General features: G+C 41.0%; 2 protein-coding genes and 1 non-coding gene across 3 annotated transcripts; all 3 read left to right on the plus strand.

The window, feature by feature from the left end:
* Positions 1 to 36,726: 36,726 nt before the first annotated feature.
* cops8 (COP9 signalosome subunit 8) lies at positions 36,727 to 48,189 on the plus strand. Its single transcript, XM_026145009.2, has 7 exons — positions 36,727 to 36,883; positions 37,539 to 37,609; positions 37,757 to 37,805; positions 39,198 to 39,330; positions 46,647 to 46,754; positions 46,872 to 46,934; positions 47,623 to 48,189. The coding sequence occupies exons 1-7, from the start codon at positions 36,812 to 36,814 to the stop codon at positions 47,700 to 47,702; spliced, it is 576 nt and encodes a 191-aa protein (XP_026000794.1). The 5' UTR covers positions 36,727 to 36,811; the 3' UTR covers positions 47,703 to 48,189.
* On the plus strand, positions 40,431 to 42,407 carry trim63b (tripartite motif containing 63b). The gene has a single exon (XM_075410355.2). It carries the CDS (start codon positions 41,011 to 41,013, stop codon positions 42,058 to 42,060), a length of 1,050 nt encoding a protein of 349 aa, XP_075266470.1. The 5' UTR covers positions 40,431 to 41,010; the 3' UTR covers positions 42,061 to 42,407.
* A 1,392-nt stretch (positions 48,190 to 49,581) lies between the features above and the next one.
* trnai-aau (transfer RNA isoleucine (anticodon AAU)) lies at positions 49,582 to 49,655 on the plus strand. Its single transcript has one exon. It is a non-coding gene; the product is annotated as a tRNA-Ile (tRNA).
* The last annotated feature ends 19,904 nt before the right edge of the window (positions 49,656 to 69,559 follow it).

Raw genomic sequence — 69,559 nt, forward strand, 5'->3', positions numbered from 1 at the left:
ATGGCTCCAAGAGAGTTTTCTGGCTTGTAAGATGTCCAAACTTCTTTCTCAGATCTCTGCTGAGCTGCTTGGATATTTCATTGTACTGTGTGTAGGTCAGTCTTACATGTGCAGTGAAACAGAACCATTTTTGATGTTGACCAGGAGAATCTATCAGCTGTATTCAGCTGTGCTCACTCACAGAAAGTTAAGAGGCTTTGGCACTGACAAGTCAAACGTCTGAGCACCACTGAATTAATAATGGATGTAGATATATTTTTTGACATTGTTTATTTCATAAAACCTTAAATATAAAAAAAGTGCAGTTCTGGAGTTTTAAAAAAAATGCATGTTTATATGAAACTAAGATTTCACAGAGATCATTAAAAGCCCAATATTGTCAAAACCTTCATGTGCACCTTTCATGATGGCATATAAACAGCCAATCAGAAGTGACAAACTGCTTTAATAAGGAAGGATAAGTTGGCATAAATCAGGCCTACACAGTATGTGTCGCTGAGTAATAAAGACTGTCAAACAATTGTTCTTTTTTTTATTGCCACTTTTGAGGCATCTCATAGAGCATGAAGAGTCAGGACAGGTGAGAGAAGAGACAGTTTACTTAGTTAAGTGGAAAGACAATGTGAGAAAGACGTATCCAAAGGAAGCAGGTAAAATCTTATAAAACTAAGACAGGCAAGATGAGTCAAAGGCTGGCAGAAACAAAAAATAGGGCTGCGGTTGAATTTTCAGTTTTGCTCAGGAAAGTTTCTAACATGTTGAAGTGAGCTGGAAGTATCACTGTGGCAGCTGTAATAAGAGCTGTCTAAATTCTCTGAATACTTAGGCAAGGTCCTTCACTGCTTCCTTCATTGCTTCCTTATCTGGACCACCTTTATGAAAGGAAATGTAATTTTGTAGAATACAGAAATGTCCGACTTCTAAACAGCATCTTCACTTATACACTAGATACTTGATTGAGGCTCTTTTAACATGAATGACTTTGGGCTTAAACGACTAGCACCAGCACATCACATGTACCCCAAAATACTAAAGACCAGACTGTACTTCGAGCACCTTGGAGTCTGTGCCTCTCCACTCTTTGACTGTGGTTTCTGAAAGAACTGTAACATTTAGTTTAATCTGAAAAAAGAACTTTGGACCACTGGGCATCAACTTTTTCACCTTAGCCCAGGTGAAACACTTTTGTAGGGGTGTGACAGTTGTAGCTCCTGTCCTAAAGACATCTTTGTGTAGTGGCTTTTGATGTTCTGACACTCCTTATGACGTTCTCCCAAGTTCTTGGATCACTTTTCATGAGAAACCTCTCAAAGCTGTGCTTGTTCCTGGTGCCTTTACATCTTTGTTGAATTAAATTACAAACAATAAATAATATCCTTTTTGAATTTTGAATGCAGTCAGATTCTCTGGGGTTCTTTTTGTTCCTAAGCCCTTATAAATTCATCACATCTGTCTTGACCTTGATGAAAAACATCATCATAATTATTTTTGACTGTTCGACCATAACCAAGTGACTCCAGTGGTTGGTCAGGTGGTGCAAAGTGATTGTAGAAATACTAGTAAAAATAGTATCAGGTTAGTGTATACCTACATAACAGCATCACAAAGGCAGCTATGAATCATCAGGGATAAACCAATGACAGATCTTGCTGATGAGACTCGACGTGAAGCGTCTTGATTATATGTATGTCCACGGAGACAAAAAGCCAGGAGATAAACCCCTGTGGAGTTTGTAGGCTGGTGATAATGTGGGGAGGGTGGAGGAAAGCCAGCAGGGAGGAAAGATTTAACCTTTCAGGTGAACCTCCTTGAACATGCTGAAGGGCGTGTGGATATATGGAGATGGAGGGGTGTGCAGTCGCAGGTCTGAGCGTCATTAGAAAATATATCAGCTCTAAGAATGAAAACACACTTAGATGTAAGATGTGGATGAGAGGAACCATGGAGATGTCGTGGAAATCTATAGGAAATGTATTATTTTGTACAGAAGAAGCCAGTATAGACAATATTGTGTAAAAAGCAATAAATAATCAGATAAATGTAAATTACACTTGACATGTAGTGCACCTGTGCTTATTTTCATTATAAAGTAAAGCTGCTCATTGTCACTTGTATGTAAATGTATATTCTGAAATCTAAATTAAGATCCAAAGCAACTGGCAGAAACTGAAACTAAACCACATGAGGATAGTTTTTCATTAATAAGAAGACCCAAAAGCATCAATGCAGCTTTAATTTATGCTAAATGCTCACAGATGTTGGAGGTAAGACACAATATCATTACACAGCAATGTCTCAGGAAATACTTAAAGGAATCTTTCTAACCCACCTTCTGTACTATAACATGGTGTAGCCTTCAAAAAATGTTATCAACTGAAGAATAATTCTTCTTCTTTAAAACTATTGCAAAATGTTTCCTGAATAGGCAACAGTGTATTTATATTCCCTAGATCTCTGTTCCCAAACTGCCCCCCTGGTGTTTCTTAACCCTTTCCTCCCTGGAAGTCTCTAGAACATGAGTAGCTGTATCCACTATTCAGGGACATCACTACCACTAAAGTGAACACAGCACTGTTGTCTGTCGTTCAAATTTGGTAGAGTTGTAGATTTTGTTTAACAGGTTCAATAATCCTGATGTGATTTATTCGTTGCTATAAGATGAGCGAAGAGTAGAAAACATGGCCTGGTTAGTTTAAATAACATCAAAGTATGGATCCTGTCATGCTGGTTCAGGGTGACAGTGGTGGCCCTTATTACTGACTGACCAATGTATAAACACCAGAGCCTATTGTTGACAAACATGTCCATCCCTTTGTGACCACAGTCTCCATCTTCTGATGGCTGCTTCCAGCAGGATAATCCACCATGTCACAAAGTTAAAATCACGTCAGACTAGTTCATTGAACATGGAAATAATTTCACTGCACACAAATAGCCTCCACAGTCTTCATCATGGATGTGCAGCAGATAAATCTGCAGCAAATTATGTGACACTATCAACTCCTACTGAATATATGCCATAAAGAATTAAGGCAGTGGGTAGTGTATATGAGACACACATTTAGCAACGTGTTATTCATTGAGTTATAGATTTATCCCTTACATTTTACTGCTGCCAGTCTTAGTGTCAAGCTTTAGAGGAAAAAAATGAAACAAATAGCCACATGTGTCCTTTAATAATAACTACAGCTCTGACCACAACTCCATCTTCAGAGGTCACAAGCAATTTCCTGGGCCCTTTCCTTGCTAAGACAAGAAGGCCCACAGCTTGGCATTTATGGGAAATATCTCCTGTATAGTACTTCCTTTTTTGTTCCAGGTTGTGCTATTATATAAAAATGACACTCATAAAATGCACTTCCTGACAACGTCTGCGATCCATAATTTAATCAAAGCATCAGTGCAAGCAAGAAGCTATTAACCACTAACAAACTAACCTACCTTCAAACTTGACCTCCATTACATTTTAAGATACTCAGCATGGTTGGAAGATGTCTCACATATTTGTAGGTTACACTTAAAAAGACTGAACATGAGTGACATACGACTAATACCTCTCCACAGTACAACGGCAGCAAGCTGTAGTTTCCAGTTTTTGTCCTCTCTGCCTGCTGATCTCAACATCAATAAGTAAAAGCACTTTGAAGGCAACTGCTAGCACTCACTTGAAAGCATGTGTCCAGTTTTAGAAAGTGGGATACGTGATCGTTTGATGCATGAAGGTCAAGATGTGAGAGGAAATGTGTCACTGTCCAACAGCTACGCGCTAAAATGTCACCAGGAAGTGCAAATGTGTACCCAGGCAGACAATAACAACATAAAAAACGATGAGCTGTAAGTTCCTGTAGTCACATTTTTATAAATATATGTCTTATGGATTTTGATTGCTAAGTTTAGTGTCCACGGTGTACAGAAGTAGCATCTGGTAGATGGAAAGAAGGGACCTCAATCTAGTCATAGCCTTTCTTTAGCCCAAAAGCCACCAAATATTGGGCTAAATTTAGTCAGACTGATTCTGTCCAAATTTAGCCCCCAAATGGGCTGTTTTGTTCTCTATATAGCCCCAATACAGCCACTAAATCAGGATTACATTCAGCACAGCAAAAACATAAAGTTAAAAACATGCAGTTTCTCATCTTTCTATGTCTTTCAAAGTCATAAAATTAGGTTCTTTACAACCAAAGAAATCGAAGGTGAAAAGAAGACATTTCAGGGTTTTGCAAAAATGTGTTAAGAGAAAACAAATCCTGAGCATTCAAAGAACTTGTTTTATACTCCACAGCACAAGTACTGGGGTAAATTTGGGTTCCAGTTTCCAAGACACTTCTGCAGGAAGAGGGGGGCATGGAAAAATTAGAAGCTTTTCCCAGCTTTATCACATCTCAGCTTGTAAGCAGAGTTATGCATTCGGCTTCATAGCACTTTTACTCCTGTAGCTCTATTTTCTATGTGCAAAACAGGTAGCCTTGGTGGTCAGTGCTGAAAAATCATTTCAGCCAGCAGCTCAATATACTGGATTTATATGAGATTTCACACACTTATGAAAAATGGTGAACTGGTGCAGTGTTCCACAAATGAGAATTTGGGTTTCAAGAAGTCATACTACTTTTTTAATCCATTCTTTAATTTTTACATGCATCTAGAAAAGAAAATGTACACTATAGGTAGGGCGTGAGTGGTTTTGGATCAATTTACCCATCCAGATTTTGTACATTTTAAAAATTAATTTCCAGAAAATCTAGAGGTGAACATGTAGACAAAAGTGCAACTCGTCACAGTCCAACGGAAAATGAATGAAAATAGTGTAAGAAATGGAAATAAGACATCTGTGTTTAATTGTGCGAGTAGTGGGTACAGGCTGTAATGATGGCATAACAATGAGTCAGCATGAACAGTACCAGGACCCTGAGCTGAAATACTATTTGGAATTAATTTCTTCTATTTTTCATGTCCTTTTTTATGGGGGTAAAAAGGTCTATTTCGCCTGCACTTGCCAGATCATCTATTAAGCCCTTCTGGACATAATGCATTTGACTTCTTTGTCTCTGTGCGGTCTGTCCTCTTAAAAAAAAACAAATCCTGTCTATCTTGCTTTTTGGATGTTTGCCTGTGTGTTGTTTGTTCTTTTGGTCATACATTTATTTTGATTGCTTACAAAATGCTGCCTTCTCGTCTTATATAATAAAATATTCCAACCTACCTGCCTTCTCTTAGAGTCATGCTTTTTAGTCTCATACTGAGCCATTACAGCAGTAATGGATTTTGCCTTCAGTCAGAGGGTTTTTTGTTTTTTTTTTATTATCATTATTATTATTATTATTATTATCTTAGAAAATGGACTGCATAAAGAAAAACTGGGCAAAGCCCCAAGGTCTGAAGAGAAAAGCCAATGCAAAGTGCCTCAAACCTGCATTTTTTTCTAAAGGCCTAACTGTTTAGAAATCTATGGGAAAACTGCTTTCTCTGGATATGACCTTACCAAGCACTTTCCTGGTGAGTTTAAGGTCCACATCACCGGTTTAAGATCTTCTTTAATGCAAAATGATGTACTTTTTGTAAACACTGTGCCCCAGAGGATTAAGCAGGGTGTGTTCAAGAGTGCAGCTATCTTCTAAGTCACAAGCGGGACACGTATGAGTGTGCTGTCAATAAACTGGAAGTGGCTTTGATGGAAAGTTCGAATGAAACTTTTCAGTCATTGCCCCCAAATTCTGGAATGACCTCCCTGCCCATTTTATGATGCCCCCAATGACCAAGGACAATATGAATAGTTTTCACGAATTTCAAACTATTATTTTGAATGCTGCACATGGTCTGCAGTGACTGCACCAGAGTCAATGCAGCATAATCTGACAATGTTCCAAAGAGCTATCTTGTGATGTCTGATGTGCTTGGCTTCCTCAGTCTTCAAGCACCCTCATAAATGTTTGATGAGGATGAGGTCAGGTGACTGTGGAGGAAATTAAGTCAGCACTCCTTCAGGATCTTTGGTCTTCAAGTACTTCTTCAAAGCTCAGAGGTGTGCTTGGCCTCATTATCTTGCGACAATATGAAGTATGACCCTTCTCATGGAAGGGACATACTCTAATCCCTTATCTGTCCAAGGTGTGTGTGTGTGTGTGCGCGTGCGTGCGTGCGTGTGTGTGTGTGTGACAGGTGGAGACTGCCAATTGGCCAATTTGGAGGGGATCACTGGATGGAGAGCAGCCTCTTAAACTCCGATTCTGCCCTCTCCTTGCCTCTTTTGCACTCAACATTGAGCAAACAAATGGTTTGCCATTTGGTTTGTGTGTTTCTGTCGGCAACAGAGTCCCAAAGTTGAGTTGCAAATTCTGACATCTGTGCCATTAACTCAAACCTTCTTGTGAACAGACTTTGTAAATAGTAAATACTGAACACAGACTGTAAATATTGAGCAGTTTACAGCAGGTTAGTAGGAGTGAGAAGCCCCTTATGTTGAAATAATCGTTAGGGAAGAGTAGGGATCATTTGAAACTTCTGTTGCTTTGGGCATTGCTCTCCTCTGAAGTAAATAAACTGCATCTCAGCATCTTGAATAGTTCTCTGCCACTGGCCCTATGTTATGTTAGACAATAACATGATATGTTATTGTCTAGATTACCTCTAGGCCAGGGACATAACAGTAGCAAGTGTGCCTCTAATCTCTGTGCAGGCTGACAGACCAAATGGGTGTTTGCTATCTTAGCTGCTGTTGTTGCGTCACCACTTCAGCTTTCTTTACTGCAACGTCACTGTAAAGATTTAGACTTTAAAACACAGTGGTTGGAGCTGTTAAGTGTGGCAAGGTTGAAAAGATATCCTCAGCTTCAAGTTTCCCCAATCAATAACTCATAGTTAAAATGCCACAGAAACACAAACGTTTCTCTCCAGCAATATTAAACAGCATGGGATACAACCAAATGTTGCAGCTCACCATTTGAAACATCAGTGTTTGCTTGTTATACTGCAGGTCTTAGTCTTGAAGGGAAAAAGCCTTTTAAATATTCAAAAGTTTGCATTTAAGGATTTTGTTCATTGCAATGTGTAATGTGTCGTACATCGATGGTTTTTGTTTGCTTATATTAGAAGACTTAGAAGGCTGATTGGGACCCACACCCAGTTTCACACCTTGGCTCAGGCGATTAGAGGATCATCAGGGTACTCCCACTAGGTTTATATCTGGGACTCTCCACCATTTGACTTAGAACTGAAGAAGCTTCTCGGATGAGAGGTGAAACGTCTTCAAGTAACTTAAAGAACTCCAGACGCTTTTTCTTTAACTTAACTGTTTAACTTTCTTCATTAACTTTGTATCAAAAGCTGATTCCTGACATGAACCAGTCTGCACTCTGTTTTGGTTCAGACTCAACCGCGTCTGCAACCCAGGAGGAAGAGCTCTCAGTCAAATGTGATTTGGAAAAGGAAAAGAAGGCCAAAGTAAGAGCATTTTCTGCACACTCTACATTCATCCTCTCTCACTGGAGGACACAAATGTGACCGCACAGTCAAGCAAGCAGATATCCAGCAGCTGCGTTTTCCCCGTATCCACCTTCAACGTGCACATGCTGAATGGTCTGTCCCTTTAAGTAAAAAGAAAAGTCAACGTGGTTTTCCCAACATGCTTTTACATCAAGCCTGTTACAGGAGATCAGCTGCTGTGGTGGATATGCTGGAGCTTACAATAAGCTGATTGTGTGTGCTCTGTCCTGCCACACTGACCGTGCCCTCATGGGTGCCAAATGTACTCATCCCTCTGACTCCTTTCTAATCTGTGGCCTGCGGATAATGTGCCTGATGTTACATAACAATATTTTTTTTTCTCAGACCTCTTCTTATTTGAATCACACTTGCAGTCAGTTTATTTTTGTTTCTTTTGATTTTACTATATTTATCTTTATTTCAGTGCTTTTTTTCCCCTCCCTGTCTCATTTGTGTTTGATCATTTTTAGACACCAAATAGAGTCTAAATTTGTATTCTGAATCCAGCACAAAAATGCAGGTTCACTAAATTACTGCTCCAAAGAGGCGCATGATCTTCCTCTACATGACAGCAGTGCACAAGTTTGACTGTCCACTCAGAAATTCCTTTTAAACTGTCTCATCTGTTCCTCTTCAGCTCGTGTTCATACGCAGCATGGGTATGCTTTCAAGGTATGATGATCGATTCCTCTTTGATCTACATGACAGAATTCTGCCCTGCTGATGCAGGAGGAAAAGCACCAGGTCCTCGGTCAGAGAGTGGTGCTGTGTCAGTCCAAACCTGACCTCCTGATGTCCCAATCTGTCCATCAGTCTGTTGGACCTACTTCCTTCAGTCAGCTACAGGAAACAGAAAAGCGAGGTGCATCTCTCCTTCACTTCCCTTTTTTTCTTTCTGATCCCTTTCTGGATGTTTCTTTGTATGTTCTGCAACTGCCACATCTTTTTTTTCTCAGCTTTTCAAGCCTAGGCAAGAAAATGCTATTTGCACGCACGCACGCACGCACGCACACACACACACACACACACACACACACACACACACACACACACACACACACACACACACACACACACACACACACACACACACACACACACACACACACACACACACACACACACACACACACACACACACACCTGATGTGTTACACTTGAGCCAACCCGCGCGACAGCCGCTCACAGTCATTAAATAAATCTCCACCCCCACCACCCTCAAAGCCAGACGCCGTTATTTGTGTCCAATGTTTCCATTAGCAGTATACACATCGACTGATGCGGATTCTTGTTACCTCTCATACAGAGGAGAGATATTAGTGTGAGATTGATGCAACTTCTCCCCCACCGAGATGACACAAACAAAGAGCTTGTCTCTTCTCTTTGATGGATCCCTGGAGCTGTCAGTGCAGCTGGAACTTTGCAACTGGAACTTAATCATTGGAACTTATTTATTTATCTCACATCCTGTTATGGGAAAATGTTTCCCCCTCCAAACAGTAAATTATTACCACATACTTTATGGGCTGTTGCTGGGGGAAAAAAGATTTCCTGTGCATCTTTTGAGCCAGTTATTTACATATTCATGTAAATTACCACAACTTCCCATCATGCATGTGTCTTCCCTTGACCTGATTTGGTTAATTTGACAGTTTTTCGAGATAAAGTAATTTTAAGTTTTTGTTATTCTTTCCCTTTCCTAATGCATATTTGCAGTCTGAGCACAAGGCCATAGAAACAGGAGTCTGGATTGATGTACTTCGGGAAACCCAACTGAGAAACCAGTGATTGGTTAAATGCTGAACACATTAGCATTCCTATTACCTTGTAAAGCGAAGGGTTGGAAAATCATGACAAATGCAGAGTAACTTTTGTGGACACCACAATCCAAACCACCAGCAAGCTTTCTGCAAACATTTTAATAAGATTTGCAGTCATATTTACTTAGTGTTTGCCAAGTAATTTTGGTGCCTATGCCAGATCAGGAGAAAGTCGAAACAATGAAACACTGAGTATATATGTAACACATGAACATATTATTCTGGAGGAAAGTCTTGTGAACTAGGCCAGTGCCTCTGCCAGCTCCAAAATGAGTGTTACGCAATATTTTTTTCATGTATTTTTTCATGTAGCATGCTTTTTGTTTTGTATATGTTTTGGACCAGCAAATCTGCTGATCAGAGGGTGTACAAGAGACCCTGCCAACCCTCTAATTTGCGGCAACTGCCTTGACTTGTAAGTGTTCAACCTCTTCTGAAGTTGTACTTCTCTAACTTTACTACATCTAAACTTACCTTACATTTAAACAGTGCAGAGTTCACTTTCTGAACAGGCATATTTTAACCAGAGATGAAAAAAATAACCCACCGATGAAGCAAAATAAAAAAAGAAGTACAAAAATTTTAGAAAATTAAAGCTCCTAATCAGGACATCAAATGAAGCATCCTGGCTGTGACATACTCCATCACTTTGTTTCCCACTCAGTGGTAATTAGTAACCATTGTTCTGCTGGGAATTAAAGGCTGTCATATTTTTCATGGTGGCTTTAAGTGGAGCCTCAAACAAAAACCAAAACTCATTTTTGTTTGTCATTTTCATATGTGAAAGTGCTTTAAAACATACATCAAAAATATTAACATGGAGAGAAATGTTGATTTACTTTGTTTTAATATGATTTTGTGCTTTGGACCATCACATTTAAAGCTGCGAGACTGAAGAACTTCCTAGAAATTTTTATATTCTCATCACATGTGCCATTCATCTACAGGACCTCCTCTCTATTTCTGCTCCAAGAAAGTGCAGAATCCCAAGCGTACCCCCCATGCTTGGACTTATACCATCACCACACCTCTGACTCTCTTCAGAGACCACTGTCTCATTCATCACCAATGATCATTAATGCATTTCACATAAGGCCACCAGTCATACAGACCTATCCAGCAAACATGCACCCTTGGTGCACATGAACCCTTGGTAGCGGGTTACATAGTGTGGACCTTGATACTGGCATGAAATCTAGGGTATTTAAAGGACCCACAGCTTACTAACAGTATGCCCACACTTTAGCTGGACTTCCCTACTGGAGGTCCACCCAGGCCTCATACTACAATGTCTAGATGTGCTTAGAAAACCTTTCCTAATAAACTGGCATGATATTTGTTTGATCTCTTTTAGAAACGAGTTAAAATAAAATCACCCTGCACATTTTATGGGAATGTACATTACAGTAAGTGACAGAGAAGACAGAGATTCAGCCTTGAACCCACAAAAGTCATAGCAAGGAATCAAATTTCTCCTTTTGTGGCTTCTCTGCACCATTTGGGACGGGCACCATGGCACACTTACAGTCTGAGTGCAGGCCGACAGAAAGTGATTAATGCCCAGGTCTATTTAAGACTTTTTGTAATTACACAGAGAATGGGGGAAGAGGAACTAAGTCTACAAAGCCCTCACAGCAAGACGTGTGTGATGGATTGAGAACAGACCCTGTGACACATGCACTATAGAGAAAATTTTATTATATTTTAATGATGTTTGACCTAGTATTTGAAAGAATACTGTGTCATAAGTACAGCTTTGGAAATTGGATATCTGGTCTGATTAAATGAGAATAAAAGTGTATCACAGTGGGAGCAAATGATAATACATTTGATTCAGTCTTTTTCATTGCATATTGAAAATATGTATTAAACTGCAAAGCCTTGTCTTACAATCCCATTTTATTGAAATTGGCCATGACTATGAAATGACTTTGAGAAGTTGCAACAGCATACTTGATTTAAGAACGCAAAGTCTAATCTTTATAAATTTTGGGCTTTTGTAGATTATAAACCCAATTATATGAATCACTCACTTAAACTGACATGCGGGAGCCATTATTAACTCTCCAATGGACTCCAAAGACATCCTGTAAGCTTTTGTAAGGCAGTATAATGTTTTCTCACAATTACTACACAATTACAGGGATTTTTCTCTGCTCTTTTTATCAGTAGATATTTGGGTGACTAATACAGTGTATTCTGTCCTGCTGAACATTTTCAAGTCCTTTGTATCCCAGAGTTTTAGGTTCTAATTGTAGTTTCTTGTCCTGATCCAGTTCATTGTTGTCCTCTCTCATCCCGCTATAGCTTAGTTCCATGAATGAGCTGTAAGCAGGCAGAAAAGCAAAGACATTATTAAACTTCAGTATTATTTTTGGCACAGTTTGTGTAACCACTAAAAGGTTAAAGCATGAAAAAGTCAAGATGATCAACCTGAACCTTATAGGGGAAATGGACCTAGTTTACACCCTCTAGTGAATGTGGGATACTTGCAAAACATATGAAACATTCATGGCTCTGGAGAACGCTACTTGAAAAGTAGTGGTCTTTTTAGACCTCTGTAGCTTTTCACCCATAATTGTACAAGTGTGGCACAGATTGATATTTTTATCTCAAGTTATATTTTGGAATGTGTATGGTGATGCATTTACATCCAAAGGCATCACATTATGCTGTTTTGTCACATGACAGCATCTCACCGTTACACACGAGGGATGTTTTGGTGTTGCTACAGCAATACTGGATGCTGAGAGAGAAACGTCATACTGGGATTCACAAACAACACTTGTAACAAAAACACATAATATGTTAAATTTACTGAGTAAAGTGTATGAACTAACCAGTCAACATACATATCTACCAGTGAGGCACCAACAGGGATAGAAAACCTAAGTGACACCTTAGGCTTTATAGTACTTCCTAGATATCTTTCAAATTTTCTTTTCATAGTTTTAAAATAATTGATTACATGCGTTCATGTCCATGCGCCATGAGAAAGACAATCTCAGTCTCAAACACCTCTCAGGTCCCACCTCTTACATACAATCTCATCACTGTGGTCTCTTTGTAAATACTGACCATACTTTTTACTGACCTTTGATTTCTTCCTATGACTAGAGAACACTAGCTGCCTTGTTTTGCCATCAGTGAACACACCATTGTGAAATCTATCTCTCTTTTATAAACAAAAGCCAAATCTGACCATCATCACTGTAACATAAATCATTATATATTAAGATGAAGATTCAGCCAGAGTCAATTAAAACAGAATGTTGCTTATTGAAATGATACAGAGCCAAAACAGCTGTTACCTTTGGCAAAAGTACATTATTAGAGAAACACCTTAAAATACTGATTTGTTGGGATTTTTTTTTTTTTTTTTTTTAGCAAGAACTTTAAAAAAAAAAAAAAAAAACAACTTGATTTTAAGAGGAAGAAAACTCCAGCAGAACCAGGCTCAAGGAGCAGCCTCTAGTCACAACTGGTCGGGATAAAAGAAAAGCAATAAACAAGAAGCAATAGACCTTAACGCCAGGATAAACTTTGGTTAGGCCCCAGTTAAACAGACCTGTCAGCAACCACCAACCGCTAAAATGTGTATTCCCCAACTTTCATCCACAACTGCCGAGAAAATGCTGCAGATTTCTGCCAGTTGCTGCTTCTACTGTTTTCACAGAAGTTGAAGTAGTGAAACTGCGTAAACTGCAATGCATCACACTTTTCATAGTTTCACTCCTGCTTGACCAGTAGCTGGTGAGTGTTCAGGGCGTTTTTTCAGCAAACTACAGGCAATCAAAGTAATCAGAAGGAGATTTTTGGAGCACATTCGTCATTCATCTAAAAATTGGCAACAATCTGAGAGCAGGTGCACCTCTTCCCCCAATCAAGAGAGCCTTTTTTCCCCATCATTTTTACTAATACTAATAATTACTGTATGTCTTCTTTCCTTTAATGTCCATACACACAGAGATCAAACCCATAGTTATTCGTAGTGACTGTCTTTGGTCTTTGTGCCAGCGTATTCACCAACAGGTTTTCAAACAGTAGGAGGTCACTGACTGCTCTGATGACCAGGGGTATTTGTTAATCCACATTTAGCACCATTATTGTAATCATAATCCGTAATTTAAAAAAAAAAAACAAAAAAAACAAAAAACAGGAGAATACAGGCAGTCAGTGATGGTGTATCATTCCTAATAAAAGCCATGCTAACTTAAGTAGGTCTCTTAGTATGTCTATTCAATAAAGTTTCAAAATATGGATGCATTCAAGCAACTTAAAAACACATATCACCTGCCAAGAGTTCAATTATCTCTCAGTATTAAGACGCTTTTCTGCAAACTGATTGTGATTGCCTGCCAGTGATCGGATCAGGTATAAAGATTCCTGCTGACTAGCCCATAACACTTCATTACTCAGCTCGTGAGTATAAAATAAAACAATAAAACACTGAATTAAATATGAGTGACATCAAAGTAATGTGTGCCTCTGTTCTGAAACATTCACTTGTACACCTGGGTGTTTGGAGACCTGTACTCTGGGACCGGAGCTGATGCTGTCTAACTGGTGCACTCACACTTGTTTTCCCACTCATTACTTACTCGACGGGTGTGAAGAAATCTCTTGTGCTGCATGAGCTCCAAAACATGCTTCTCAATGCATACTATCTTGTTTTATTATTTCTCTGATTGCTTTGGAGTGTGCAGCGTGACACAATGGTTACACCAGCTGAATTCTTCGCACTCTTGCTGTCTATGATTGGCTCAACTTACAATACAAAGCACCCTGACTTAATTTTTTCTTGTCAACACATTTGAAAAGAAATCAGTTGGAGCTTTCTGAGCCTGAGAGTTAGATGATTTCTGCACCTTTCAGACACGTCAAATGATCGCTAACAATCCAATTCCCCAACTTTTGCCTCTGTGCCCTTCATCCGGTTGTTGTTCTCACTTGCAGCTATTTCTGTTTTCCAAGAGTTTTGTTTCTTCAACTTCCACAGACATGAGATGCAAATTAATTAGCATCATGCACCTACATTATGTCTTCATAAATTTATGCAGAACTCATTTGTGCCTTTGTTTCTATTTTGGGCAAGTTCATTTTCAGCGTTAGTGTACTTCTCACAAACGCAGCTCTAAAAATAAGGTGTCTTCAAAAGATGGCAAGGTTCAAAAGAGATTCTTCTTTAGATAAATTTGAAACAATGCCATCTGGCCAGTAAGAAGATTTCACAAGAGGGTTTAACTTAAAACACACTTTATTCAATCTTGCTAGTTTTATTCTTATTGTGAAAATCACAGGTTCACATGAAGGTGACAATTGGCAGGGAAGTTAAACAGGAATATTGAGGGCAGGACCCATAACCAGTCAGATCCTTCCTTAACTAATAACATCAAGTTTCAAACCTTCAAGATCTTCAAGACAGCCCATCTGCTTCAACCTAAGCAGGGGATCTTGACTGGGTTTCTATGCCTAAATGTATTGAAATTAACTCATTGGATATTTGTGTTAACGAGTAGTCGATCAGATGTATCTTATAAAGAGGCCGGTGAGTCTGTGTTGGTATTCTAATTAACACTGACAGAAGAGACAATGTGTGCTTTGTGGTAGGATTTGGATTGTCCAAAGTCTGCCCATTGAAAATATATAAAAGCTAGGTTTTTAAAGGTGATCAGGGTTAGTGTATTAAATGGTATTGTCAGGAGTCAGAATAGAAACTGCTGATGTGCACAGTGGATCAATAAGTCTTCTAAATTGGAGGTAAGGGGACCTTTGTAAATTTGGCTACAGAACAAATAGGTATTCAAGGTTACAGAGCAGTTAAAAAGAAACTAAAATCGACTCTCAGCTCAAACACAAACACACTTTTCTGTTAAACAGAAGGGCAGCCTTCCTACTGAGGCTGTTAGTGTCACGACTAGGGGCAGCAGTCGCGTGATGTGTGGAAAGGAGGACTCAAATGCAGCACTTATTAGGATGTGAGGGTGATTTATAAAGAATACCGAACATAAAGTGGGGATGGCAAAACAGAACTAAGGATGAACTAAACTTGGAGAAAACTAAACTATAGAGCAGCAAACTTGAACATGCAGGGGCTTCACGAAGTAATGTAGCGTACACAGGGTAAAATGATGAACACAGACGACACGACAAGGATCACAGGCAGACACGCAGTATAAATACACACACCAGGTAATTAGGAAATGGCAGACAGGTGGGGACACAGCTGGAACTAATGGACATAACGAGACAAACCTACAAAGTAAAACAGGAAACTCACAGACTTTTTTACACTACCAACTGGGGACATGAACAGAACACAGAGGGGAGGCACAGGTAGGGATGATAGAAACATACAACTCAAACCCTAAGAACAAATACAAAATCAGAATAAACTAGAAAAATGATAATAATAAACTTAAAGCGCTGGGTCACCGACCCAGGACCATGATAGTTAGACTGGGCCCATGTGGTTTTATGGTTACAAAACCCCAACTGTTTTGGTACTTCAGACCCATAGCATCCAGTTCCAAGAAAACTCATGTTAAACTATCAGACCTTCAAACAAAAACTCAGCATAAAACAAAGACAGCCTGCAGGAACACAAAATACAAGTCTGAAAGCTATTTTATATTTACTGAACCAAAACAGATGTTTAATACTAACTGAGTCTGTGTGCAAAAAAACTGCTGGATTTGACACATTCCCTAGACTGATTATTACCAGCCTAGTTCATTTAAATTGTTGACCTTTTTTAGAAGAATGTGGTTGTTTTAGAGGTCTCACCATTAGCACAGTGTGCTAAAATTTAAAAAGAAAAAACGAATTCCCAAAGAAATGAGTAGGACAGCGTCGGAAATCTGTCAGTTTGGGAAGAATTACCAGACTATTCTGAGCCTCTGAGTTGGGGTTCTCACTGATGATGGCTTAGCCTTAGGCCATCAAACAGCTGAGGCGCATCTGATTTAAACCAGTGTATTCTCACTTTGGAATCAGTTAGAAGTTGAGCTGTTAGGTTAAAGAACATATCTCCACTGCTACCTCTATGAAAGTAACAGGGAAACATGAATTTTGCTGCTTGATCAAAAATCCAAAAAGAAACAACTACAGTGAATTAAAGCTGGAATAAATAAAAGTCCACAGACAGAGGTCAACAAAAGACAGAGAAATTGTAGGGTTAGGGGCGGAGCTAGAGTATCAGAAAATCAGACCTACTCATTTTATAGGGTTTCACTTTTTCACCATGCTGAAACAGAAACTTTTTACGGCAAAAATGCAAGGCCAAAATGGAAAAAATAGTTCTGAAACCATCCTTATTTAACATGTGCTAAAATGTAACCCCATCCCTAAATGGACAAGGTGGATGTTAAGACAATCAAATGAAGAGGAAACCTGTCAATTGTATATCAGAGATATTTTGTTTCAAGACAACACCTTCCTCATAAACAAATAATTAGGATGCATCAAGCAGCCCAGGGAGTGAGACCTTTCAATATTAACAGTTTTTGCAGGAATGTTTTCTGTGTCTGTGCTACCAGTAATTGAAAGTCTGTCTGTGCAGTTATCTTCAGAGAGAATTTAAACATCCCCATCAGTACCCTCATATTCCTCTGTTCATCTCCAGATGGTTCAAGTAGAGTGCAGATAAGATTTTGCATTATTGATGCACTCTGTTGGATTGTCATCAATAGCTCGGGCCATCATCGCTACCGGGGAGCCCATTTACTGTAATGTATGAATTGATGAGCACAGTCTTTGATTTGAGTTGACACACACTGAGCTGCAGTGGCCAATGGCAAACATTCAAGGAGACTCTGTTCAGTCCGCTGCTGGAGAGCAGAAAATAAAACAGCTGGAGCAGAAACAGCAGCAACACTGTAATCCACAAAGAGATGTATTTTTTCTTTGAGTCCCTATTGCATCAGCATTCTTTTACCGTGCTGAAATGTATCAGTGAGCCTTGTGTTTAAACAATTTAAAGAAGAGATAAAAGTTCATCTTTCTAGTTTTGTTACAGGGAAATATCTGCATCACTGAGTTACAGGGAAATTTCTGGGGGGAAAAAACAACTCATTAAACGAAAAAAATGCTTTGGTACCAACAACCAGAATATAATATATTTTATTTATTATGTCAGTGCGAACTTGTTAGCAGACAAGCTGAAAAACAAAATCACTGCACAGAAATAGCCATTACAAATAGCACTGAATGAATTATCTGCACCACGTCCTTATTTATAAATGTCAACACAAACTAAGAAAAAGAAAAGAAATTTTCCAAGGACCTCCCTACAAAAAGTAGAGCAAAGATGCTACTAACACTTTCCATGTTGGTCAAAATTTGGGTCAGTTGGAAATCCGTTCTAAGCTAAGGATAATCTGGAGGCTTGCTGAGGACCCTGTTGTCCTAAAATCCAGGCAGTGCATTCAGCTGCTATTATGTGTCTTAGTATGTGAATGTGTTTCTGCGGATGAGATGGAAACTCTTATGCCTCAAACACGTCCAATGATTCTCCAGATTCTGCAATAAAATTAACATCAGCGCAGAAAATAATAAATGTTATAATAGTGTCAATGACTCAAAACTAAAACATTTTATCTCAGGCAAAGGGAAAAGTATTATTCCCAGCTGAAAATTATAGTTACTTCCATTAACACTCAACCAAATATTATTTTTAAATTTGTGCCATGATCTTCTTGTCTACAAGGAGAACTCTGCATTCTATATCCATACTAAATCATTCCTTTCTGAAGGTATCAACAGTAATATTTAAATCTAATAAGTTTAAATATCCAGGAATCAGGGTGCAAAATACCCACCACGAGTAAACTGTTGAGACACAGAATTTTATAACCAAAACAAAGGTCATGACCTCAGAGAGAGTTGCGTGGTTAACCAGCTGCTTGGAAATGAATCTCATACAACCAAAAAGTGTTTTATAAACTCTTATTTCTTATGCACATAAAGACTTTACTGTGTACCAGCCTTTTAAAAGATAATTCAAGTCTTTCAAGCTTTCAAAACACTGCACTTTTCATCAGCAACCTGAAATTGTGCAGGCTGTGACAAACTGCAATCAATTTTAATTAGGCTATTTTCCTCTAAAAGATCTCTGTAGTGCCAAATAATGTCATATTTAAATGCAGTGATTCGTCAAGACTTCTCTCCAGAATCAGTACGGGATGACTTTTATTTTTAGAAACCTTTGTTCCCACAAACCCAGAAGGCAGAATCAAGACTCTCTGACCACTTCCCCCACAAAATGAAACACACACATACGCACAAGTACCCGCCTCTGCATGTGTTTATGTGTGTCTATACAGCTTTCAGGTCACTATCGCATTTTATCAAGAAACGCATGGCAAGCCTTGTGTGAAATCAAAAAGCTGCACAAATTATTTGTGTGTGTGTGTGTGTGTGTGTGTGTGTGTGTGTGTGTGTGTGTGTGTGTGTGTGTGTGTGTGTGTGTGTGTGTGTGTGTGTGTTGGAGGAATAGACATTGATAATAATAATATGTAGGCACATATGGCTGTAATTTACATGTGAGTTCTGCACAATACATTAAATCCACCTATATTAAATAAAGGAAAACTAATAATTTATCTCTGAAAGTCTCAATAAGTGAAGAATACTTACTTAGACTTATATCCTTCCATGCCTTATGTGGCATATCGGGGGGCAAACAAACACCACCAGGCTCGATCTTGTGCCCAGGCTTGTTCGATGTCTTTAGGTCTTGATGGAATGACCTTTGCCAGGTGTTGCGGGGGACGTCCTCGTGGTCTTTTAATGCCCAGGGGTTGCCAGCACATCGCTGTTCTTGTAATCCATGCAGAGGATATGGCCGGCCAGTCGGAGTCTTTGGAGTGCGAGGATGTTGTGAAGTTGTGCCACTCCTTCACAGGACCTCCGTGTTGGTAGTGTGGTCGGTGTAGCGGATCTTCAGAATCCAGCGAAGACATCGCTGCTGAAAGACGTCGAGCTTGGTGTTGATACAGGCCGACACCTTCCAAGTCTTGCTGGCATAAATCGCGGTTGGGATCACGATCGAATTAAGCAAGCGGAGTTTGATCTTGAGGGAGATGGTCGAGGAGGACCAGACCTTGTTCATCCTCCGAAATACCGCAGCTGGCTTTCCTGACATACACCTCCGCATCGCCGTCTTTGGAAATCATGCTACCAAGTTAGGTGAATTTCTTCACTTCTTCTAGCTGCTGTGTCCCAATGTAGATCCCCCATCGTGGGTCCTTGGAGCTGACGTGCATGATCTTCGACTTTTCAGAGCTGATCCTCAGGCCAATCTTATCGGCTTCTTTTCTTAGATCGGTCGTTCCTTGCTGTAGCTTCAGCTCGTGTTCCTCAAGTAGGGCGATATCGTCAGCGAAATCGAGGTCGCCAAGACGGTCTTGGCCAGATCAATGGATGCCAGTTCCTATACGGGCACCGGCTTTCCGCATGACGTAGTCGAGGGCAACAAGAAAAAGCAGAGGTGACAGGATGCAGCCCTGCCTGATGCCGGTGGTGATGTCGAAGAAGTCAGTGTGGCCATTTCTGGTTTTAACGCAACAGCATGATCGCAAGTACAGGTCATTGAAGATGTTGATGAAGATGGTAGGGACACTATACAAGTGTAGGATCTGCCAAAGCGAATCGCGGTGGATGTTATCGTAGGCCTTCTTGAAATTGACAAAATTGATGGTGAGTTGTTGCTGGTACTCGACGCACTGTTCGATTATGTTTCTTAAGGCAAAGATCTGTTCCGTGCACAATCGGCCGCTTCAGAACCTACCTTGCTCCTCTCATAGACGTTGGTTGAGGGCACTCCTCAGTCGTCGAAGGAGGACGATACAGAATAGCTTGCCAGGCACAGAGAGGAGGGTGATGCCTCTTCAGTTGGTGCACTCAGAGGTGTTGCCCTTTTTTGGTAGTTTGACTATGGCGCCCTTCCGCCAGTCCTCCAGCACTGTGCCACTTTGCCAGCACAGGTTGAACAGGGTCGTCAATTCTTCTACCATGGCTTGGCCGCCGTGTATCAGGAGCTCTGCTGGTATTTCATCTAAGCTGGCCGCTTTGTTGTTCTTGTGGCTCTCGATCACGATCTTCACTTCCTCGATGGTGATTCTGCCAGTGTTGAACCCAAGCTCATCTTGTGCATTCTCCACCTCGAAATTGTACGTCTTGGCGGGCTCTGGCTGGTTAACCCTTTAAGACCTACCATAGAACCAAGTCCGCCAGAGCTTAAATTATATTTTTACATGCTGTGGAGCCATTTTTGGGAGCATTTCAAGTTGCTATACATCAATACAACCATTATAGCCCAGATTTTAATAATATGTATTCATTAAGTGCATAGTAATTACATAAATTGCAAAAAAGTGCAATAAACTACAAAAAAATTGAAAATCGTTTTTGATTTTTTTAACATATATTTGTAGTTAGAGAAATTTAAGAGGCTTATCCCTCAAAACTGTAAATACAAAAAAGTTGCACAAAATAGTTTCCCACCACAGGAAATTTATTTTGAGTGTCTTCATAGTTTTATTTTTGAAATACACCAATTTTTATACACTGCAGGAAAAACGAAAATAAATATTATACTGCAAATTTGCAAAAAAGCAGCTTATGCATCAAAATAAACTATTTCCAGCAGTGCAATATGAGTCCTAAGAATCCCAGAAACGACACAGAAAGTCATAAAGTCAAAGATAACTTTTAAAAAGAGCAGTATAGGCCCTGAGGCCCTGATCGCAAAAAAGACTACATTTCCGCGGAAATGACGTCACTTCCGGTTTCGGGCAGGTAATTGCGGAAATGCAAAAGTTCGCGCTGACGTCTATTCCAACGTAGGAAGTGTTATGGACAGCTGATCGGATCGGTAAAGCGTGTTTCTGGAATATTATGTTTTTGTTCCTGCAAGCGCTTTTTATGCAGTTTTTGCAAAGCTTTATGTGGAAGGAAACCGTGACCTAGGACAAGCTGATGGCATAAGATGTAAGTACAACTCTTCCGGTTTCATATGCAAAAAAAATTTTTGCGCTAGCTTACGTGGTTGCAGTGCTACTGGGATTTAAAAATAGTTACGTATAACAGAGCGTTCCCGCTCCGATCGGCTCTAAAGGGTTAAGGGTCTCTTGGAAGTGTTCGGCCCATCTTTTGTGTTGCTCTTCTTGGGCGATCAGGAGCTTCCCATTTTTGTCCTTGACCTGGACGTTTGCATTGGTCCTCGATCCTGTAAAGGAAGAATTCAAGAAAAATAAGTTAATTTAAGTAGCGGTGTTATTTACTGTTAAAAGGGAGTTTTTCCTTCCCACTGTCGCCAAAGTGCTTGCTCATAGGGGTGCTTAAGCATTACTTCAAAAAAGCCAGCAGGGGGCAACTCCTCTAGTTGGTTTTAAGTCTAAATGTATAGAAGTCAATGAGAAATAGACACTACTACTGTGACTTCAGAAAACATTTTCATGATAAGTATCTGATCTCAGTTGAGAGATTCAATGCCAAATAAAAACAACATTATATAATTTTATAAACTTTGCACCCATAAGTGTTTCTCTGGGCTTCATAATGGAATGTTACTAACAGGGTGCAGTGAGTCTGTCTACATCCATCTTTTATATAAAAGCTATGATACTGATTGTTTCAAATTGTTTCAAAAGAAATTTTTAAAAAATAAGAAAATAAGTAGGATTTTTTTTTCCTGAGGCAAATGCTGGGGCAGGGCTGCTGTGAGAGGAAGCACAGCAGGGTGGAAAGCTGCAGGCTTGGCAGATGCATCATTTCCCCACATAGCGAAAGGGCAGCAGATGTTGTCTACATTTCATCATTCTTACCTCTGCCACTGTGTACAGGATGCTCCCCCTGTTCTACTTTAGGCTTTAGGAAACAGCTGATCATATTTTTTTTTTCTTTTCCTGTCAACAAATCCAGGAAAAAGAACCAACAACAAAGAAGTCCTACTAAAGAGTCCTGTCCTAATCTAGAGCCTGACTTCCCAGTACGCTGTCCAGTAGATCCCTACTGTCATGCCAGAGCTATTCTGCTGCAGTAGAAGACACATTTGTTTTGAAATTTGTCTCAAATATTGTCCAAACAATTCTGTCACTGTACTTATCATAGCACCAGTGTGTATTACAGTATTTGGTCCCTGAAATATTTGTCCTGAAACTGTAAAACACACCCAGGACTGAACCAGCAACCTATGCAGCAATCAGTCTTGGGGTCATTGCTCAAAAACATTAATGTATTACACATTTACTTTTTACTTTTTTTTTTTTTTAAGATAATAATGTACTGCTCTTATTTATTCCGGCAATAAGATAGATTGGTAGATTAATTGCTCTGCAATCACTGATGGAATCACTAGTTACTAATATAACAATAAACCTTTCATCTACCCACATATCTACAGTAAACTCTATTCTAATGAGAATATCATTAAGATCCTTCTTTTAGCAGCCTGCTTAAAAAGTGCCACATAGCTAACATCAAAGTCTGTGACAGGCGACCATAGAGCACAGAATAATGTCTTACTGTAGCAGCGAGTTATTTACTGATGCACAGTCCTTTTAACTTTTGCACATTTGGCCGTTTAACTCTGTGGGTTTGATCCTTATAAGGGTCAGAATCTTCCTATCCAAAACTTAATTCTAATGTGCACTAACACGTGTATGTTCCAAATGGCAATAAAGTGTCTGCTTTGTTCTTTTGTTGCCTGTTGAATATAAGGCTTTTGGTGGCTTAGGTGAAGTGGGCATATCCTCAGATTAAGCTTTACTCAATACCCCCACACGCTTGTCTGTTTGTGCATTAAATCAGAAGTAACTGTGACTACTCATAGTTTGTAAATGGTCTGATTCATGATCTGCAAATGAGTAAATGAGTGTGAAAACAGGCTGCTTTCATTACGTGATTTTTAAAATATCACTGCAATTTCTTAATTAACTGGTTTGAAAAGTACTATTAAAATTATTTTTTATTCATTTTTTATAGTATTTATTTGAGTGCCATTTTTAAACACATTTTTTAGTTAGAAATGAAGTGATGAAGAAGGGAAATTGTTTTCCATGCAGTAAGTATTCAGAGGCCTATGAGTCAGCCTAGTAGAAGCTTGGCAGGAAGAGATTAGCACCATCCAGAGAAATGTCAGTAAAATAACTGTTAGCAATGTGAAGCCGGTGTGTCCATAAGCAAATGTATCAACTTTGAGGCAAGTGATTGAAGCAGCTGGAGCAAATGATATTGTTGAATTACATATGACAGGGTGCTAAATACAACAGAGGGCCATTTATGCAACTAAGGCCTGGAATATCCACAAGCTGTCAACTAACAGCTACAAAGTGATGCCTAACAATGGTGACAAAGCTGTAGGTATCACTTTTCAACAACTCTATAGAGTTGTTGCTTTTAGACAGAGCCATTTGCTCTCTGCTTCCATATTCCTTTTGCCAGTAGCAATGAAAAAGGAAACTTGTGCTTATCTTTAAGATGCCAGCATCTGACAGTATGGGAATAAGAACAGGTTGTTTTAACAGGATGGTTGGATCAGTAACAATACTAGTATTTTCTTATCACTTGTCTGTACTGTTGGTGACATCTGTCACCATTTCAAAATCCCCTTTTTGAACTTTAAGTCTGTCTTAAGTACAGATAAAGCAAATAAAAAATGTTCTCAGAGACAGTGCACCAATAGATTAATTCAACTTTGACTGTTAGAAACTTTAAGCAATTGCAGTACTTGAAGCTACCCACACATGCATTGAAACATATAACTTTAAGGAAAAATCTGAGATAATTCCACTAAAAATCACACTAAGTTTAACGTGATGAGGCATTAGGCAACATGTTTTGAAGTAAAAAGCACTTAACTGTGAATTATTTTGCTTTGCATGCTCATGTTGATGTGTTTCTCACGCATTAAAGAATAGGAGCCATTCAGAGAGCAGTTCAAGGGGAAATTATATACACATCAAACATGTTTCATTTTGTCAGCTTTGAAAAAAACATTTTTTGGAGCACTCTAACACACACTCAAAAGCACACACACACACACACACACACACACACACCAAAACAGTAAAATCATAAATATTGCATGTCTCTATCGCTTATGGGAATATCGGAAAAATCTTGACATGCACCCGCCTACCATCTGTGAATCTCAGCCCATAGAAACAGCTCCAATGGTGATGAAATGTGCCTTTCTTGGCATGAGAACACAACAAACTGGAGGATCAAAAGAGTTTGGGATGCGCCAAGATGAGCTATGATATGTGGTTGCACTAAAGTGAGCTTCTTGTTGGATCTAATGCATGACAAGTGTAGGGAAACTTGATAGAGTTGTTAAGCAGTAAGACTTAGGGAGAAGTGCACTTTCTTCCAGATGAAACTGTCTAGATCAAGGCCTTTTCCTTTGACTCGTCCAGCCATTACTGAATGATGAGTTATTGTGCCTTCAAACTTCTGTTTGTAATTCTTTGTCACACTTAATCCTCTGGGATTTTATGTATTCTGTGTGTAACCTTCGTGGCTAAGATACGGTAGCGGCAAGCTGTAAGATTCAAGGTGGGATAGCGTTCACTAAGAGACACAACTACATGATTGGGTTAGTGTACAGAAACATCTGTGCCACATATGGACTAGAAGTCCCCAAGTCCCAGTGGGAGATACCACCAAAGGTGGTTGGGAGCAACAGAGCTAAAGTCCTTTGGGTCTTTGAGTTCCAGACAGACAAGCAGCTGCTGACCAACCAACCAGACATAGTGGTGGCTGACAAGGGGCAGAAGACCCCAGTTATGAGAGATGAGGCATCCCCAGTGGACTGTCCTCAGCCCTATTATGCTATGAGCAAAAAAGTTGGGATTATGATTATGCTCACAGCGCAATATTTTCACTGGAGTGAAACTAGGCAGCAAGTAAAATCCATGCAAAAGTAAGTGCTAAAATTAATTACTCACTGGAACTTCAGCGTTGTGATCTGGAATTTGTGTATTTCCATGTAAATGCTCTTCATGAGTGGATATGTTGTCAAGGATACACAGTATTCTTTGTAACGAGTGTTTTTTTTACTTAGCCTGTAAAAAAACACATCATACCTGCACTTCGGCTTTGCTTATCTGTTTGGTTGTGTGCCTGTAACATGGAGCAAAGGATTTGAAAGTGTGCTAAACCGTCAAAAAACAATATCTGCTAGTAGTGTCACATTGATGACTTTTACAGACCCAGAAAGCAAGAGGCTATGTGCTTAATGTGTTAAAAAAATGTGGCAGTGCAGTGAGACTGAGTTGCACAGAGGGAAAGAGACAGGATCCATGCAGGATGGAGGCTGTGACTTGTAGAACTGATTGTAATATTTGGAAACAGTCTCACTTGAAGGAGAGGTGAGGAAGGAAGTTTTTTTTAATGGAAGGTTGAGAGGTGCCGGAGGAGAGTGCACCAGCAGATGAACAAGTAAATTCTTACTCCTACAGGTGTCAGAGGTAACTAAGAGCCAAGAGATTCTGAATTAGCTGAGGAACAAGTGTTCCAGTCACATGATACAAGGTTGGCCCCAGGCTTCACCAGTGTGGCAAGAAACTGAGGCAACCTGCGACTGAATAACAGAGTTTAAAACACAAACCTAACTCCTTAAACTGCCACATCATGACATCATATCCACTTCACTGCCAATGCCAAGATAACTTGTAGGGGACAAAATACGTATTACCACATCCTGAACACTTAACAGTAAGCTAACAGTGAAATGAAAGTATCCTTGAAATAAGACTCTGCAAACTACAAAGTAAGAACTGATGATATGAATTTCCAGCCTGTGGTGCAGCCCAAACTTTCACAAGTCCCCTAGGCAGTATCCCCTTTTTCTTCGAGGTATGGAAGCTTTTATTTATTTATTTATTGTCAGCCAGAGGCACCAAAAGTAGGTAAATGCCCCAAGAAAAACAGAAAGTGAAAATGGGAATATTCAAATGTTTGACTAATTCAAAAGAAAACCATTTAATAAAACATGTTTGGCCCTGATGGTATTAAATAAAATTAGGTAGAACTATACTTGAGATATAAGCATGGATTAAAAACGTGACTGAATTATTTAAGGTTGATTTTTTTTTTCCCCTTCAGGTCCTGAAATCACCAAGAACACCATATTTTTAAATAAAGTTCTGAAGATAATAAGAGTAGTAATTTGTGCAGACTTAAAAAAGAGCAAAGCACTTTGATCATGTGCAAAGGTGCACTTTGTTTCTCCTGTTTGTTGGTTTTCTTTATTCCTTAACTCTATAAACTAAACGTGAATTTTCTGAGAAATCATACTTAATAACAAGCAGAGGAGCAGCTTGACCGAAACCCTTAAATCATCTACGGGAGCACTAGGAAAAGTAAAACAAATAAGACTGCAATGACCCTGATGTGGGATACATAGCAGTAACACACAGTTTGACCTGTTTTCATATAAATGTCTCATTTTGTAGAAAGTCAGGGTATATTTCTCGTCTGCTGGGACCAAACAGTCAGTGTGAATGATTTATAGCCTACAGCTGTGGGGACAATACACCTGAATGTGTTAAATGGGGCAGAATTAGACCCAACACAGCTGAATATTGATGCTTTAGTAATACTTGTTAACCTAGAAGTCTTCAGGCTTCAGGCTGAAAGATTGAAAGATGGAAATAAATTGTCAAATGGGAGACAAATTAAGAAGTGGTCTGGTTAAAGGATAGATGGATAAATTAGCATGAAAAGTGTCTTTGTTGTAGAAAGAGTGTTCAATTTCAGGGCCATGGGAATTGTAGCACAGTAACTCAAATAAGTTCATGATAACAAAGAAAAAATTATTAGAAAAGCAAAGACAGAAGAGAATGGTTGTTTAAAAATGAATTCATAATCGTGAGTACTGATTTGTATGCAGTACTGCACCGAAAACCTCTCTGCGATTACTTTGAATGCTTGCAGATTGCTGCAGTTGCCTCCAGTTCGAATAGAAAACATTGACTTGTCTACAAAGACTTGCCAGCTTCTCAGCAAGCAGTAGCAAAATTTAACAAAGTGCAATGCAAACCATCAAAGTAAGAGCTGTGTTTCAGCACTTCAACTCACACATTTCAGAATTTACCTTGAATGCAAAATATCTCAGCTTTTGTGTTTGTGTAACCCTTTTCATGACTTCACTATCACATGTTGGCAAATTTGCAGGCAAACTAATGTTTTCCATGCAAACTAAAGGCAAATTCAGCAATTGCTACTGCAAATTTCACCTAGCAACTGCCAGATACCACTCACCAACTCCATCAACCTGTGATTGCAATGGTGTCACTGAACCGTTTCTAGGCTTGGATGCATAAAGGAAAGCAATGAAATGAGCCAGAAGTAGAAGCAACATTGAGAACTGGTGACAGCTCCCATCCAGATCCCCCAGAGTACTTTTTACAAAGAACAATGAAAGGAAGGAGGTCTGAAATGAGAACGTAGTTGTGTAATGTAGGCGGGAGTTTATTGATCTCTGGGTACTGAACTCCATATAAAATAATCCTCAAATTTATTAAGCTTGATTATTGATTTAAAATACTGTTTGCTGTAACGCTGGATTCAGATCCTTGTATTTCTAATAAATCATATACATAACACATACAATGCCAACTTGAATTTACCAGCTAATGGAGAAAGGGATGACAATGTACATGCATTAAGAAGATTTTAGATTAAACAATGGTCCCTTTTTAAATTAAAAGGCACCATTATATATAAGATTAGTACCATGTTGTATTAAAAAAGACCTTAGAGTAGTGATTGATGAACCAATTGAAGTATTTAATGTGAAAAAGTTGAGTCATTTTTCAATAACATTACATACAATCTGACTTCTTATTGCAACCAGAAGAGTTGACCCCCTACTGTTCACTGGAAGTAATTCATGTAAATTAATTAACTGGGTTTGCTGGCAGTTATCACTGACGCTTTAGCTATTTCCTTGGAAAGCAAGGAAATAGGTAAAGATCCAAAATTGACACATGTAACACGATATTTTTTTTAAAATATGAAAACGTTTTACAATATCCTTTAAATTCCAAGGCTGAGATATTAAAACTAGTTTTCATTCTGATTGATTCTTGCGCTGAAATAGCAGCTTATAGTCAAGCTGTGTGCTCAAGTGGTTTTGAAAACCTGCAAACAAATTGCACAGAGCGTTCAACAAATAGCTTAATCAGTCAAGCAGACCCCCAGCCCTATCTGGCATTTAAAAAGTGGACACTCCGTTCAAATAATAGCCCAGAGGTTACAAGTAATCATCACAGAACAATTCTCCTGTTCCCCAAGGAAATAACTCCCCAAAGCAGCTGCATTGTCCTTTTCTGTAAGCCCACAGAGTAATAACTCAGGTCGACACAACAGTGTTCACACAATGTAAAGGGGAGAAATGACAAGACTGTGTGATTGGCACGTTGTTTTTCTTCTTCCTCTTTAATATTCTTTATTGAAAGAGTTATACAATAGGGCGCATATGAGGCATTATGAGAACAAAAGAACAACAGAGACATAGCAAATTCAAAAACTACCAGGCTGACCTGACCAGAAATAACAAAGCTAGACAACTGTTCAAGAGGGTTAAAACAACTGATATTTTGAGGGGGGTATCTTTTAAAATGATCTGAATGAGTGCATCTACCCCTGTGACAGACTGGCGACCTGTCCAGGGTGTACCCCGCCTCTCGCCCTATGACAGCTGGGATAGGCTCCAGCACCCCCCCGCGACCCTGAAAAGGATAAGCGGAAGCGAATGGATGGATGGATGGAGTGCATCTACAGGGTGGGCAATTTATATGGAAACACCGTAATAACATGGGAATGGTTGGTGATGTTAAAGTCCTGTTTGTGACACATTAGTAGGTCTATATGTGAGGGGGCAAACTCCTCAATCTGGGTGGTGACCATGGTGGCCATTTAGAAGTCGGCCATCTTGGATACAACTTTTGTTTTTTCAATAGGAAGAGGGCCATGTGACACATCAAACTTATTGGTAATGTCACAAGAAAAACAATGGTGTCCTTGGTTTCAACATAACTTTATTCTTTCATGAGTTATTTGCAAAGTTCTCTTTGTTCACAGCCATTGACATGTCGAAGAGGTTAACACCTGAGGAGCGGATTGAAATTGTGTTTATATCTGGTGAACGCAGTAACCGGGTCATTCCAGCAAATTTCAATGCAAGACACCCTACGAGACCACCCATCTCCCATGCTACAGTTAGCAAACTGCTTGCTAAGTTTCGTGAAACTGGTTCAGTGTTGGATTTGCCAAAATGTGGACGCAAGAAAACTGTCACTAATGAAGAAACATCAGTGGCTGTCTTAGCATCATTCAGCAAGAGCCCACAGCGTAGCACTCGCCACATGTCGCAGTGGCATTGGTCGAACATCCGGATATTAGCTACTCACAAATGGCACCCTTACAAACTCCAGCTACTGCAGCATCTCAACGAGGGTGACCCAGATCAGCGCACAGAATTTGCAGAATAGGCAAAACAGAAATTGGAACAGGACCCTCAGTTCACGCAGAAGATTTTGTTCAGTGATGAGGCAAACTTTTATGTGAATGGTGAAGTTAACAAACCAAATCACCGCTATTGGTCTGACACTAACCTACACTGGATGGATCCCTCCAAGACTGTTGGGACAACAAAAGTGATGGTTTGGTGTGGTATATGGGGTGCAACGATAGTGGGTCCATTCTTCATCAATGGAAACCTCAAGGCCACTGGATATTTGAAATTGCTACATGATGATGTGTTTCCCTCTTTATGCACTGAAGCTGGCACGTTCCCTGAGTTTTTCCAGCAAGATGGTGCACCACCACATTATGGGTGCCAGGTCCGAGCATTCCTAGATGAACAGTTTCCTGGAAAGTGGATTGGTCGCCGTGGGCCAGTTGAATGTCCCCCAATGTCTCCCGATATGACCCACTTAGACTATTATCTTTGGGGTCATCTGAAGGCAATTGTCTATGTTGTGAAGATACGAGATGTGCAGCACCTCAAAATATGGATATTGGATGCCTTTGCTGGCATTTCTCCTGCGGTGTTGCTATCAGTGTGTGAAGAGTGGGAGAAGAGGGTTGCATTGACAATCCAACACAATGGGCAGCACATTGAACACATTTTATAAGTGGCCAGAAACTTGTAAATAACTCATGAAAGAATAAAGTTGCGTTGAAACCAAGCACACCATCATTTTTCTTGTGACATTACCAATAAGTTTGATGTGTCACATGGCCCTCTTCCTATTGAAAAAACAAATGTCCATATAAATTGCCCACCCTGTACGATCTCCCTCTACAATCTCCACCATTGTCATCAGCCTCATTATCCCTAATAAGAAAACTGGTGTTGCTCTTGGCAGTTTGCCTTCTACCAGAAAGGCTTTCTGAGTTGGTAAATACTGTGACTCTGCAATCCAGCTTAATCAAGTAGCTTTGGTATCAAAGCCTCATCTACCAGTAACTTGAGAAAGAAAATGAATACATTGAAGAAACTGATGTAAACTGAAGTAAACTATTTAATTTACCAGTCAGGCCCTGAGTTTGGGATAGTGACTGAAGAAGGAGACCTGTGGTATAGGCAGTTTATGATTCCTGTAGGCTCAGAGATAGGGCTAGACACTGATCAGCTTCAAACCTGGCCAACCCAGACCTTTCTGTTTGGACCTGTTAACTGGGGTAGACTATTTTATTTAAAGACTACATGAAAATACTCTGCAGATTAGTGCAAAATAAACAGGTCAGTTTGCTGTACTGTGATGGTTTTAAAGTATAGAACAGTGTGTGACTGGTGTACAGTGACTTTGGTGCAAGTTGGGATACAATCAAGTTTAGCAGAGATGAATCTGAAGTTAAGCTGATGATGTTTAGATGGTTCATACCAACTTTAAACCATCTAGTAAACAGTTCTCCATCCCCTACACTGACTGAAACATATGCGTACATGTTGTTGGATTGTGTACAACAAAGTTTTGTATATCCACAAAGAGCAGTGAACCTCAGTGCATATCCATATCAGCTGATCACAGCCTGTACACTAAGAAAATTAACCTGTTGTAACCTACTTTTCCCCACACTGAGTGGCTACAACTGATGTTAGGGTTCCCCACATGCTGAATCCCACTTTAACCTCTTCCCTACTCCCCTTTTCCTGTTCAGAGGCAAAGTCACCCACTACAATGTAGACAACAGAAAATATAGGGTTTTTTTAAGCTTCCTTCTTTTCCTTCTGATTCAAGCTGAATATAACTAATATTAAAAATTAGACTAAAGTTTGTATTCCCATCTTCTAATATTATTTTGTTATTGGATAAGTAGCTTTGCACAAAACATTTAAGATGTTTCTTGTTAAACCGGACACAATAAGGTAATATTTGGAGAACATGAGACACCTGCATTCATTTTTGTTAAGTGAAAATAAGCAACCCAACAATTCCTCTCAGTGCATCCTTCTGCCCAAAGACTCAGTCATGCATTCAGCGTCATTAAACTCTTACAATTCAGAGATCAAAGACCCATTTTCTCAGTTATTTATAGAAGCCTAGCAGCTCTTAGTTGTGGAACTAAAGCCACACAACATCACATCATTAACAGTGTTTTCTCTTACAAAAATCACAGTTATTTTTATAATAGGGTGTTTATCTCATGGTCCTGGATTTCCGACGTAGGTTTTTGCTTTGGGACTCCTTTGGAATTCTTCTGCCTTCAGGGTCTCTTTTTGTTTGGCTTTCTTTTGGTCCTTGGTTTGTTGTCTACATTTTGACTTTAATTTATCAGGACAATTTCTGTTATTATTACTGAGTCTAATTATCCCTCAGGTTTCTGATTTCTCTTTTAACTTATGATCTTTATATTTTTCCAGTTCTACGTATTAATTATTTTGTTGTGTTCACTATAGTTGCCTGTGTTTTCACGTTTCATTTTTCCATTTACTTCCTGTTTTTCGATACGTCATCAACTTGAAATAAAGGGTCGCTTTGTGTTATTTCCGCCTGCCTTTTGGAGCCTGAATTTGGTACCTCAATCTGCAGGACATGACGGTTTATGAGGCTCTTAAGATGAGGGATTTTTTTTTTCATGTTTTCCCCATGTCAACATTTGATTGAGTCAGAGAGTCTCAGTAATGTCTGGAGCTGAATCATGCACATATATAAAGAATTAAGAACATCAAAAGTCCTCATGAATTCCGCTGATGCAGCACATGGGGATTTCTTCTCAGAGCTGAACACTGAGATATATTTAGAGAGGAGAAGCTAAGTAAATAAAATCTGTTTTTATTATTATTCTTTATATTCTATTCTATGTTATCCACACTTCAGAGAAAGAAGCTGTTCTGATGTTCTTTATGTAGTTCATCGTGATTCATTCATGTGTTTATGGGATTCTCTTTCAGCATTATTAAACTATTAAGACCACTGCTTTGCATTTCTTTGATCCTTTCCTTTGGCCTACAACATAACAGGGATTATGGTCCCTATATACTTTATTGATTTATTGAGGATTTGACAGGAGGGTCAAGGTAGCACATCTGAAAAGTCTTCTAGGTTTTCAATAAGTGGCTGCTGAGAACTGTAGTACTGTGATTGTAATGTAATGGGAAGTTCCAGAACGTTGAATTTGTCTGCACTGGGTCCTGCTTAAGAGTCCACATAATTTATTTTTCTATTTTGCATGCAACAGTAATCTCAAATAAATTGGTCCATATGTGTTGTTTTACAAGATATCTATTATTTCCATAGAGATTAAAAAGAGCTTGTGAAGCTGATAAATTGGTTAGTGCATGTTGTGTTCCAGCATTGATAAAAACAAATATTTAGGAGGTTGTGACCTCCAAAAATGAATTTTAAAAATCTCAGATTTGTCATTATAACTGGATTTTTTAAGTAATTTAAAAATGTTGTAATTAAAGTGTGAAAAAGATGTCTGAGGGGTGGTTTTCGTTTGTTTTTACACATTTAGTGTTCCTTAAGATTGCAAAATACCACCCTCAATGCAGATTTAAAAAAAAAATCAAAAGCTTGGAGAATGATAAATTTTCTATATCAACAGTTCAATATCTATCTAAATGAAGAAAACACATGAGAGCTGTGTCTCAGTTGCCAAGCCAATTTTTTAGAGGTTGAGGGGATAAAAAGGTATGTGTAGTCACCACCATCAAAGGCAAAGAAAAGATCAAAAGGAATTAAAATAGAGGAATGCCCACCACTGGCAGGAAGATCATTAGTTTTTTTTTTTTGTTGTTGTTTTTTTTTTGCCTGTCCCGTTTGGCTCTTTTGCCATCAGAATTGTTGTCTAAAGGCAAAGAAAGATGCCCAACGGATTTACTTTACCAAATTGACCATCCCAGCCTTGCCGTAACGGTCCATTTGATTCACCTTTTATTGTTTATTTTATTTTCATTTAGTGACTTGACTGGGGGAAAGAAGGGGAGAAAGAAAGAGGGAAAGAGAAACAGCTGAGAAGAGGGATGGGGGAGAAGGGCAAAAGACAAAAACCAACAGAACGGGCAGAAAAAAAAAAGAAGAAAAAAAAAAGCATATATCAATCACCTGGGTCACCTGCTGAGAAAGAAAAAAGAAAACAAGCAGAAGAGAACAAGAGTAATAGAATAAACAACATCACAATGATATATGGGAAGATGACAGTAAATACTAAATATTAAACATTATTGTGCAGCACATAAGATCAACAGAACACAGTGTGCTTTGAGGTAGGAGCCAAAAAGGGTGTAGTTTGTGGGTGTGATCACCCGTGTGTACACCTGTGAGCATGGACGCGCTTGTTTTGTTTTTTTTTAAAGGTTCCTTCATGTAATAATCTGCTAGAGGGTGTGGGGGGGCCACAGCCCCGTCCTCTAGGGCATGAAGCAGGTATGGAGGAGATCAAAACTCCAGACATCCAGAGGCCCCCAGAACACAAGAGACCAAGGAAGACCAACAGAGGGGCAGCCGCGCCACTGTCCCAGAAAGAGCTGAGGAGAGTCCCAGATGAGGGCTCACTCAGCAGCCGCGGAGCAGAAGCCAGGGGGAGTTGCAGTGACGCACCCGTGAGCTCCGCCGGCAGCCAGCCGGGCTGGGAGTGACGGAGCCCCAGGCCGAGAGGCCGGGGGCACCCCACCTCCGAAGTGGCCCGAGCGAGCCCCAGGCTCTAGGCCCCGATAAGCGGCCACCAAGGAGTGAGCCGGTGTGTACCTGGACGCCCATCCCCGGACACAAAGAACCACCAACGCACCGATGTCTGAGGGAGTCCACCACTGGCAGGGGAAGTGGTGGTAGGGGGAGATAGGCCTCCAAACCTTGGAGGGCCTGAGATGTCCCCAGAGAGGTGGCGCCTGACACCCAACCTGACATATAGACACAGAAATATAGGCACACACATATACAAACATCCATTCCCACCCTCATGCTCTCATATGCACTTACTCCACACCCAACCAACGTGGAGACAGACATAAAGAGACGCTGTACACACGATCACAGGAAGATCATTAGTGAATTCAAAGAAAAAAAGTATCTCTCAGCACTGGGAGTGTTATTTAAAGAGTGATTGTTTCCCTGGTAGAAGTACCAATAAATGTAAACTTGCATGTATATCTTAAAGTTGACAAACTACAGCATTTAATAATAATGACAAGAACTTTTATATGAATAAAACTCATTAAACTCTAAATTTACTTAAAGAAACAACAGTTTGTTATACATAGCTTGTAAGATTTTGCCCGTTTATAATATATTTAAGCTTGTTTGCAAGTATCACGTTTTCACAATCTAGTAAAAAGCTGTCATCATCTTTCATTGTCCACAAAAATCTTAGTATAGTTATGTGTTTGATGAACATTGTAGGAGTTTTCTAGATTATTTTTAAAGTGTTTTCCTCTTAATCTTTTGCCCACACAAAAAGTGTATAAATGTGCTTATTTATTCCTGATATTAGGACAATTACTTACTGTCAGAAATGGTAAATGGCCTGCATTTGTATAGCGCTTTTCTAGTCCCTAAGGACCCCAAAGCGCTTCACATTCAGTCATTCACCCATTCATTTACACACTGGCGATGGCAAGCTACATTGTAGCCACAGCTGCCCTGGGGCGCACTGACAGAGGCGAGGCTGCCGGACACTGGCGCCACCAGGCCCTCTGACCACCACCAGTAGGCAAACACGGGGTTAGTATCTTGCCCAAGGATATTTGGCATGCAGTCAGGAGGCAGCCTGGGATCGAACCACCGACCTTCTGATTAGTGGCTGACCTGCTCTGCCACCTGAGCTACAGCCACCCCAGAAGATTACACACACAACAGTCCTCTCTGCACAGGTGACAACTAGCCAGCAAAACAACACCTGGTTGTAAGCTAACATTATGGCTGCTAATGTAAGGCTCCAGTGTTCTAAAAATCACACATATCCCTCTGATAAACAGTTTGATTGCATTGATTGCAGTCTTCCTCTGTGTAATTCAGACATGTTTGTCATACAGCTAAAATATGTATTAGGGCAGCTTCAGGGTGAAATTTGTTGAACTGACAAGTTTTTCCTTGTCACCAATGGCAAGTACTTAATTTTTAGTAATCTTTTTTTCAGAATGCCACAGCTCTGAGTCCAGCAGAGTCCAAGATCTCCATTTTGAAAAAAAAAATAAAAATGAGGCCATAGCATATGATTCACATACCCAGTGGCGGTCCTAGCCTGTGTGGCTCCCTGGGCAAACACTCCCTCTGCCCCCCCCAAACACACACACACACACACAGACAGACATACACATAAAACATATTAGGGATTGTACATAAACATAAAACTGTTGTTGGAGCCATGCTGAATTTCACCAGAGAAACACACACACACACAGACATATGAAGAGAGAGAGAGAGTGCGCCTAGTATGCAAACAGCCACCAAACAGCCATCATAATTCATCATACAATGAGAACAGAACAAATCAACAATTGACAATGATTAATTAATATTAAAACCTGTAACATAATGTATTGTTTGGAGTTTAGTCTGTTACTGTTACTATTTTTACCATTTCTTCTTGGAGCATGTAACCCACATCATTTCCTTAGGGATTAATAAAGTATTCTGATTCTGATTGTTTCAGAATACATGACCTGCCATTATCCAATGACACATCTGCTTACCTGTATCTTGTGCTCGTTTCTCCTCCTCTTCCTTTCTCTTTTTTCTAAGCTGAAGACATGATGGCTTTGAACTTTTCTTGTCCATCTTCCATTAGTTTTAATTTTACACTCTAGTATGAACACCCATCCCTCAACCCGAGGATCACCACAACATAACCTAATAAACCTACACCTTAGTTCACTTTGTCTAGGGTTTATTTAGAGGATTTCGCACAACCCAGGATTCACTGTAGTTTGCGTTTTGGCCAGCAGAGGACGCGGGTGATCACACACCCGACGTCGGACTCGTAATAATACGGCGAAGACACCAAAGAAGAAGAAGTAGAAGCAGAAGTTTCCGGTGCAACAGCTAGGCATCATCATGCCTACTGCTGTGATTATGGAGGAAAATTTTGATAAACTATTAGAGCAGTGTGAAGCCCAAGAGCTTGAGGTAAGGACTTTGTGATCTTAAATATGAACAGGAAGGTCGCAGAGATTTTGTGGCTTTGAAAGCAGGATGGGAACGCTGCGGTTTTTAGATATATTAGGCTACCTTACTGGCTACGAAACCTAGCCTGTGTGTAGCCTACCTTAAAGCTCTGTGAAATTAACTTATCAAACACGTTTTCTCGTAGGCGAAACATTCTCATGTTAAAAATGAGATATAGGCTGTAGCAACGTGTTCATGTTGGACTGCTCTTTGCTTTACCTTTGCCTTTACTTGTCAGCAGATAGTAGGAAGTTAGCGATCATAATCTCTCCGTTAAATTGGAACATATCTGCAGGTCATGTGTTTGATTTAAGAACCTTTAAGTCTTATCTGTGTTGACAGTCTGTCTGTCTATCTGCATGCAGCCTACGGACTGACAGTTTATAGTATAAGAATAAATGAGCGAGACTAGTACTGTAATGTTAGCAGGAGCTAAAACTATTAACTGGACGCTTGCTGTTGGCTGGGTGAACATCAGCGACTATTATTTTTTCTTTATTATGACAATAATAAGACAATAATAATAACCCGTTTTCTCTGAGAAGTAACATTTGTTCAGTTTTCCGCTTGTTTTAGTTCCAATGTTTAATCGCACACCTGCATTTCTTTGTAACAGGCTCCAGGGGGCATTGCAACACCTCAGGTCTACGCTCAGCTGCTGGCGCTCTATTTACTTAATAATGACATGTAAGTCTCTGATCTCTATGTATTTATAAAAAGAAATACATTTAAATCTATATTTGGGTCTCAGATTGCAGGTAGCTGATTTAGTTGATGAGACCCTTTTTACTGCCTGTATCTATATTATGAATGTGTTGTGTGTTTTCCTAACAGGAATAATGGCAGGTATCTGTGGAAGAGGATTCCCCAAGCAATAAAATCGGTAAGCTTGTTAAAACATGTGTAAACATTGCTAAAAAAAAATAACATTTGAGCATGTAAATGTGAACAGTAAATGCTGTTTACTTTAAAATCCAATGTTGGTTTTATTACATTTTTCAAACCTACTCATACTGTCATGTACACAGTTACTAGACACTTTGTAAGGTGCACTTTGCTAGTACTGGATGAGCCCTCTTTTGCCCTCAGAGCTGCCTTAATTCTTTGTGCATTCATAGATTCAACGAGGTGCTGGTTTTAGAGGTTTTGGTCCATGTTGACATGATGTCATCACACAGTTGGTGCAGATTTGTTGGGTGCTTATCTCTGACATAAATCTCCTATTCTGAAACCTCTCTAAACGCTGTACTTGCTTAAGATATGATGACTGTGGAGCCCATTTGATTAGCCTTCCTATCAGTTCGAAACAGTTTGACCATTCTCCTCTAAACTCTGTCATCAACAAGAAGTGGCACTCATTTGATTTTTCCTTTTTTCTGAAAATACAGTGTAAATCCTAGATGAAAAATCCCAGCAGATCAGAAGTTTCCTAAATACTCAGACCAGCCCATCTGACACCACCAACCATTCAAAGTGTCTTGTATTACCATTCTTCGTCATTCAAATACTCAATTTGAATAGCATTTTGTCTTTGTCTCGTCTTGTGTGAATGCACTAAGTTAATGTCATGTGACTGGTTGATTTAATGAGTAAAGACAAACTCATGGATTGGAGAAGTCCTTTAATGACTGAGCAGCCAGATCCATCATAGCATCACTAAGGGATGGCACAAGGAGCCAATGGTGAGAGGCTAATAAAGATTTCTTTTTCTAGTCCCTGTTTGCTTTGGATCAACTGGAGGCTTTTCATGGAGCTTTCAGAACAATATGATAATAAGGAATTATATTCTAGCTTCAAATTAGAAGTTAGAAATGTATGGTCTGTGTTTTTCATCACCCTTTTGCCATTGTGGTGCCTGCATCACATTTAATATTAAGGGCATACCACCCTGACACAACCAGTTCCATGTTTCTAGAAAAATTGCTCAACTTTAAATGTAAGTAACTAAAAACATATGTAATTGGCATTTTCACTTGTATTGCAAAATGATCTTAAGTCCTGGCAGATCAATTTGCCCCACAGGAAAACTTTTTGGACCTGCTTAGACAACCAAGAGAGCACTATGAAATAAATGGAATTATGGTACTGCCAATCAAGTCATGACTTCTTGCCAAGTCCAAGAAAAGACAATTTAAGGATGATGGAACCATTGTGATCCAACAGTGTTACATATATATTGGGCTGTGAATGTTCTTCACAGTAGCATTAAAGCCACTACCTGGTCAAGTGTTGCATTCTGATTGTGTTTGAAATGCTTCTCACTTGTTTCCTGCAGGCAAATCCTGAATTAGCAGCTATATGGGCAGTGGGCCAGCGTATTTGGCAGAGAGACTTTCCAGGGATCTACACAGCCATTGCTGCTTATCAGTGGTCGGAGAATATTCTTCATGTCATGGAGGCCCTTAGAGGTAACCAAAAAATGTTAAGAACACTAGTTGACTTCTCGTGCCTCACGTTGACCTGTTATTACACTCTTCAGATTAATTATGCTTCCAAATATTCTTTATCTGATATATAAATTTGGCTCTGTTGAAACTAGGAACTAAGGCAACATGTTCTTTCAGCAGGTTTAAGTGAGTTCAATATTTTAAAAAAGTTTCATAAATCATTTAGAATAACTGCCAGCAGGGGGCAACAGCTGAACCCAGTCAGGGCTATGAGGCAACAAAGCAATGGGAAAATAAACAGAAACCCTCATGGTCATGAAGGGTACATCAAATAACCACAACAAGATACTTGCATATTAAGAAGGTGGTTGCGTACCTACATATTTTTCTGTTTTTCAGATCACCTTCTCAACTTCAAAGGAAACATCAGGTCATAAAGTTATATCATCTGATGGTCACAGTTCTAGCTGCATTTGTATCATGTGTCAATTACATTGTGCAACAGTTTAAGAATAGCTTCTCACTTATGTTTATGACACTGTGTGTTGATCAGATATTAATGCTCAGAACAGTATGTCATAGCACAGTTAAGCAACCACTGGTCATAACTGCTTAGTAGATGTGTGAATAAACATTAACAAAAAATGTGCAACAGTCAAGAACTGCAGCATTTATTCAAGATTACATTTTTTTGCAATCTGACTGTACTTCCAGGCACTTAATGTACTGAGTGTATTCATGACCATCATACAGCTCACACTAATTAGAATATTGCATAATATATATTTTTTCCATCAATGTGTTAAAAGAATACATTTCCAAACGTATAAATTAATCTGAATATTTTTAATAAATCTGTTTAAATCAAAGCCACAAAACGAAGACATTAAATATATTGAGAACCTAAAAAGTAATAAAATATATTATCATCTTACCTTAAATTTAATTTAACAGTCTCACTAAATTGTGGATTTTATTATTAAACTCATCAGGTTCCAGTGCTGAAGAATAAGCATTGCAAAAGAAAGAGACTAGCAGGTAAATTATCATTTAGAAAAAAGAGGCTTAAATGTTGTGTCCGTGGTAGTTTAATAAACATAATTGATCCTCAGCCATTTGCTTTTACCGGTTAGTTTAATTTAAAACGTATGAAAATTGCTTTTCTGTACAGTCACTCCATTTACTAAACAGAACCGGTTACATAAATTGGCACATTGAGCAGATAAATGAAAAGAAATCAAATGGAAAAACAGCCAAGTCACAGGATCTTGACACAGACTTGTTTACCAATAATACTGAGCCCTCTTTCTCAGGTCGAGCTCCTCTGAGCCGGTCACATGGACCCTGTTTGTCTGTACTCAGTTGGCCACTTGGGTCACTGTTAGAGGGGACTCTGCGCCCACTGGGGCATGTGACACATGCTGCAATGGGTAGGAGGGGGAGTTTCGGTGAAAAGATCCTAGGCTAGCAAGCGGGTAGGAATGCCTGGTGGAAAGGATCGGGTGTCACCAGCTGTGAGTGTGCAGTATAAAGGACAGAGCCGCTAGCTCTCAACCAGAATAGATATCAGCATTTCAAGTACGGCACACCAACAGGAGAAGTTCTTAGACGCTGTACTCTCTTTCAGCGACTCAGCTTTTAGCTTTCTCCTTGTGAGAACATAAGACTTCCTAGTCTAGGTGTACGCATAAAACTTACGAAATGGACATCCAGAGGACAGGATCTGTAGTTCGGCCCCCCAGCCCCATGGATAGCCTTGAGAAGCAGCTGAGCTGCCCCATCTGCCTGGACATGTTCACGAAGCCTGTGGTCATCCTGCCTTGCCAGCACAACCTGTGCCGTAGCTGTGCCAGTGACCTCTATGACTCGCGCAACCCGTACCGCTTTTCTGGTGGCGTCTTTCGCTGCCCTACCTGCCGGTTTGAGGTTGTGCTCGACCGCCATGGTGTGCACGGGCTTCAGCGAAACCTGTTAGTGGAAAATATCATTGACATCTACAAGCAGCAGCAAGAACTAAGTGGCAGTGGAAAGACAGAAACCAACCTGAAGCCTAAAGAGTCCAAAGAGCCAAAGTGCCAGGAACATGAGGATGAGAAAATCAACATCTACTGTGTGACCTGCCAAACACCCACCTGCTCCATGTGCAAAGTGTTTGGCCAGCATAAGGACTGTGAGGTGGCCCCTCTAACAACTGTTTATGAGACCCAGAAGGGTGAACTGAGTAATGCTATCGATACGCTGGTGACCAGCAATGGTCGCCTGCAGTCTCTGCTTAATCAGATGGAAGACGCCTGCCGTGCTGTACAGGAAAACGCTCAGCGTGCCAAGCAGGGCCTCTCTGAGCGGTTTGATCTGCTATATGCTATCCTAGAAGAGCGTAAGGGCATTTTACTTGAGCAGATTGGGAAAGAGCAAGATGAAAAGGTGGCAGCTCTGCGGGCACTGGCTCAGCGTTACGGTGAGCGACTGCAGGCCAGCTCAGAGCTGACTGATTCGGCTGTGAGGGCATTGGAGCAGAGCGGAGCTGCTGAGTTCCTGTTGGCTTCGAAGGGCCTTATCACACAGACCAAAGATGCAGCCAAAGCCTCACTGGGGGAAGAAAGGCCCGAGCCAGGCTTTGAGAAGATGGACCACTTCACTATATCAACGGAGCGTGTTGAAAGAGTCCTTGGAAAAATGGACTTTGGAGTGGTTGGAGATGATGATGAATTTGAGGATGCAGAGGAAGAGGAGGAAGAAGAGGAGGAATGATGAGAATTGGAAGTTGTTTTGAACTTAAGTACTCTTGAAGGTGTTTTGAAATAGGGCAGTGTTTGTCTTGAGGACTGAAATATTAAGGAGGTGAAAGAGGATGTGGGCTGAAACTGTTTGCCCTGTCAGTGCAATATCTAATTTCAGTGTCATATTCATTCTTTTTTTCTTAAGTTCTTTTTATACTTTTGTACCTCTAAGTCTGTTAAATGTAGAAACAGGTAGTATTTAGGAATAGTTGTTATTTTAGATTTCCTTTCTCACTTTTTTTGTGGAATTGGTGATCAACTGACCTCGATGTAATCACCAAGTCTGTTGTTACTGGTAATAAACCTGCATGAATTGAAGCAGCAATGTTCTTTATTTTTAGCTCAATGTAAGCCCAACTTAAAATATTGATTTATTTATATTAAATAAATGGGGCTTAAAAGGAAAAAAAAAACCCTACATGACTTAGGATTATTTTGGTGCTACAGACTTTTGGAGTGCTTCCATCCAAATGGTTCCCAGTCTGTTGCTGCTCTTACTTGGCAGTGGACTGTATTTAAAAATAAAGCCCCTTGCCATGTCCTGTCTGCTTTGCCTTTGCTGGTGAAAAGTGGGGGCTATTTTTAAGAGGTGAGATGGTGAGAGGTGATAGCTCACCCTGGAATAGACTGACAGGGAAGGACAAGCCAGGTCCCGTTTCTCCTGCATAAAACTCCCATCCTCCCACTCACTGATGTCTTACTCAGCACCCACAACCCAACTCTGAAGTGTCAGAGGGGCATGCTAAGAAAGGCCTGTCCAGTTGCCACACAAGTCATTCTCTAGCGGCCAAGAGACCATGGTAAAAATATACATCTTCCCTGAGGCTGGGTTACAGAAAAAAACCCCTTGAGATGATCGGCCTTGTTGGGTCAGGAGCATTTGAATTTACAGATGGTCAGCTGCCAGAAAGTTGTTCCAACACAAGAAGCAGTTTTATAAGCTGTGTCTCTTTTTAATAGGAGTTTTTAGCATAGTGATGCACAACAAAATGGGTTTCATTTGGATTTCTTGATTTAAGAGGTTGTTTGAATCAGAACAGTATTTAAATAAATAAGGATTGTGGCTATTTGATCTCAGGCCTCCATTTCAGGGACGACACAGAGGACACCCAGTCAGTTTTTATAGTCCAACATATTTTTTTTAGTTTGTTTTTGGCTAAGCTTTTGTTTTCAGTGCAGTTTAGTTTGTCTACAAAAACTTTGTCTTTATTCGAGTCACAGTTACAGTTTGTTTTTTAAGGTTCAGGAAAAGAATTATTTAGAATAAGCTTCTGTAACATTTTAGTGAGACAGAACACCTCGCCAGAATATGATTATGAATTATTTGTTCAGGTCCCCTGAATCTTTTGGATATATTTAATGGTCCCCACCACACACAAACCCAAACACACACTGATCTCAATCAGTAGAATCACACCATTCTTCAAGCACTCTTCCTTTACATAAATAAAGATTTTTTTTATTTTTTTAATAAATTAATGGAAGAAACAAATTGGTGTATATAATGGTCAAACTTCCCTAGAGCTGGACCCACAGATCATCCCCCCCCCCCCCATGCTGAAACGCCACCTACAGTCATGACTTTGGTTAAAACTCAAGCGCAGCTGTTGCGTAAACGGTGTTGACATATTTTCCAAGACATGTGTTCAGCTTCTTTTTGCCTCTTTTCCATAAGAGCAGTAACATTTAGGACAGGAAGCTCGTTGGACATCACAATGGGAACGCGCTCTTGACAATCTCCGGCCTTCCCCTACACAGCTGTCTTTTCTCATCCCACTTGTTATTGTTACTGCTGCTAACGGCTGCAGCAGACAGGAGGATGATTGTTGGTATACACACAACCCGTTGCTAGGCTATAAAACACCAAAGGCCATAACCCCAAGGCACTTGCGTGATAGCTGCTGTAGCAGCAGCGAATACCTGCCAGCGTATGTTGTTTTTGAGGCCCTGTCACTCCTACAGTAATCTCCACAGCACGTCAAGTCAGGCTAGATAAACAGGGCAGTTTGGAAGCTGAAGCCAGAGCCTGCTGATAAAGTCTTCAACGGGTCTGTGGTGTGAGCTTATTTGTGATTCGGCTTAAGCATGCTTCATTTAACAGATCTTTAATTAAGTGTACTTGATTGTGGAATTCATTTTAGCTCAAGTCAAAGTTTCCTGAACAACAAATGCAAGATTTCACTTAAAGCAAACCCAGATGGTATGATGAATTAAAGACAATTTTTTTGTTAAGACTAGCTTTGTTTGATTTTCCCAGAGCAGTTCCTGTTAGAGCTGCGTGTCATTGTGTGTTTGTTTGGGCTGGGATGAAGTGACTTGCCAAACACATACAATTACCACAAGAAAGGTTAAAAATCTGCAAAGTCAGCAGAGTGAGAAACAAAGAGCTTCTTCCAAGGCCAGTGCACTGTCTAGTTTTAAAGAAATCAGAATTTGTTAAGTTCCTTTCCCACCACATTCTCTGAAATTTGGTCCAGGGGGCGTTGTGTAATCTTGCAGATGGACAGAGAAACAAATACCCTTACTTGACATTTACTCAGGATGTAACAATGTTGAAACTAAGACTAAAGCCATGATGCAGCTGTTCAGTTTTATTAGGATGATACGTCTCATACTTAAAACATGAAGTTGGGAAAACGCATTACTGATGATGTATGCATCATCAGTAATGCGTGAATGCATGTTGGGAGTGACAGATCTGGGTTATGGCATAAGTGAGACAGTACAAAAGATGGAAAATCCTCTCCAGCATTGACATTTCAGTATTAAGTGATGCCCCAGGGATGAGATCAGTGATGCACGCTACATGAGTGCAGCTGACCATAGCAGAACAAAGCCTCTGAATATCTATAAAACTAATCAATTACCTTAAAGTGTTAAAGTCAGTGGAAGAACACAAATTATTGCCTGAAAATGCAATAATGATTGGGCTTGAATTTATTGCATTGCATATTCAAAATGGAAATAGTTTGATAACCAGATTTCACTATTAAGGACCAAAGGCAGTGATAAATCATGTAAAAATAATAGAAGACAAAAACAATGTTCCCCCTCAATCCATGGAAAAATCAGTGAGTGATCCCAAGTGACCTGCAAAAATCATCAGATTTTGTGTACATCAGCTTTACTTTTTTCATTCAACCCATGCAAAATATTTCCAGAGTTACAGACCTTCAGAGTGCAAAGGTGTGGGTTGAAATTTGGAGCTTTTTTTTTTTTAATCCGCTTACTGGTCCAGGATTTTAACTGCATGAGTACCAAAGAGATCCACATGACCTCTCCAGAGTTGAGGGAAAAATAAAAAACACATTAAGTTCTGTTTAAAAACTGGAGCCAAATCAATTTTACACCCACACTAAGGGTCATGGTCTAAGGAGAAAATGTTTCTGTCCAGCCCTGTAACCAGTTTTGAGCAACATTTTAATGGGATATATCATAGTTGAAATAAACTGCACCAGTTTAATGTCCACGAGAAGAAAAAAGCTTTGGTACCATAAATGTTTAATATGTTTCTGATCAGAATCAGAATCGTGTTTATTGGCCAAGTATATGTGCAGACACATACAGGGAATTTGGTTCCGGTAGATGGTGGCTCTCAAGCACAGTGATGTAAAACACACACACACACACACACGTGTCTATATATACACATTACACATACATACACAAAGCTGTGTAAACCAACTATAAATAACGGATCTAAACTTATATACATAAAATACAGAAATGAATGAGGTGGAATGAATACTACAAAATGTACACAAGGTGCAGCTGCAGTCTGGCAGTGGGAGCAGTGTGACAGGTCAACTGTTAAGAAGGGAGATGGTGAGGGGAAAGAAACTGTTCCTGTGTCGGGTGGTCCTGGTCTGCAGGCTTCTGATCATTCAAAGGGGGGAAAAAACTCTAAAGTGTGATTCATGAATGATTGCTAGCTTGTGAAAACAAATTATACAAGCCCCCCCCCCCCCCCACCACCACCACCACACACACATTTTCATACTAGCCTCATCGTCCAGCCACAGTTCCTTTTGGGTCAGAATAATTTTCCTTAATGTATTTTGACAGTCTGCAATTCTGGCAGGTTTCATAGCATGAAGGTAAAACTGTACATGGCTTTTTAAATATAATAAAGTTGTGCTCAGAGGGAAAGATCTATTCAGAATACTTTTTAAGTACATGTTTCATATGTAATTTAAAACAGCCTGTGAATATAGATTATTTGTGCTTTGTACGTTATGAGATGAACAGTCTGTTCAGTGGTTCATTATAATCTGATGTGTTTCTGGTTCTCAGAGCTTTGTTCCTTAGAATATAATAAATCACTCCTGAAGAATTGTTCGTCTCAGCATGTGACCTCCTGTGCTGTTGCTCATTAGAAGTGCTGTTTACATGAGACATGTTGCTTAAATATCATGTTAAAATGCTGTAACATCATACTCTCCTCGTGCCTGGAAGCTCCCAGCAAGTTGCCCTGTTTGCTGTGCACTTTAAATAGAACCAGAGCCTAGATTTAGCTCATATGCACTCCATATGCACCTATCTCATATGTCTTCACAGAGAGCACACGGCAGCGGGCGTACAGCCTTGTGGCCCAGGCGTACACTTCCATCGCAGCGGAGGATTTTGCTGCCTTTGTGGGCTACTCTGTGGAAGAGGCAGTGAAGGGTAATGTTATATCTGCTTTTTTTTTAATCAGTCAGTAATCTTGCTCTCAATTTTATCACATTACTTTATACAAAGTTATTAAGAATTTTTTTTTTCTTTTTTCCCCTCACTTCAAAGGTGTGGTGAGCCAAGGCTGGCAGGCAGACGCCAACACCAGAATGGTGATGCCCAAAAAACCAGGTAGGTGGCAGTGTTGCTCTGTTAAACTGTGACCAGGATGTACCCAAAAGGAGCATCCAACTCCCAGGCTTCTCCTCCCCGGGGATTTTATTAGACACATAAAAATGCTGTGAGCACAGATTTAGGACTTGGGTCATGCTGACATTGTTTTTCCTTGAAATTCTTGAAGTATGTGATTATCGTCCATATAGCCCAAATTTTATCACGGTCACATGTCCGCGATTCAAAGCGTCAAGGCCTAATCCACGGGTTTGTTGATTTATGTGGACATACCAGGGGACATCTGTCTTATCTGTAATCATCAGAACTTACTGCATGACTGAAGCATCTGCTGCACACATGCATGCAACCAACCAACCCACCCACATGAATCCCCCAACTTTCTTCCTTAGTTTTTATTGGCTCTTTTAGTTGTTGATCTCACACCAGAAACGATTCTATTTAAGATGGATGTAAAAAAATTGTGCTGGCCTGGCAGGTAGTTGTTGTTTAACAGGTGAGGAATAGTCTTGAGCTCACTTCTAGATGTGAACAGTAGGTCTAACTCGAATGAGCTGAGCTTCAGAGTCCGAGCATGTGGGCTAAAGAGCTAAAACTGAAAGGATGTAAGAAGATCGATAGCATTTGGCACAAGAGGAATCTCCCTCTGACTCAACTTCTCCTCCTCCGTGTCTCTCTCCTTCAACAGATCTTCCCCCTGTCTCGTTGGTTCCAAATGAGCAGCAGTTGGCCAGACTCACTGACTACGTGGCTTTTCTTGAGAACTGATAACCCACCACAGCCACTGCCACCCGTTTTCACCCGCTCGGTACTGAGGGAGAATACAAGACTCTTCATCCTTCCTGCAGCCCTGGTTGAGACGTACACCCACCCCACCCCCCATCATCTTGCATGATTTCTCTGGGACATAGCTATTTATGTTCAGCGACTAATAAACCCTCTGCTCTTGATGTGTTGAAAATTTCAGACTGTGATGTTGTACATTTTTATGCTCTTCGCGAACCCACCTGATGTCTAGATTTGGCCGTTTTTCAAAGGAAGCTTCATTTTCCCGTCACCAACTAATTCTTTCCTCCCAGCAGAAATACACAAACCAGCTTGTACAGTCCACTCCTTCTGTTTTAGCATTTAAAGTTGGCCTTGATATAAATGTCATCGGGTAACAGGAGTCTTGGCATGCATGCATCACCGTACGGAGACCTCATTTTGAAATTTTATGTTTTGACTGGTGAATAAATATTTTGCTGTTTCTATATTTCTCGTACTGTTCTTCTGAGTTTTGTCTGTAATTGGTGTTGTATTTCAGAGTCAACATTCACTGTATATGAAAGTTTGTTGTCTTCTGTGGCCCAATATGAGGAAGCAGCCCTGTATTTATGTATGATTATGGACCACCAGGTAAGTTGATATTGGAGCAAATGGATATTTATACCCCAAAATCACATAAATTGTTCTGGAAAATGAAACGAGTTGCAGTTTAATCCTGGCGGTGGAAGGCAAAACTTTAAACACACAAACATTTTTTAACATCTCTGCTAAATATAATAAACTTCTAAAGTGATGCTTTCTAATTAACATCAGAGAGCTCACGGACATTTTTATTCTGTGATGTCATATCTGGCTGCCATCTGTTCCTCACTGCTGCAAAATAAAAGCCTGTATAAGGCCTCTGTTCTGTTTTGAGGCATAATTTGAAATGTGCACTTCTCCTTTACTTTGTAGTCATTTCAGCTTTTATTGTAGCTGGCACTGGAAGGGAGAGGCAGCCATTTGATGTGATTTAGTGTGAAATCCTGGACATCGGGGCCATTCCTTGCACTTTTGTGGTTGCAAGGATCTCATTTATTTCATGGCATGGTTTGCTTTGTTTTGAAAATGCCACATTGGACACGACTGCAAGCATGAAAATTGCCCGTCTGTTTACATTTGCTGCTGTGTGTCCTTTTAAGTCTGTCTCGGTCTACAGATTTGCAGCATGTAAAGGGAACTGTGAACTTAAAGATACTTCTCAGGGACTGGCACTGAACCAGCATGACAGTATCCACCAGGTTTAGTCAACACAAACACTAAAAGGTAATGGACCATAAGGATATACACACAGATGTGTGTCCAGCAAACTATTGTGCATAAACTGCCTAAACTAAGTAAAGAGTGCTTAATTCGATTTATATCAATAATTAATGTAGTATTAAGCTGACTGGAAGTTTAGTGACTGAGGGGTCAAACTCGAGGGCCGGTGTCCTGCAGGTTTTCGATATCACACTGGGTCATCACACCTCCATCAAATGATTAGTTCATTACCAGGCCTCTGGAGAACTTCAAGATATGTTGAGGAGGTAATTTAGCTATTTAAATCAGCTGTGTTGGATCAAGCACACATCTAAAACCTGCAGGAAAACAACCCTCTAGGCCTGGAGTTCGACATCTGTGAATTAAGGAAACACTGGCTCATGTGAAATCCAGGGTTTGGAGTTTTGGGTTATTCTCACTGTTTGTGCAGGATTCAGCTGGCAGCAGAGTTAGCACTGCCCATACGGGCCAAGGAAACTGTCACGAGAGGAAGCAGCCAAGAATAATTCGTATAGTGCTCACTGTACAGAAAACAAACTAACACCCGCGGAACCACCGTGAATGTGCATTGCAGCGTGGCCGGTTAGCTCAGTTGGTTAGAGCGTGGTGCTAATAACGCCAAGGTCGCGGGTTCGATCCCCGTACGGGCCAAGGTTCTCCTATTGGTAATTGAATATGTGACGCGTCGTGAGTTTTCCACGTTGTGTATGATTTCATCGACATGCAGTTCAAACAAAGTTTGTTTTGTTTTTTCAGGTTAACTGTTACAAGGACACCAGTCTTTGAGACGAAAATGCCTGTATTTACGAGTTTTAATAATTAGGGTTACGTTTTTAAGTTATATATTAAGTTTAAGTTATATATTTACACTTAGTTGTCAGGCTCCTTGTAATGTTTAATTTGTTTGTGTACCTCTCTGCGCTTTTTTTTTTAAATGATATTGTATTTAATGGAGCTGGGGTGTTTTCGGTTGCCGTAACATTAATATCCCGTCTTTTAAAGGTAAATACATTTTAAACAAGTATCAAAAGCAAAAAATAAAATGGCTGTTATTGTTGTGAGCAAGAAGCAAAGAGATGGCCACATGATCCAGGATTTCAGCACTGTGAAGCTATGTAATGCTTCTAGCCAAGACCCTCTGGCTTTTAACTAACTTAGAAAACATTTCAAACCATTTGTTTCTGGAACACTTGTTAAATGGAAATAACCATTCTTGTAAGGTGACTCCACCCACATCATGTGTGTATTTTATTTTATTTCATGCAGGGTAAATTTTGCCTCCCAACCTGCCAGGTTTATACTTTCAGGGACAACGCAGCCCAAGACTTTGTTTTTTTTCCATCTTTTTAAAGATGTCAAAAAACAGAGTTTCACTGAATAACTTTTAAAAACTCTGACTATTAACACAGAGTAATCTGATGTATGCAGAACACAATTCTCTAGGTTCATATGATACACAGTGATGCCAGTGCTTTGAAGTAAGGGCACAAGGTCACACTGTGTTTCCAGAATTGGCTCTGTGCTAATTACTACCATGGGTCAACGTTTATACCTCGTGCTGGTTCAGATTACTGACACATGCATAATGCCATGTGGTATACATGGCCTCATATCTGCTATCTGCATTACAATAATAAATTTGACCTCAGTGTTCTCACCTACCTTCAACTGATCCATTTTTGACACAGAGCTCTCATGTAGGAAGATTCTACAAGCACTGGTAACTTATTTTTAGATGAGGTGATCTATGGACTGAAAGTGAATGGAAAGTCATACACTTTCAATTATCCCCCTCAGACTTCAGCTTCTTTTTCTCAGAAATCTTCGCAGTCATAATATAAAGTAAGACACTTTAATTTGTCTACATATTGTTACTGTAGTAAGTGGTAGCACTCGTGGGAAGGGAAGCCAGGCCTCATATGTTTTCTCAAACTTCAATTGTCATTTTAATGAAAGCAATTTGTTTAATGGTTTCGGCCATTCTCTGCTCTTCTCATTTCTCACTGACTGTAAAATGGACCACATGAAACAGCAACCCTCTGAATGCCACGGTGAATATGTGGTGAAACACAGTTTTGCACTCTCACAATCTGAAGGCTGAGCAGGACTCCCTTGAGATGAGGCTCTGTTTGTCAGATGAAGCCAGCTTTGAATTTGATTTTTTTTTTTTTAGGTTTTAAGTAAATAATAATGTCACTACACTGCAGCTACAGCAGTTAACTCGTCATGGTAGGTGTACACCAAAACCTGAACTTCAGTATGGAGAGAAAATTTGGACTGTCAGTATTAGAATGTGACATGTGCCAGTGCAGTAGTAGCACAGCAGCAATTTCACTGGCTGTGGCTTTTTTTATGACAATAATTCCCGCACACTCAGGCACTACTGTACTTACTGACCTTATCAACTTAGAGGAGGAACATTTGTGGACACAACAGACTTTTCAACCCAGCGAAAAGGATTCTGTGAATGACTTGGTGAGGATTTCTACAACATTCACAGTGGTTGTGAGCAAGTCTGTCTTTGCACACAGGATGCTTTTTCACTCTTTTTAAGTCCACTTCTTGTACACAACCATTTTCAAAGCAATGGCATTTTTTAATACACAATTTAACACTGTTCAATGAAAAATGCGGGGATAAAAAGGCAACAAAGGATGAACCAGCGTTGTGTCTTTACTGGCATTTCTTTGGTTGAATATATGGAAAATTGCAAAGATAAAACAGTTTGACAGACATAAAAATAGTATTTTTGCACCATCTAGGTGATTTTGAAAGAGCTAGCTGTGTCAAAAGGAAACAGAAAAATATACAACACAGCACCTGGACATTGATCCATCGGAAGTTCACAAACACGGCATAAGAAATTGTTTCAATGAAAGGGTGACTGTCAAGAAACCTTTGCAGCGAAACAGGGAGAAAAGGTAAAAGCCAACGGAACGTGATCAAACATGGACTGGACTACCCAGAGCACCGACTTCAATATTATCAAAACAGTGTGAGATCGTCTTGATGAAGGAGAGAAGAAAAGACAGAAACATTTTTTTTTTTAAAGACGAAAGAAACCTAGAGAAGTATTTTTGAAGGCTATTTAAAGATGTTACAAGAAAGCTGCCAAAAAGAGTTCAGACACAGTTGAAGAATAAAGGCGGTTATACCAAATATTCACTTCCAAGCTTATTAGAATTGCTCAAACTCAGCTTTCCCCTTGTATTCTGTATGTCCATATGTTTTCACATGTTTCAGTAACTCACTGCACATATTTTCTTTGCAAAATATAAAGAAATGAGGGGTGGCTCATGACTTCTGTGCATTACTGTATAATTGTTTTAAACAGTCAGGAAGCACGTATTTATGTATTTCCAGGTTATATTGGACATACTAAAATGTTGCACAGATTTTTCAGCTTCACTGATCAAGAGCCACGAGTGTTCTGTAACACACGACAGCTGCTGCTACAAAAATAATCGTCAGCTCTCCATACATGCAAATGCTGTCCACATTGCAGAACACTTTGTCTTTCACATTTTCAGTTCGGCATGTTTCTTTTGAAGAGGCTGAGATAACTGTTTCCAATTCCATGTTCAACCCTCTCATTGTTGTTTGCAGTGAGTCTCTAGACAGTTTGCAGATTTTAGAAAGAATTAACATGAAAAAATAGCCCAAGGAAAGACTGGCAGACATCTGGATGTTCCTGTTTTTGTTGTTAGGGTTTTTTTTTTTAATTATTATTACATTTTGTTTTGTTTAAGAAAAAAAACCCCACAACAGCACTTGAGTCACTGGCTCAGCATCTTTTGCACAGCTGCTTATGTTTAGGTAGGAACTGTTGTGGGTGAGGTCATTTTTTCCAGGGGTCAAAAGTGACTTCTTCCTCACATGATGTTACAGACGACTGCACAGATGAGTCGAGGCGCTTTTCCTTTTAGAAGTCTGTATTTGTTTACTGTCTCTCAAAATCAGTGGCCATTTTCAAAGCTTTGTGCACTTATTTCACCAGTTATTTTCAGTCTAACTTTTCATTTCAGTGGTCAGTGGAACATTAAAAATTGTACTTAGAATCCCCAGTAAAATGATATAAGTTCTGACAAGCTCTTAAACACCACTGGCTGAAATATGATCCCTTTCTCCATGTTTCCCTTCTGCTTCTGATAAACAAGCTTCAGTGAACAAGCTTCATTGAAGAGTTGATAGATCAGCTGAATCAGGTGCATTTCCTAGGTACTGTGTCAGGTATTTGCTGGATATTTTCCTATTTCTAATGGATGTGACTGCTGCTGCTGCAAAAAAAAAAAAAATTTTAAGGCCTGCCACTTCACCTTTTGTCCTCCATTAGTCCAGTTTTCTCATTGCTTTAAGCATGCACTGCATACCGTGTCAAGATATATATAAGTTTTCAGCTAATAGCTTTCTGGGAATCACCTTGTGGTATAAATAATTTTTTCAAGCTGTGAAACTGTTATCTTTGGCACAAAAGCCCAAATCTTTCGTTAAATGTGAAAACTATTTTGAATGAAAATTGAATTCATGTAGTATTTCCAACATTCGCCTTACAAAACTAGGATAGGCCCAAACAAAAAATGTGCACTGAGTATTTTGACATGTGGGCTTCATAACTTAAAAAAAAAAACAAGTTTCATAAAATTAAAGCTGACTTATCTTAAGACATAGTGAAAATAAAATCAAACGATCCCCCTACAATGTAATTATAATCTGATCACACATTTTTTTCAAAGTAATATGGGCTGATTAAACTTTGTGATTGTTTGTAATCTGTTTGCCTAAACAGTTTCATGTAACACCCAATCCTGCTCAGGTAACTATAAGAGCTGCATGTCACAGCCACTGTGCTGATAAACCACTGAAACTAACTTGCTGCTGTTTTAGGAGCAATCACAGGAACCGGAAGCCTGGTTGTTGATTGATGATTGATGAACTGACTGCTCTGAAATTCAGTGGGTGGTTCTGTTTATTTTATTGTAACATGTGCAGTTTGAGTCTGGTGACGCAGACGTACGAGGACAATCATAACTTCTGTTAGTATCTGGATCAGGTGGAGACAATCTGTTCAGCAGTCTCATGATAGCTGTAGAGTGTTTTTACCTCACAGGGAATGCCTTGGATGTGAAAAGAGATTACATAAAACACTGTGTACTAATATGACCCACTGGGGGGCAGTCTTCGCCAACACTGTGATCTCAAAGTGAGCAAACTGATACAATAAATATTGTTTGCTATTTCCAGATGTCAAAACGTAAAAGACCATAAAAGCTCCCATTAAAACTAGTAGTATTTGGATAACAGCATAAAAAAAAGAAAATTCCTCTTTTTTCACGTCTCTTCTCGCTGCTCCAACTGCAGAGGGGGTGTTGTTTAAAATTTCATTAACAGCAGTAAAAGATCTTTCACATCCACACAAAAACTGTTTCCATGTGGGATGATGAGTCATAAGCATGAGACCAGAAGAAGACTCCAAGAGGATGTGGGAGACTGAACAGAGGATGGTGATGAGAAAAAACAAAGAGGATCAGAAAGGAGGAGGAGGAGATGAAAGCTGGGGCTGTGGGAGCCAAAGTGAAAGAGCTGGTAGATGTGAGGAGGGCAAAGGGAATGTTACAGAGGCACTGCTACAGGAGTGCCAAGTGGAGAAATCAACAAAAGATAAAGAAATAAAATTATATCATTCTCATGACTAGCGCAGCTGTTTCCATGACCATGTGACCTCAGTTAAGAGTTCCCAGATGATGGTCCATGGGGCTCCAAGCCCTCACATGTCCAATCTAAGAGATTTCCTAATCTGCTATTAAAAGTGGAGATATCCTGTAGGAGCAAACTTGGCTTCGACTGTGCCTCTGCCAGCCAAACTTGAATGGCTCTTTTATGAGTCCACCTTGTTTCATTCATGTCCTGCTCCCAGGGACATGACCTTCTGACTTTAAGTAATTAAAGAGGAAATTAAGGTAGGAAAATGAATACAGATCACCGGTAGAGTAAAGGGAAGACAAGCAAAAGTGTGTTGTCATTTAATACAGCTTTAAAGTTGACTTGATTTTAAAAACAAAACATTTTTAATGCCATTCATTATAAATCACCACTGAGTGCCAGAAGTCTTTTTTTTAAACTAGGACAGCTTCAGTGTTACACAATGCTTTCTGGAAAGTTTTAAGCTGAGGGAATGACATGGCTAAGGGCACACAGCAGACATGGCTCTTGCAATATGTGAGTCTCAGCCAGCTGGAACATTCATAATACACTTCTACCCCAACTGTCTGCTTTAGTTATATTTGATAAAAACTGTAAATTCTAGATATTTGGGGGTTTTCTGCTTTAAAAGAAAATATGTCTGGCAAAAATCCATGTTTATCATGCTGCAAACAAAAAACAACACTGAATGTATCCCACTAACATGTACATGTTTAAAAAAAAACAAAAAAACAGAAATGGTAGAAATTACCAGTATTCCTAGAAGAATTTCACTCCTAACCATAATTAGGCTAAAGATCAATGCTAACCGTGCTTTTAGCACCTGTCATGTTGACTGGATGACTAATAACTCTTAAAAATGAAAAAAGGAAAAAAACAGAGTTTTTAGTCAGGCCAGGTTTTAATGGTTTTGATGGCTGGGGCCCAGTTTAGGGAGTCAATAAATAGCTGAAGCATGCAAAACAAAAAGGCACGCATTAAAAAACTGTAGTATTCTAATTCTAGTGCACTGTTTTGTATGTTGTTTGTTTTTTAACCATTAGTGCCATCTGTAACCTTTTTTTAAAAACAGGAAGTTAAACTCCTGGCATTAAGTAACTCTTTTGCATGAGTGTCTTTGACTTTGGATTTTTGATGGCAGAAGGAAAAGCTGTGCAGACCCCACTCCAAAATGCTGTACACAGGTTCAAACCATGCAGCCTCTTGCTTTGACACAATAGCACAAACCACTGTTCCACCCAAGAGTTATTTATGAGCATGTGGAAGGTTTAGTCTATGCTAAAAATGAAAATTGAAGACAGAAGCTCATTTTGTCTCATATGACATTAAATGTCAACCTATGACGTACCTAGAGGAAAGAAAGAAAGAAAGAAAGAAAGAAAGAAAGAAAGAAAGAAAGAAAGAAAGAAAGAAAGAAAGAAAGAAAGAAAGAAAGAAAGAAAGAAAGAAAGAAAGAAAGAAAGAACAGAGTGCTGCACTTTGAACACCCTGGAACAACTCCAAAAATAGCAAGAGCAAAAGGTTTTGAGTGCTTGCCCCCTTTCTCATTTCTCAATTGGCACATCCTCCATTCCTTTTCTCGCCTGCTTTCCTCGTGTCACAGTCCCTCCTTCCTGAGATGAATGTGGAAAAGGTGAGTAAAAGACACAAGGAGAGATAAGGTGAGGCAACAGGCATTTATTAAATTGTGTGTGTGTGGGTGTGTGTTTGATCTGCCTCTATCAGCTTACCACTGTTACCAGCCAGCTCACCTGCCTTTCATTAGCTCTTGTGTGTATTTTTCATCTATTCCTCCCCAGAAAGTAATTTCAGCTGTTGTGTTAACTCATAGTTTAGTTATTACTAGTCTGTCACTGCCTCTCTTGCAACATAGACAACATTCCTACCTTTTGTTTACTCAGTATGGGTTTATGACAAAATGCCTGTTGAACTAATGACATTCCCTTCATCATCAACTGTACAATGTTTAGTGCTAATTAGCAAATGTCGAAAATGTAGTAAATAAGCTGAAAAACATGCTAACATATCACCATGATGCTACAGAAACAGCAGCAAAATCAGAAGATAATAAAAGGTAAGAAAAAAAACTCACTCCATTTACTGAACTTGATTATGATTAGAATTTATACCCAGATTAAAGACCTAACCTCACCTTGTGATAAAACTTTAAAGCTCTTATAGAGTTGGCTTTAACAGTATATTAAACTGATTTACCTGTTTTTACTGTCTGTCCATTCACTGTAGGTTTCTTTAAATCACCATTTTGAAGTGCTTGTGTTCCCAAAAGATTAGTTCCAACATTTCACTCTGGTTAAAAGTAAGCCACAGTCTCTCAATGCCATATTATTATTTTAGCTTTCCCTGAATTCTCTGGGTTGTTCTGTGCAAGGCTGAGGAACATTATGTCGTGTGGCTTTATGTTCCCCCCAGATCCAAATAATAGTTTGGATCTGGATCTGTCTAATAGACAGACAATGTTATCTTTGGATATTCTGGAGGCTCAGGTTCAGTGTTGGTTTTTTTCTTATGTTTCTATTGTTTTTTACTATTCTTGGATGCTGTACAAACAATTTGGACATCTCTTCCCATTGGCACTGTGTAGCTTTAGAGAACACCCAGCAATTTAAAAAGCTATATGTTATGTATAGAACACATAATGTAAATGTCCATAGACCTGTGAATATTACACAGTATTTGCATATGGAAGAAGTCTTTATGGCCTAATTCTTAACGAGCATTAAGTTTGATGAAGATTAACAAACATCAGCTTATTTTTTATTGTGAAATTCACCGCGGTACTGCAAACATTCCATTAGACAAAGACTCAAAAACTACACAATTTTACATTGCAAAGGTCTAAAGATAAGACTGCCCGAGTATGATGTTCATCTCAAGGAGTTCAAGTGCAGTGCCTGTACAAATGATGTGAGAATTGCACAATAAATTCAAAATAATGAACTTCCTGTTTACATTGTGCTTTCTCATACATTTTGGGGGAACTTCACACATGCACATAAAAAGCAGACGTACAGAAATTTCATTTAGATTTTCTACAGGGGCTCTGTAGAGCTGAACATTTGGACATTTTCAACCACTATGAACATCTGTGCAAATTGTTTGAGCATGTAGAAAGAATAGAAGAGGGTCGTATTGACATTTGCTAAAGTTGAAGGTACACACTAAGCTGAGCACAGTCACTGAATCACAGCAGCTTAACAGACTGTGACTCATATAATTCCAGCTGTGCAGTTTTAAATTAGTTCTCACAACCTGCATGATGGTGTGATTAATAAAAGCTAAGTAGATATGGTGAGAATCATGTAGTTTATCACCAAGTGTTTGAGCTGCATGCTTCAGATCCTGTGTCAGAGTTTGAGGAACAGCTGCAACCAATATGAAGATGTGTGCAATACTAGAACTTAGAGGTGTTTTGGGAACAGTTTGTTTGGCTCACATCTACATTAATTACAGAGTTTTGCATTGTGTTCTGAGACAGACTGAAATATATTGTGTTGGGTAGCTGCTGAGCTGGCACAAGTGCAGATCCCAACTTACAAAGACCAGAGGACTGCAGAAGGTCCCACATCATGTGAAGAAGAGTCTATGCATTGCAGTAAAAACACAAAGGATGTTTCAATGTGGACTTCTAAATGAAATATTTTTCCTTGTATTTTGTTTGCTGTAGCTGTATTTGTTCATTGGTTTCCTGCTTAAGGACCAGAGTATCATACAGTGGGTTGTTGACTGACTGGTGCAAACATAAAGATGGTGTGTTTTTGCTCATTTTTTCTGAACATGTCTCCTGTACTTGCATCCGCCATAAAATCTATGCCTATGACTTACAGTCAGCCTTTTCTTCTGGAAACCACCTCACCAACACAAGTGACAACCATAATTTAGCTATTGCTCACTCTTGCAATCCAGGCAGTTAGTATGCACTAAACCAGAATTAGAGGAATTTCAATGCAAAATAGATCAGACCGAATCTGGGTAAACATAAAAAGGAAAACTGAAGATTGTGGTTTACTTTGCTTCAAATTCAACAAAGGTGAAAATCTGGACTGCAGACTGTTATGGAACAAGTCTACAAAAACCACTTCCAGAGCATCTGCGGACATGTGACTTTGCACTGGTTGGCAGTCTGGAAATAAACCAAAAAACCTTAACTGACAGAATGAGCTGCTCAAATAAAAGCTGTACTTGTTTTCTGGACTTGCTGTGCGAGTGCCCCTCCTTTTTAAAATGATTGTTTCCATTTGTGCACGCCTACTTGAAGTTGACTTGTCATTGCAACTTTTCTATGGGTTCCTGTAGTAGAAGCATATAAGCAGCCCTGTAAACAACTAAAAGTATTTTTGATCAACTATGGGACAAGATTTCCTGCAACAATGAAGTGACTTGTTATCGTAAACATTCCTTCCTGTTTTCTTTTCTGAAATCAAAGCAGATTAATCTTAATTAAATTATCTACTTTGCAAACACTTTTCACACTGATGACTCAGGATGGAAGGAATGTTTTCCTGACAGACAGGAAATGGACGTAAGTTTTACTGCTGTCTGATTAAAGTACCTCAGCATGAAATGGAAAAAGGAAGGGGGGGGGGGGGGGGGGGACCATAATGGCAACAGTTTGTCAATTTGTTGGCTAAACAACAAATCTTCGATTTTTGTTCCTAAGACACCAAATCACTATAACGGAGAGAAGGGTTTTATGAATTTTTTACTCAGTATGAAATAAAACGGTTAGTTATGTCTATAACTTCTGTTCCCTGAAGGAGAGGAACGAGGTACAACACATAAGTATGGGATATCACGCCCTCGCGTGTCCTGGCTGAAGAAACCTTTATTCACGCCTTTACGGCAGATGACGTGTGATGACACGCGCAAGGCCCCGCCCGCACATATAGCCGCTGCCATCACCGTCATCCCTCAGTTCGATAGCCGCTCTTCACCGAGCCAACTGCTCAGTGGGGCCACCCTGTGTTGTACCTCGTTCCTCTCCTTCAGGGAATAGAAGTTATAGACATAACTAACCGTTCCCTTTCAGTCGATTCACTCGGTACAACACATAAGTATGGGACCTATATACACGCCCCGCAGAGCAGCCACCGAACCGGAACGGGACCACCACATCCTTAGTGAGTGGTAGACCCAGCAGAAAGGACAGCATGAGCCACCGAAGGGGCTGTAACGTCCAACCGATAAAACCGCACAAAAGTGTGCGGCGACGCCCAATTAGCCGCTGCACAAATATCAGCCACAGGCACCCCTCTAAAAAGAGCCCATGAGGTCGCCATCCCCCTGGTGGAATGAGCTCCCACCCCGTGGGGCAACGCAAAACCTCCGGTGCTGTATGCCAGCGAGATAGCTTCTACAATCCAGTGGGACAGCCTCTGTCTGGACAGAGCTCTACCTCTATTCGGATTAGCGAAGCAGACAAACAACTGGTCACACAAACGCACATCCCGAGTGCGCTCAATGTAGGTGCGTAGCGCACGCACCGGACAAAGAGAATGCACCCTCCTCTGCTCCTCAGATTCAAAAGGAGGGGAGCAAAAGCTCAGCAACTCAAACTCCATTGAACTATAAGATGCAGGCATGACCTTGGGAAGATAGGCGGCATTCGGACGCAATACGACCTTGCGGCCATCAGGAGAAAACTGTGTGCAGGCAGGATGCACAGACAGCGCATGAAGGTCCCCCACTCGCTTCGCCGAGGCCAAAGCGAGAAGTAATGCGGTCTTATACGAAAGAAGTTTCATATCTACCGACTCAACGGGTTCAAACGGAGGGCCACAAAGGGCCTCCAGCACCAAAGACAAGTCCCAAGCAGGGACACTGGACTTAAGCACGGGCCTCAGCCGGCGAACCCCTTTCAGAAAACGCACGGCGAGGGGATGCGCACCTGGTGTCACCCCGTCAAAACCGATATGACAAGCAGATATAGCCGCTAAATAAACCTTGATCGTCGAAAACGAAAGGCCTTTATCCAACAGCTCCTGCAGGAATGTCAAAACATCCACAATAGAGCACTGAAATGGGAGAGTGTGGCGGTCCCGGCACCATCGCTCGAAGGCTCGCCATTTGTAAGCGTACAAGCCTCTAGTAGACGAGGCCCTGGCGCTCTGAATCGTCGCTACCACACTAGGTGGCAGACCCTTAGCAACCAAGTTTAACCTCTCAGCAGGTAAGCATGAAGGTGCCACAGATCCGGGCGCGGATGAAACACTTCCCCCCCCGCCTGAGAGAGGAGATCCCTGCGGAGAGGAAGCTGCCAAGGACTTGCTGCAAGCAGGCTGATTATTTCTGCATACCACGACTTCGCGGGCCACCAAGGGGCCACCAGGATCAGAGAGAGGGAATGCCGACGCACCCTCTCCAGAATTGGAGATATCATTTCCACTGGGGGAAATGCATACAGGAGCACGTCTGGCCATTGGTGCGCTAGCGCGTCCAAGCCCAAGGGTGCATCGTGGTCGATTATGGAGAAGTACAGGGGGCAGTGAGCATTCACCCTGGAAGCAAAAAGATCTATTTGCGCCTCGCCAAATAGATCCCAAATCTGAGCCACTATTGAAGGGTGTAACCTCCATTCTCTCACCAGAGGACCCCCCCTGGAGAGAAGGTCCGGCCCCAGGTTCAGGTGGCCCGGGACATGGGTGGCTCTTAGAGTCAGAAAATGAACACTGCACCATAACAGCAGAGAGCGAGACAGCTGCAACAGGGGAAGAGAGCGTGTTCCTCCCTGCCTGTTTATATAAGACACCACTGTTGAATTGTCCGTCCTGACTAAGACATGCTGGCCCTGCAGGACTGGACGGAAACGCTTTAGAGCTAAGAACACTGCTAACAGCTCTAAGTGGTTGATGTGCAGCTGGCGCTGAGCCGCGGACCAGATCCCTCTCACTGACGCACCCTCGCACAGCGCTCCCCACCCACTTAGGGAAGCATCTGTGGACACCACCTTGCGAAACAACACCCTCCCAATCCGAGAGCCCTGGTGCAGTAGCCCGGGCTCCCTCCAAGGACGGAGAGCTAGCATGCAAGACGCAGTTACCGGCAGCCTCCTCCGGAGGTGACGCGAAGCACACAAACGGTGAGAGAGAGTCCAGCGTTGAAACGCTCTCATTTTCAACAGCCCAAGCGGCACTACGGCGATCATAGATGCCATCATGCCCAACAAGCGCAATATCGTCTGGAAACGCAGTCTGCGTCCCAGCTGAAATTGAGCGAGGCAGCGATGAAACGCGGCCACTCTGTGCTCTGACAACCGTGCGCGGCTGGAAAGAGAGCATATTTCCAGACCGAGAAAAGCGATCTGTTGACCTGGGATTAGCGAGCTCTTCTGAAAGTTCACAGAGAACCCCAGTGTCTGAATGTGTGACAGAACCCGCGACAGCTGCGTCTCCGCCTGTTCTCTGGAGCAAGCCACGAGAGCCCAGTCGTCCAGGTAGGCCAAGATGCGGATGCCCCTCTTCCTGAGGGGCGCTAGCGCTGCCTCGGCACATTTCGTAAAGGTGCGGGGAGCGAGCGACAGCCCGAACGGCAGCACTAGGTATTCGTAGGCTACGCCCTCGAATGCAAACCTCAGAAACTGCCTGTGTTTCGGGTGTATAGCGACATGAAAATAAGCATCTGTTAGATCGATTGTCGCAAACCAATCTCCCGGGCCGACTGCACTCAGGAGCTGTCTGAGTGTTAGCATCTTGAACCTGTACGTTCGCAGGTACGTGTTCAAGACTCGCAGGTCGAGGATGGGACGAAGCCCTCCCCCTTTCTTCGGAATGACAAAATAACGGCTGTACCAACCTTTGTCCGTCTCCGAAGCGGGGACCACCAGTATTGCTCTCTTCTGTAATAGCACCTGTATTTCCTCTCTGAGTACCAAGGCTGCCTCGGGGTTGACAATCGTGTCCACGACTCTTTGGAAACGAGGCGGCTTGACCCGGAACTGCAACCGGTAACCCATGGCAACGGTTTGCAGCACCCACGGAGAGGGGGCGCAAGCGCGCCACTGAGGGAAGTGAGCAGCCAGCCGGCTGGCCTGCAGCACTGACGGCGGGGCGCCGTCGCCCCCCAGTGTGTCTGCAGGGGACTGCATCCCCTGCCTGACCTGGCTCATTTCGCCTGCAGGTTGAGCATTTGAGATTGTTTGAGAGTAAACAACACTCTTTATTGATTGCAACATGGGAACATGTACATTTATACATTTTGTTGGGTGCACCTTTTCCGGGGCATAACAATGAAAAACAACGGGAACACTCGATGTGGTCGCTTGAACATTCAACACATCTGAACCGTGTGCAGGGGTTATGTGCTTGGGAGACCGCGATAGGGAAGTGCAGCGCCTTCTGGGGCTGACAACCTGAACAGAACTTAAGCGGCACCTCTTGTGCGGCAACAGAGGGGTAAGAGCAGCGTCTCCCTGCTGCCGGATCCCTTCCCCACTCGCAATCACAGCTAGGAGGGCTGAGGCTTCTTCCTCCTGGGCGTCGGGTCCCGTCGGGGGCCCGGGGGAGGGCCTTTGCCCCAGGCCGACTGGCGTGGAGCTCGGGCCGGAGTACGTGCTCTCGCCGGCGGCCCTCCCACTCCAGCAGTGGGCGCCGGTCTCTTGCCAGCTGTCAGAGGAGCGGCGGGCCTGTGAGAGCTAGCAGTGGGCTTGGGCTGGGGCTGGCGTCTGGGGATGATGTCGCGCAGAGCTTCCGTCTGCTTCTTCCTCAGATCGAATCTAGCCTGAATAGCTTCAAGTGAATGTCCGAATAACCCAGCCGCAGACACTGGTGCGTCCAGATACACAGCTCTGTCTCTATCAGGGACGTCGGAGAGGGTCAGCCACAGGTGCCTCTGCGCCACCACTGTCGAAGCCATCCCTCTGCCCAGGGAGAGCGCTGCACAGCGAGACGCACGGAGGATGTAATCCGTGGTGACTCTAACCTCGTTAAGAAGAGGTGACAGCGGGCTGTCCTCCGGAACCAGCGATCCAAGCTCCGCCAGGCACATTGCTTGGTACGTCTGGAGCATGGTGACGGAGCTCATGGCTCGAGCGGTGCCGGCCTGAGCCCGATAAATCTTCTCCAGCTGCGAGGCCGAGAATCTGCAGTGCTTGGACGGCAGAGTTGCGGGGCCACCGACACCATGGTTATGGGACGGGGCCAGATAAGCAGCCAGAGACGGCTCCATAGGGGGTGGGTTAGCTAAACCAGCTCCCTCGGCGCCGTCCAATTCCATGTACTGTCCATAGCCGGGCACAGTGACGCGGGTAGACAGAGGTTTGTCCCATGACGCTGTTAGCTCGCAGAGAAAGTCTGGGTAACATGGGGAGGCAGTTTTTGGCCGTTGCGGGCTCCGGTGGAAGGAAAAAACCCGCAAACCGCGACGGCTTCCGAGCTGGTGGAGGAGAGGGCCAGTCCACCTGCAGCTTCTCAGCGGCACGGCGAAACAGGGAGAAAAGAGAGGTGTCATCGTGGCCGACCGGCGCAGCAGCGGCGGCATATTGGGTCGACAATGAGCTCTCCTGCTCATCCTCCGACAAACCATGGATGTCCAGGCCGATGTCCAGCACGTCATCGTCTTCCTGGGGAGCGCTGGCGGGCTTCAACCCAGGCTGAAGCCCGTCAGCGCTCCTGCATGGTTCCGGTCCGTCATCGGCTAACCCGTCAACGTATTCCATGTGGTCAGCCCAGCTAATCGCGGGGACATCGACCTGAAAATTTTCGTCTTCGGACTCGGACGAAGCCGGGGCTCCAGACTCGGAAAGAAGAGGGTCATGCCGTGCGACAGCCGAGCGTCCCAGCACTCTTTCCACAAACGTCACCCGTCTTTCCAGGGTCGAGCGTCGGAGCTGGCGACAAAACGCACAAGCTTCGGGCTCCGTCAACGCTCTCCTAGCGTGGACGATCCCCAGGCAGACAGGGCAGGCATCGTGCTGGTCGCTGTCGTGCAAAGAGAAACCACATCCCTGAGGACAGGGGCGAACAGAAGATTTCTGCTTTGCTCGCTTCGGTTTGGAGTCCATTCCCAAAACGCAAAGCGAAACGCTGCACAAGAAAAACTTGAAAATAGCGCTCCGCGGGCAGCCTACGCACCAGCTGGGCGGTGGAGGCTAACACCAACAGGGGCAGTTAAGCTAGGTTCAAGTTGGCAGACAACGGAGCTAACTAGCAGTAGCTAGCTAGCCCAACTCAGCAGAGGTGTTCTCAGCGAGGTGAAGAGCGTAAGAACTGAGGGATGACGGTGATGGCAGCGGCTATATGTGCGGGCGGGGCCTTGCGCGTGTCATCACACGTCATCTGCCGTAAAGGCGTGAATAAAGGTTTCTTCAGCCAGGACACGCGAGGGCGTGATATCCCATACTTATGTGTTGTACCGAGTGAATCGACTGAAAGGGAACTGGCTTCGCAAAAATTAGACTGCTCCTGGAAAAACAAGTGGATAATCATCAATGAACAAAAAAACTCTAGGAATATGTTTTTAAGGGTCTGACAATCAATGCTAAGTTTAGCTTAAAGGCTCTGGTGGTTATAATGTTGACTTCTTGTTAGGTAGTATCTGACAAGAAAGTGAGCTATGTCATACTAACACAGTAGTAACATCGCTCCTGTGCCACCTACAGACTGTATATAAAAGGATTTATTTGTTAGTGTATCCATTTTCTCCCACTTGTCCAATTCCAAGTCACAGGAGGGGTTGGACCTAATCCCAGCTGTCATAGAGCAAGAGGTTGGGTACACCATAGACTGGTTGGTAGTCTGTCACTGACACAGACAAATAGGCAACCACTCACTCCAACAAGCAATTTCAAATAACCAAATAATCTATCCCTTCATGACATCTCTGTAAACTCAACCTGCAGCAGGTGCAGAACATGACCCAGATGCAGATGATGCAAATGATCTTGAAACAATCATGTTAGTGACTCTAAATGTATGGCCTCACATCTTCCATACTTTTGAAGGTCTAACAAATTGCCCTTAGCTTTTGGCTATACAATAGAGATGGGTAAGAAAAATCTGCCAAAGGACCAAAGGTTTTGAACCAGCCTCATACAACAGGTAGAGAAGCCATAAAGAGATTTAAAAGTCAACACTAACATTTTCAAATCAGTTCTGATACATACTAAGAATCTAGTGTGCTTGACAAACACAAACAACAGGTGATGTTGTTACCTCTTTGTTCTTGTTTGAAACCCAAACTGTTAAACCTGCAAATAAGTATAGATAAAAGATGAAGAATTACATTCATAAAGTTTCAAATTTCCTCTTAAAAAGTGAGTTCCTAATGTTTTGGTTTATTGAAAATCTTTATCATTCAAGCTGTCATCCACATACAAACACAGGAAGCTCTGTTGGACATGCACCTGAACAGTGTAATGAAGTGTTTTGACTTGAAACATTTTCCTGGCAAACTGCACACGACGTCAGATTTCAAGCATCTGTCGCTCTTTAAACAACCTGAGGAACGTGATGGGAAAATACTCCTTAATCTGTTTCTCTTCCACTGGAAGCAGCTGAATTCCTCTTGTGGTGATGTTGCTACCTTACATGGAGGTCAGGGACCTCAAGGAGTCAGTCACTGTAAATGATCCCAGTTCCCTTTCCCTCAGTACTAATCAGTTTGTAGCCTCTGAAGTGAATTGCGGGCAGTTTCTTAATCATCCTCAAAACCCTGTTTCTTTCATTAACAAGTATTGTTGGGTCAAGAGTGCATTTATGGTTTTAATGTGAGTACAGGCAAAGTGGTATGTAATCAGTAAGAGCTGCACTGTGTTTGTTGTTGTAAGCCTCGGTGGGATTTTACTGCAAGATTTAACTGAACCAAAGGAAAAGGCTATGAATGTAGAACTCATTTGTGGGAAGAGATCCCAACTTTATAACAGGCGGTTTCAGTTATTTCAGAAGTTACATAGTTATCTTTGTTTCATGGAGCATAAACATAATGCATAATTGTCCTCATCATAAAATCTCTCAAGTGCCTACAATCCATTGTTACTCCCAGATTTTTCTGATTAAAACTTAAATATTTAGAGTTTAAAGAAAGATTTTCATTGTTAAGTGGCATTTTGCTCTGGTAACAATAGCTCATGAAAACAACTGGAATTATGTGCTTTGGCCACGATCTAATGTGAATTACATTTCTATTATTCTATTAGGGGATTTTTTTTATTAGGGCAGATGCAACTCCCTAAGTAGCAGGTTTATTGTACAAAATAGGGACGTTCCTCCATGACAAACTTCTTGTTCAACTTAGCATTAGACATCAGAATCACACGAGCTTAACTAGCCTTCTACTTTATTGAGAAATATCTGATCTAAATTATCATCAGACTGTGAAAAGACTTCCACGAGGAATCTCTCAGCCCCACATTTACTGTAAAATAATTTAGTCTAAAAGGGGAACATTTTTCCAGAACTTACTGGGGAAACTTTTGTTCCTTCTTTTGCCTCAGAACTCTTTGGTCTTTCACCTTAGACATTTAACTTGCCAGAGCCAAAGTTCACCAATCCAGAGAGATTTGCAGACTGTATGCTCAGCATTTAGGCTGACCATGAATGAACAATAGCAGAAAGGCGTGCTGGGGATCCTAGAAAATGCCCATTTTGAATTCAAGTAGGCACTGAGGAAGGGAAGAGCTGAGTGTCCTTGTGGTTTCTTATGTGACTCAGAAGTTGCAGATAGCAGAAGTGCATTTACTGCTCTGCTGCTCAATGTGAAACTCATTACAGGCCCCTGAATTTTATGGCTCTTGTGGAAAGACGCAGAGCCAGCAGTATGAGTCATCAGTGGATGCATGTGTGCTGCTACAGCAGTAAAAAATCCTCACTCCTTTCCCCTCCCCTTGTTCTTTTGGCCACAAATGTTATAAAACCTCCAGGGACGAAGCAGGGCTCCCACGCTCAGAGTTTAACCTTGCCAAGTTCATCAGCTGGAAAGTAGTTGAGCAAACCAGAAACATAATCATTCACCAGGATCACTTTGTCTATAAGACCTTATTAAATGTACTTTTGCCTGGCTTTCCTAACATCAAAACACACTTTGAACCACCAATTAGTATTTCACTCATATTCAGAAATGTTAATGCAGTTCAGGCTGGTTTTTCAAGTCCAGACCGCACATTTTTCAGTGATTTTCTTCAGTTTAAGTTTGTGGCTCAAACTTCAATGGTCTTCCATCCAACAATGTTTATGCTGGCTCTCTCATGGCCTCTATATGAATCATCAGCCTGTATGAACTGACCGCACAACCACAGGTTTGGTAAATGCACCATATGGTGGAGCCAAAGGAGCTGGTTGAGAGAAATAAAAGTGACTCCTCATGATAATATGCTGTCATAAAGTGGATACAAAATTGTTTGAGATCGGGTTCAAATTGCTCTTGTTTGTGATTCAGAAAGAAATGAAAAGGGGTTTCAGCGGAATGACTAAACTTTACAGGCAATTTGAATACACAAGCAGAAATATTTAACTTTTAGTGGTAGCGCACACTGTATGAGCTAATCCATGAAAATGAAAAGATTTACTTCATGCATATTTGGCAAAAGTCATCTTCTCAGATGGACAGACACCTGTGATATTTCTGTAGCTTCAGATCAGTTTTATTTTCACACTTTCAGTCATGAAACTGTATTCTTTAGTTTCACAACAGACCTCAAATTTCTGTCTCAAACCCACCTGAATTTCTAGGATTTTCTGAAAGTTTTCTAAGACTGTCTTCACAGAATTCTACTAAAATGTTCTGAAGCATCTGAAAATGCATCATTGTCCATTTGTCCATCAATTCATCTTTGTTCTCCTTCTTATCTAAATAAGGGTGAGAGTGTGGCTGAAGCCTACCAATAAATCATGAGCTGTCACAAGGCAAAAGGCAGGAGAGGTCGTCGGTTTGTGGCTCGGCTGCAGGAGAAGGTTGGAGCCGTAGGTTCAGGTGTGGTGTCAGCGGAGGCTGACCAGAACCTGATTGTCATGGCTGTGTGTAGGCAGGCAGGAAAAAGGACCCAAAATGCAGACTTGCTGAGGCGGAATTTAAACTCAAAGTCCACTGCTTTATTGCAGGCATAAATCAGGAAACGGAACAGAACAGAACGATGAGGGCATGAAAGTGAAACACACAGGCCAGAATGAGGGTACGACACCACAACGAGCAGGAGCAGACACAGACACTAAATACAAGAGGAAATCAGGGCAAAGGGAAAACACCTGGAAGACACAGCTGACATCAACTAACAGACAGAACTGGCAGACGCCAAACTAGAAACACCAACGTAGTGCACAGCCTGTCAAAGTAATGCAGGACACAAACTGGCACAGAACAAAACCAATACTAAACACTAGAAATCTCAAATTACAAGAAAATGATAAAATAACAATACACAAAATACTGGGTCACCGACCCAGGACCGTGACACTGATGACTATTGTCTGATCATGCCTTCTGTATTTGAGTAGGGTGTGCAGAGTGAAAGGATGCAGCTGGAAAGTTGCACAAAGGAAACATATTTTGTGGTACTGTAAATAAACATCTTTGAATGTGTACTTTCTCATGCCACATGCACTTTAGAGAGCATCTTTTATCTTCTTCAATCCAAACATACATTTTCTTCTATGGTAACACTAGCTAGCATATGGATAGGATATATAGGATAACACTAGCTCACACAGATTCCATATGAATGATTTAAACCTAGAATCTTCTTGCTATGAGGCAATGGTGGTAATCATAATACCATTCTGCTGTCCCTTACTTTTTTCCATGTCTTGAAAATTCTGACTAAAAATTCCCATGACATGCAATCTGCAGTTCACATCTACAAAACCCCTGCAGAAAACACAGGATATGAACATTTTTTAGGCCCAAAGAAA

Source organism: Astatotilapia calliptera, chromosome 16, assembly GCF_964374335.1.
Source record: "Astatotilapia calliptera chromosome 16, fAstCal68.1, whole genome shotgun sequence".
Taxonomy (NCBI): domain Eukaryota; kingdom Metazoa; phylum Chordata; class Actinopteri; order Cichliformes; family Cichlidae; genus Astatotilapia; species Astatotilapia calliptera.

What these genes read in the sequence shown, in the direction of transcription:
- cops8 (XM_026145009.2), top strand. Translation starts at nt 36,812, where the DNA reads ATGCCTACTGCTGTGATTATGGAGGAAAATTTTGATAAACTATTAGAG. An exon ending in GTGAAGCCCAAGAGCTTGAG is followed by an intron (nt 36,884 to 37,538) that starts GTAAGGACTTTG and finishes TCTTTGTAACAG; the next exon opens with GCTCCAGGGGGCATTGCAAC. An exon ending in TGTCATGGAGGCCCTTAGAG is followed by an intron (nt 39,331 to 46,646) that starts GTAACCAAAAAA and finishes ATGTCTTCACAG; the next exon opens with AGAGCACACGGCAGCGGGCG.
- trim63b (XM_075410355.2), top strand. Translation starts at nt 41,011, where the DNA reads ATGGACATCCAGAGGACAGGATCTGTAGTTCGGCCCCCCAGCCCCATG.